Source organism: Salarias fasciatus, chromosome 22, assembly GCF_902148845.1.
Source record: "Salarias fasciatus chromosome 22, fSalaFa1.1, whole genome shotgun sequence".
Classification (NCBI taxonomy): Eukaryota; Metazoa; Chordata; class Actinopteri; order Blenniiformes; family Blenniidae; genus Salarias; species Salarias fasciatus.
The window spans coordinates 7,809,765-7,870,712 of NC_043765.1; the positions used below are offsets into that span (position 1 = coordinate 7,809,765).

General features: G+C 42.8%; 2 protein-coding genes across 2 annotated transcripts; both read right to left on the reverse strand.

Annotated features, from left to right (window-relative positions):
• Positions 1-11,853: 11,853 nt before the first annotated feature.
• On the reverse strand, positions 11,854-14,627 carry LOC115409749 (actin cytoskeleton-regulatory complex protein pan1-like). Its single transcript, XM_030121024.1, has 3 exons — positions 14,192-14,627; positions 13,258-13,340; positions 11,854-12,627 (listed from the first exon to the last, which is right to left on the reverse strand). The coding sequence occupies exons 1-3, from the start codon at positions 14,625-14,627 to the stop codon at positions 11,854-11,856; spliced, it is 1,293 nt and encodes a 430-aa protein (XP_029976884.1).
• Positions 14,628-20,720: 6,093 nt separating this feature from the next.
• Positions 20,721-59,936, reverse strand: pleca (plectin a). The gene is given in 34 exon segments (XM_030120853.1): positions 20,721-21,651; positions 21,742-28,715; positions 29,208-30,700; positions 30,703-32,554; positions 34,738-34,836; positions 35,315-35,419; positions 35,505-35,588; positions 35,742-36,098; positions 36,200-36,338; positions 36,427-36,605; positions 36,815-36,972; positions 37,776-37,959; positions 38,982-39,108; positions 39,226-39,380; positions 39,504-39,656; positions 39,767-39,892; positions 40,557-40,652; positions 40,733-40,837; positions 40,929-41,090; positions 41,335-41,412; positions 41,645-41,981; positions 42,289-42,443; positions 42,560-42,653; positions 43,265-43,392; positions 43,495-43,590; positions 43,693-43,812; positions 43,918-44,024; positions 44,287-44,402; positions 47,403-47,569; positions 51,363-51,455; positions 51,541-51,618; positions 53,833-53,922; positions 57,906-57,967; positions 59,813-59,936. Coding segments are annotated over 33 exon segments (13,605 nt in total). The 5' UTR covers positions 59,922-59,936; the 3' UTR covers positions 20,721-21,651; positions 21,742-22,514.
• Positions 59,937-60,948: the final 1,012 nt, after the last annotated feature.

The following is a 60,948-nucleotide window of genomic DNA, read 5'->3' on the forward strand; positions in this document are numbered from 1 at the left end:
TTGTTAAAAACAGTTGTTGTTTTTTTGTTGTTGATCAGGATCGTTTTATATGATCATTCAGACTGCTTACAAAGAACTAAAGGTTTGCTTTATTGTCTTGAAAAAACAAATATATTGTTCATTTCACAATATCTTAGTGTCTGACTTAATGACTCTCACTTTTAAACCCCATATAATAACATGGCAAAGAAACTCAAACTGAAACTGGGTTTTTTTCTTTAGGAACAAGTTCTGCTTTTCTTTTGACGTGAAAAAAAGCTTGTCACTGCAACTTTTTTTTTTATCAGTTTTAGATTATGGAGGTTTGTTTTATATGGATGCTCCCGCTCAATGTCTTCCCAAGATAGACAGTCTTTATCATGCGTCTCTCGTGTGGGATGGCCTTCTTGGTCCACTAGGAGACTTGGACATTGGTACACTTTTATCTACAAGACCATGCTTGGTCTGTTGCCCTCCTACATCTGCGACTTAATTACTCAGAGAAGTGTTGACTCTCATTGTCGGCACTCAAATGATTATTTGTTGCTTTCTGTTCCATTTGCCCGCACAGAACTCGGAAAAAGAGCTTTTGGGTACTCTGCTCCCGACACTTGGAACAAATTGCAAAAGAACTTTAGATTGACGGAACTCATTGCCTTGAGCTCTTTTAAAACAAGGTTGAGAGAACTCCAGACAGCATCTTTTACATGTCACTGTTTTTCTGAATTTCAATTGCAATTTATTAAACTGTGCATTGTAATTTATTATACTGTGTATTTATTGTAATTTGTAACCCTGTAACCCCCAGGACTCCCTCGAAAAAGAGGTTTTTAATCTCAATGGGACTTTCCTGGCTAAACAATGGTTAAATAAACAAAAAATATAACAACCACTGCACTATTCTAAGGCAGTGACCTGGAAACGATTCAATAAATAGCTTGTAGAGGAAAAGCTTCCTTCTTTATTTTACTGTTTAAAGCTTGATGTCTGTCATTGCCCACTTATGTGAGTATTTTTTTCCTTTTGTTTTCCACATTGTTTGCAGGATATTGCACAGCCGTTTCCTAATCTGCCTGCAACCACAACCTCAGGCCAGGAAAGTTTTTTTTTTTTAATTTCCTGTGTTCATTCCTGTCAGGACAACAGCAGCTCCTTCAGCTTCGAGAGCTCCTAACTGCCTCAGCGCCACTCATACCTGTCCGCTTCCGTTTGGACGCATCTCTAAAGTTTGTCAGTCTGACAGTTTTGAAAATGATCGCCAGGGACGATAAAAATGCTGCGGTTTGCATGTAATGCCACGCGCGCTCTGTTTTGGCAATACGACCCACCCACGCCCACGCATGAACGCAGAGAGCATTACAATGTAAACACTCAAGCACCTTTATGCTGCCTTTCTCAGCTGATTTGGTCCACCGAGAATCTGCTGCATGTAAAAATGGTGGTGTAGTAATTCTACACATTTTAACAAGCACTTTTAAATTTAAAAGAGAGAATAGTATATGTAGACAGTTTCATCCATCGTATCCACTGATCTATTCAAACGTGGAAAAAAAAGTTGTGTTTAATCTGTTTATACTGGAATGGCAGGTTGCATTCTGAAAGCAGTTTTCCAAAAAATTACATTTTCAGTGATTCCACCTGTTGTTTAGAGTCTAAAAAGTTCATTACAAAGCTGACGCCGAGAAAAACAAACACACCTACAAGGCTGATACAGTGAAAAACAAACACACCTACCGCCAAACAATTACAGCTGCCGATTAACCTGACATGCAAATCTTTTATATTGGAGCCGATGAGCCACAACATGAAAACTGTACACAGGGACGTCCTGCTCTGGATTCGAACCCTCACACACTCCAAGTGAGGCGACAGGTTGAACCTCCACAGCCTCCACACACAAAAAAAAAAAAAAAACGTCCAGCTGATCCTATTTTAATGCTGAAAGTTGAGAAAAATGACACTGAGCTTCAGACTGGACCTGACTGATGAAATGATTGCCAGGCTTCTCGGAGACCATTTGCTTTCCCTTTGGTCTTTTTCCGATTAAAGCCATCAAGACTAAATCTCTCCCTTTCATATTTCCTCACCTAAACCTGTTCCTAATTCCAATCTTCAAATCACACTTTAAAAAGTTTGAAAGGAGAGAGAGCTATCCAAAATACACACTTTCAAAAGGTAAAACGTGTTCATCCATACATGCATACATTAAATGTATTTGTGTAGAACATGCGGTGATAATGGCAGCAGGGCTTAAGAGCCTCCCTCACTGAGCCTCATTATCACACATAGTTTATCTGTACCGTTCACTAGGAATTACATTTTAAGCTGCAGCTGAGTGATTTTCCATCTGTCATTTATAGGAGTGCTCATCAGCTCGGTGAAACGTTGAAATCCTTCAGAGCTCGAGGTGTTGCCGCACAACACGTGGGATGTTCTGCATTCCACAACTGCGCAGGGCAGGTTTTATCAGTCTTTATGTTATCTCAGGCGCACCCAGCCTCTCGCGTCTTCTTCAGAAAATCAGCAGGGAACAAAAGTCCTGCCACTTGTTTCCTGTGACTGAGCACTATGTCAATGAAGTGTTTGCTCACATGTCAGAAGTGCTGAGCTGAAACACAAAGCATGTCTTAACACCTGCTATTAAGGTTTTACCTCGACTTTCAATGAAGTCTGTCATACAGTAACAAAGTAAATCTCCATGATGAAATTGAAGTGTGTTCTGCTTATTCATATTCAGAGCACTTCATGCAGTGGAGTCGATCCCAGCTGAGATGATTTACATCCACCAGTTAAGCATAACTGCATGGTTTTTGGGCCGGTGGGATGAATTCAGCATACCTGAAGAAAACCCATGAATGTACAGGTAGAACATGCGAACCCCGTGCAGGATGTCCAGACACAGAAACTTTGTGACTGTGAGGCGAGAGCACGAGCCACGACACCAGGGTGGACCCAGATCGTACTGTACCAGGACACTTCTGCAATGACACCGGGGAATATGTTAGTTTCATTTCTCCCACGGAACTGAGAAAAAGATTGACAGCTGGCTGATTACATGTTTATAGCCAGCGGCAAAAATGTCAGAGCAGCATGTTTGGCCTGTTTGTTTGTCTAGACGTGTCTGCACAGAAGAATCGTTTAATGAGGCTTCAGTCATTTCCTAATGTGTGGCAAAAGGGAAAGCAGCAAAATCTTTCAGATTTTTATTATTTGATAAAATGTGCATTCAAACAAGGAGTTGCATTTTGATGAAAACAAACAAAATAAACCTTACCTATGAGTGTGCATGACAAACTGTACATGCTTCTGACTTGAATGAGGGCCAATAACAGTTTTGCTCTGTGGAAGAAGAGCCTGAAATTCTCATTTTGTTGCCGTCTTTACTGAACACTGGTTATATCTCCTTGGTTGGGTAGAGAGGAGGCACAAAAGAACCAGAATCATTTTTATCAATGACAGAAATATCCCGTATTAAGAAAAGCATAAACCACATATCCCACATCCTATACAATAAGTTCTATAACCACACTGGAATGAGCAAGGGTTAAAATAAAAACAAACACAAAAATGCAAAAAAAAATAAATAAATAAAAAAAACAGCCTACAAGCAGAAACAACACCCCGGGCCGAGACCCATGCTGCCTCATCAGTCAGAGTCACACCCGGACCCCGAGAGAGGAACCTGCCACAACACACCCATTGAGTTCAAGTTCCAGCCAGCTGCCCCCAACCACCCAGCATGCTCTACTTTCACTTTGACTTTTATACTTGCACACAATTCAGCAGGATAAAGGTCACATCCTACCCTGACACAGAATTTGTCGACGGCTGCCTTCGATATAATTACTAGGGTTATAAAACTTATCTATGTGGCTGCAGGAGCAGTTATGAAATGCACCTCCGTATCTATAAAGCTAATAAAAGATGATCATTCAGTCGATGTGTTATCATTGTCTCATTGATGTACTGATGTTACACGCTGATGTATTGATGTTTTTTATGATCGTGTTCACGATGAGCATAACACCTTTTTTGTTTCTCTGTATCACTCATGGAGAAACGTCGCTTTGCATCGTCTTCAGTTCAGCACTTCATACAGACACTGATGCAAGAAGGGACAACGGTTTGTACAAATTCTCAGTTCTTTTCTAAATTGTCTATTGATCCATCTGATGTACCTAATTTGTCCAAACCCTGAGAAAAGCTTCACATGCACAGGAAAAACAAGCAAACTCCACACAGACAGGCCTGACCTCTGACCTACACCCTGTGAGGTGAGAGTACTAACCACTGCAGTCTGGATCTGATAGCAACAAAATATTTTTTTTTTTAATTGGGAAATATGATCACATCTTTGATTGCTGCTAATTAAAACAGATGACTGAATGCTGAACGTAAGAGGAGCATGTCTGACCCTGCTTGTCTGTTTAAACTTGTCTTCCTATTGAAGAAATGTCTGATAATTCTCTATAGTTTCATTTAGATTGACTTCTTTCAAAAAAAAGGCAGTTCATACAAAAAAAAAAGACTTTCTTTTAGAAAATAACTATATTTTTGTGAATAATATGCATTTTTTGGCTCAAGTACACCTTCATATCTCCAAAAATGACAATAAGCCAACAATTCAGTTCATGTGCTGATTATGTAGTTTGTTTTAATATTGTGTTTGTGTTTGTAGCTGTGTGGGTACAAACTCAACATACTAAGAAATGTAGCATTCTGCCATCAGTGCTTCATACCAACGATGAAAAATGATCCAATAAACTGTGAGACAAGATCTTGTGAGACAAGATATAACTTTGGCAAGTTGCCAGCAACCATCCAGAGGGCAAATAATGAAAATCAATCAAAAATCAATCTGACAAGTATGCCGTTGGATTGTGGTACAGAGTCATGGTACCTGGGAAAATCCAAAAGAAGCTCAGGGAGCCTGTCAGCTAAGAGCCAAGACTGTGCACAAAGTGTAAAGGTTACTTTTTAAACTCATAATTTTGAAAGCAACATTTGTATTTCTTTTATTTCATCATTAAACTCACTCGACTGCGGCTCAGTAAGTATCGTTGGTTGACTTCCTCGGGACAAATAAAATGACTTGTACTCACGTCAGCGATGTGATTTCATGACAGGACATGCATTTACTCAGAACTGTTCAAAAGTGGAGGGCTGCACAGAGGCTTGCACATTCTTTGCAAACAAGCCAATTACTGTTCTACCGAATGCGGTAATGTTTCATGATGGAACCTGGAAGAAGAAACGAAAGTTACAGCGCCGTACACACCTTACACCTTCACCTTTCTCTTCACAAGATTCGTGCTTCAGCTAGTCAAAGACAACAGTAAAAGCTGTTACGTGCAATGAAACCTCCTCGATCCCTCATGGCAACCAGAGGCGATCGAACCTTTGCAGTCGTGACTCACAGACTGCAGGACGTTTTTCCCCTCTCTCTGCCGTCTGCGATTTGCCTTTTTATTTTGAAATCCCGTCTAAAAGCCCACTGGTTCACCCTGGCCTTCAGCTGAGCAGAGTCATCTATTGATCTTGTACTTGTTCTTTATCAGTTTTATTGTTCTGTTTTGATTGTTTTGTATTGTTTCTTTTTTTAATTGTACTGTAAAGCACTTCGGCTGGCCAAAGGTCTTTTTATTCGCGGGAAGCATCTGAGGAGTCTGCAAACAAAGACACGTCTTTATCTTGAGTCTTGCTCACACATCATTTTTTGGACAGTCACCTTGGAGGGTTTTGGATGGCGTGCATAAAAGTTCCCATCATTCATATCTTCACACACTCTGCCAAAAAAATCAATCAAAACACACCAGACTGTAATTCTGTCATCACGCTGTACTGCATGTTAGCAGGGTGGAGACAAAATGCTTTTGCCCCCATGGTTTGACGAGTCCTAACACGTCTCTTAAAGGTGTGTGCTCCAGAAAAGTCACTTTTTTAGACTGTGGTCACATTGACGTGTGAATCTATAAAAGTATGTCATCATCAAAATTGGCAGCCAGAGTAGGAACATCATGTCAGGAGTGTATCGGTGTTAAGCTACGTGACTGTGCAAGGTGTGCCACAGCAGCTGAGTACATTGTGTTAGTTCTGCCATGTTGGGATCACATTCATGTAATTTTCATGTAAATCATGATTTGTTGCTGCTTTACTTACTTACCCAGGCAATTTTTTTTAGGCTTCCTGTTTCTGAGACTTCAGTGGATCAACTTCTGCAGACAGATGTTTGGTGGCAGCTCCCTCACTGGCCTGTCCAGTTGTCAGTCCTGGTTTTCAAACAATGGAAGCAAATCTAAGAAACTGCAGTGGAAACATCATTACTGACTGTCTGACTCCGCTTTGTGAGTTATTTGTCTTTTTTACTCCCAATTAGCACACTTTTTATATGACGTTATCTCAGCAGGCGTCAGAGAAACACATCTGTTTCATCTCCGGTCAAAAGCAAAGCAGCTGTTTCAGTACGCTGTCGCTGCTACATGTTTCTTCACAAACTTGGCTGAAATCGAGCACATCGTTTCACTTCTCATGCTTTTTTTTTTTACACTGAATTCCTTCCAGAAGATTGATTGCAAATTTCTTTTTCTGTGCTCTGAATGCTTAAGGTCGAGGATTCACTCCTTATCTTTTGTTAAATTGTGAAAGCAGGGCCTTCAGTGGAAGACGCAGTGACCTGTTTTGGCAGCTCTTGTTAAAGGGAGCAACCCAAAACACTTCATCTTCTCCAGCGATGTTATGAACTATCCGGCCCTCCCAGGTCAACAAACTTGCTTTCTGTTCCCAAATACAGAAGTAAATATGCAGACGCAGATTTTAAGCACCAAATACTTGGAACGAGCTCCCAGAAAACTGCAGAACGACTCTTTTAAAGGAGACCTTTCTGCTGATTCAGTGAAGCCAACATTCATTTTATGCTGCACTGTATTTTCAACTTTTTGTGTGTTTAAGTGTTGCATTATGTTTTGTGGGTGTGTGTATAGGGGGGATTTGCTACTTTGAATAACATCAGTCCAAGTGAAGTGCAATTGACTTCTATCAGTGTCATAGATAGTCTCTGTGTTCACCTTTTATTTGGCTTAGAGGTCATTTCCACGTAGAATCAAACAGTTGATGATTTACTAAGTTATGAATACACTGCAGCACAATCTGAGAATTATTAAATTTAACTCATTCGTCACCATAAAAACAACAATAACACACATGGTTCAGGCAACATGCTTGCTATATGAAATGTAGAACTCTGCAATTCTGTTCGCACGCTGAACTTTGACCCAAACTCACAGACCTAAGTTGAGTACAAACTTCTTTTTTTTTTTTTAATCAAACCAAACAAAAAATGGTAGCATTGCAACACTGGTGTCTGTTAAGGTTTGAATTATGCAATCAAGGGTCAAAAATCAGCCAGATACAGAAAGTAGCTCCAGAGCTGCTCTATCCTTAAAACCAATCACATCATTGATTATGCTTCGCTGTGACGCTTTTGAATCATTTCTACATTTATTTCGCAGTTAGTGAAAGCTCTGGCAAACACAGATATATAACAGGCTTCTTGATGAAACCTTTATGCATTGGTGTAGCCGTGCGTAGTTCAACCTGTGTGTCAGTTATCGGTGAAATCAGAATCCCCCCTCAAGCTGCTGAGGTGTTCAGATACCGAGCTTACATAACAGGTCGTCACTCTGAAGTTATGACTTCTTGGAGGAGACAGAAACATGTGGAGTCTCTTTCACTTCGTGTGCTTTGAATTAACTGCAGGACTCAACGTCTGCGTACCGAGTTCTGCTTAGAACTTTTCATAATATAAAGCCAAAATATTAGTCAAAGATATTCTCGGGGAATCTTGAGCATGTTAGAGCTGGAGTAAATCCTGTATAAAGCAGTTGTTTGTTGTTCTTTGTGCAGCTCTTTCAGCATCTATAGGAAACCTGCGTTACAAATGACTCCAGTCACTCCTGCTGTGTGCGTTTCCTTTCATCATAAGGTTTGAAAATATAAAAGCTTCTGTCAGTAACGACTGATGTGTGAGGGTCAGGAAGCGGACAGAGAGGGTGGTTCAGCTTCTTTACATGTTTGAAGAAGAATTGTCGCTTGTTGGTATGCTCAACCTCACAATCAGTGCTGTTGACTTTATTTCTCCTGTGCTGACAGACCGGAGAGCTTTTGTCTCCATAGTTTGAGAGGACGTCTCACTTTGTGCTGAAATATCTTGGAAAACTGAGTGACCAGAGAAGCTAATCTTTAGTTTTTAGGTGCATTATGTGTCATATCCCCTCTGAATTACTGTCCTCCTTTTATCTTTTATCTAGGGTTGAGGGTCCTGGAGACAATCTTCGGTGAGTGAAGTCAAAGTACACCATAGATAGGTTACAAGTTCATCACACGAACACACACACACACACACACACACACACACACACAGCTCAAACTATGGTACTGAAGTGAAACCATATGATTCCTATATGAATCCACTAAAGATTACAGTTACTTATTTCCACAGTGACACAAGATGTGAAGTCAGTCCTAAAGCATGTTTGGAACAATATCCCTGTTTGCCTGTGAACACAGGAGGGTTGATGTTTTAAAGATAAAGGTTATTCCTGTTTTTGATTTGATAAATAACTTTGGAATGTTTGGGTAAAAATTGAATATTAACACTGAAAAGATTCTTACTTTGACTAATTTACAGTCCTGACTAAACTCCCTTCACCCTAAAAACAAACAGTTTTAAGGACATTATTATTTTTTTTTAATTATAATTCTTATTGGTAATAAGTTTATACTCTTCTCATATTTGGACGTTAAGTTTCTCTGAACCCCTGCCTGTTTGTATCAGCAGATACATGGTCAACCAAATGTTCAAACTGAGTCTGTCTCTTATTGTTTCTCTCTCTACCTTCTTGCGGGGCTCTCATATATGTGTGCTTGCTGTCTGATGTCAGATTGATTGATTGTTCTCTCTAATATTCTTGAACTCCAGCTGGTGTAAGCAGAAAGCTGCCATCTCTGTCTCCGTTTCTTTTTCCACCATCACCTGGAATCATTGGGATTGTCTGTGTTCTTCTATTGTAAAGTGCTCTGGGGCGGCGATGTTGTAATCGGCACTATACTTATAAAACTAAACAGAATCAAAGCTGGTGTGATGTGTGTGTGAGATCTGTTTTTCCATCTTTGATCTTCCTGAAACGAACTCATCAGGGAAGCAGAAGGAGGCCGAGATAAAGGCCGTGGAGGACGGGTAGATCGAATCATCTGCTTGAGCTTTTCTCAGGAATTTATTTGATGCCTCACCTCTTGGCAGCTGCACGTAGTGCTGACGCCTGCGGGAATCGGTTCGATGAAAATCCCACCGGCATGGCGAAGTCAGACGGGAGGCGTGTCGCTCAGCTCGCCTCCTTCTGGAATTCTTCATTAAGCTCCGACACACAAGTGACACATATCAGAAAGGAGCAGTGAGTCAGAGCAGGGTCAGCGAGACACGTTCCCTCCTCTCTACAGTTAAAGCTAACCGTGGAAACAGATCTTGACAGGCTGCAGCAATATGCTTTAATATCAGCATTTATGTGATGTTGTGCTGAACATATCTGAGCATTTAGTATCTCTACATTAATGACTGGTACATCAACCCTGCGGATCTGAGTGCAGGAAGGCCCATAACGTCAGGAAAGACCACTATAATACCAGGTCACCACTTTAATACTGACCTCTGCTTCCATAAAGTAATTTAACTGAACCGTTCAGTTCAAATGAGCATATAAACTCATTCCTTCAGTTGATATATATATAAAGAGTTCCGTCTGTTCTTCTGCAGTTTGTATTTTAAACTGACCTTTAGCAATCATTTCTGCTTGTGAAACTTGCAATGATCCATCAGTGATTTCACTTAATATTCAAACCTTGATCTTTTTTTTTTCCTTTGGAAGTGAAAATTCCTTAAAAACTGATAAATTTGAATACGTTGTAATACTTAATCTCTATTTTCAAAGAGCTTTGAATATAGATATTACTTATTCAATATGTGTCCGTCAATTAAACAGCACTTTTAAAACCGTATTAATACTTTTGTACTTTTTTCACATTAAAAATAAAATTACAAAGATGGAACACCCACCAATAGCTGAAAATTATAGTGAATTTTCTTCATTTTTTTAGTCAAACCATCCATGAAGCCCCCTTTTTGAAATTCATAGGTCTGGACTGATAAACATTTAATGGACTCCACTCTCTCAGGTGGGCTGACATTTATTCTAATCTTACCTTGCACGCTGTTAGCATGGTTTTAAATTAAGTTTAGGGAAAATTTGTTGTGTTTAAGTACACGTCAGTTTCTGCCAATTCCTCATTTTATTCCTACTGCACATCGATTAAAGGCAAAAAAGAAGTCAGGCCTCTGCAAGATTAACGGTTGGAACAAGGTTTATACAGAAAGAAAACTTATGCAGCAGCTGTCAAGTTTAATGTTCTTGTTCATACAGCCTATTGATAAATGATTACGGGGAAATGGTTTGTTTATTTCAAAGGATTGCTCAATAACTTCCATAGGTTTCTAGCTGTCATTTTAATGTGTGAGATGGTTTAAGAACTAATAAATCGTCTGGAACAGCTCTAAGTCAGCATTTCAAAGTGTGCATTAATCACATTTTATCAGCTTTTCACAGGACATGTGCAGAAAAGAAAACTCTGAAAAATAACTACCTGGGTTTGACTCTGGGCTGGGCCGTTTCTCTGGAGCCTGCATTGTCTTTACTTCCTGCAACATTCCTGTCGGATGAATTTGGGATTTTAAGGTGCTCTTGTAAAACATCGTCTTTCAGGCTTGTTGTTGGCTGGGATGGTGTCCAGCTCCTGAGACCCGACAGCTGATAAACCTCTGGAGCTGTGAATAGTGTCAGTTATTACTGTGATTGTTCAGTCGCGATTTTGACTTCAGTCCTCATTTACCAGTGGTGACACCTGCTGGTAGCAGCGGGTAACTGCAAACCTCAACACAACCTTTCCATCCTCTTTCACTTCTCCTTCAGTCACTAAAAAATGTGAGATGTCAAATTGTGCTCTCCCCACTTTCCTGCATTATCTACACCCAAATCTTTTGTCAAGTGCAATTTTTGTTCTTTTATTAACACCTATCAAAGATTTTGCTCCATTAAACGTGTTTTATGATAGTTTTTTCCTATTAAAGTATATAATTCCAAATAAGTACCTTTAAACAATGACATTAAAAGTCATATTGACCCAAATTACCATATTCAAGACTCAGTATTATATTCAGCTCATCGCCACTCAATTAACTCAAAAACTTGTCAATTTCAAGCAACACTGAAGATAACACTTTTGTAAAAGGCAGAATCTAAGAATTGCTGTCTTTCTGTAACAAGAAAGCAGAGTATGATTGCATTTGTACAGTTTAGTAACTACAGTCTGCAGTCTAAAAGATGTTTTTGAGGATAAACATAAGTGAAAATCAAACACTTGTATATTTTAGTCGAATATACTTTTTTGTAATACTTATTTACCAACAAATGCTCAATCACAACAAATTTGGACAATTTGAACTGTATGTTCATATTCAAGAAACATTTTTCCAGTTTTCTTAAAGCTTAACTGTAATACTTTGACCATACTGTGCTAATTTTAAATGGCTTAAACACATTGAGAGAACAGTGATTAATAAAACAGTCCAGTAAAATGCTTCAGAAGATAAAATTTATTGAACTTCAACAACTTACAAATGGATTAAGAACTTAGTAAATGTGATTGACTTGTACATCTTAAAACATTTTCTTTAAAATTCACCATTAATAGAACCACTTGAAAGGTTTTTTTTGTTTTAACTGCAAGCACCAAGTTAAACATTGCAAACTCTCTCTTGTGAACTTGCTACTTCCCAGTGGCTTGTTGGTGATCTTGAGGCTCTCCTTTTGGTAGCGGAGCCCGCTGCTGTGTTGGTACCAGAGGCTGCTGCTGCATTGAAAACAGAGGCCCCTGCTGCATTGGTACCAGAGGCTGCTGCTGCTGTGTTGGAAACAGAGGCCGCTGCTGCATCGGTACCAGAGGCCGCTGCTGTGTTGGTAGCTGCTGCATTGAAAACAGAGGCCCCTGCTGCATCGGTACCAGAGGCTGCTGCTGTAGAGGCCCCTGCTGCATCGGTACCAGAGGCTGCTGCTGTGTTGGTAGCTGCTGCATTGAAAACAGAGGCCCCTGCTGCATCGGTACCAGAGGCTGCTGCTGTAGAGGCCCCTGCTGCGTCGGTACCAGAGGCTGCTGCTGTAGAGGCCCCTGCTGCATCGGTACCAGAGGCTGCTGCTGTGTTGGTAGCTGCTGCATTGAAAACAGAGGCCCCTGCTGCGTCGGTACCAGAGGCTGCTGCTGTAGAGGCCCCTGCTGCATCGGTACCAGAGGCTGCTGCTGTGTTGGTAGCTGCTGCATTGAAAACAGCGGCCGCTGCTGTGTCGGTACCAGAGGCTGCTGCTGTGTTGGTAGCTGCTGCATTGAAAACAGAGGCCCCTGCTGCGTCGGTACCAGAGGCCGCTGCTGCTGTGTTGGAAGCGGAGGCCGCTGCTGCGTCGGCAGCTGCTGTGTTGGAAGCAGAGGCTGTCGATAAGCACCCAGCTGTGGGAGTGGAGCAATTCCAAGGAAGTACTGCCTGTAATTCTGAAACAAATGCAAAAAACATACTTCACCTCTGATTTGCCATGTATTGTGAATTAGCCTCCCGGCGAGTCAGACGCCCGGGCGCCGTGACAGCCAAGGCCGACTCAGAGGGCCTTTCTACTGGGGAGAGGAGCTCCGCAACGTTCCCATCCATTGTGGCTAAGTTAGCGAAAGCCGTCAGCTGAGCCACCTGAAGACGGTAGACAAGCTGGCTTTATGATAACACTGGCGATGGATGAAAAAATGTAGCCGAAATGGGCGATTTTGCAGAGATTATGTCCCGCGCTGAAGCTCCCCTGCCGTGGCCCCCACTAAATCGGTTGGATCTAAATAACTTCTGAAGGACTCCGAGCTGCGCCATGTTTGTCTGAGTGAGTATATGAGCATGCACACACACACCTATAAATAAGGTCCAGGTGTCAAAAAACCGGAGTTACCCTTTAAGTTTGCTGAACTGTAGAAAAAAGCAAGAAAATAGCAAGAAAACCAGTGACTTACAGGTGTATATGCAAGTCCTGCCGGAGAAGAGTAAGGCATAGGACCTTGCTGGAACATCACTGGTTGACTGTTGTGAAACCCAGCAGATGGAGGCAGCATCCATGGCATGTTGGGAAAGTATTGCCCACTCACAGGGAAGCGTCTGGGGTAAATTTTGGAGTCCACAAATGGGAAAGGGATGAGAGGCACAGACTCCGCATCAAAGCCAGAAGAATCTGAAAAAGGAATACAACATTATAAGTAAGGTCAATCTATCCAATTAAATATAAAAAAGTTTTTTTAATAATAAATTAAAATAATTTTGAGTCATTTGAATTACGACAACAAATACGTTGAGAAAATGTTAAAATAATGATAGTCTAATTTAAAAGGCAGATTTATTGTAATTAAAATTATACTTTTGGGAAAAGGCTGTCTTTTTTGCGCCACTCATAACTTAGATGACGTCAGTAGATGACGTCAGTAACTGTTCGTGTTTATTTTTAAATTAACGGCTTCAGTTATTTCATTTTTTTTTTTTTTTTTAAATACGATGTTGTATCTGCCAACGTTGTCAAATGTTCTTTCACGGGACACATTTCCAATCTGTGAATAGAATTTACATATTTTATTTCTACAATGTTTAAAAGGAAAAAGGAAATAAATAATATAATACAATACACGGGCAATAATTGAAATGTTTAAAATCGATATTATTGCACTTTTATTTCCAGTAACTAATCTATCTCACTGTGCCCAACAATTGAACTTTTCGTACTATATCTAAAGCACAGATTGCACACATACGAGTATATTTCTGTTATTCAGCTAATGTTGCAAGATTCATGATAGCATATTCTGTTACGTGTTTATGTCTCAAATGTAACGTATTTATCACCTTATATTGACAGAACTATCCAACAATATCCCTATAGTCAGGATCAATAAAGAGCATCTTCTAAACTGGAATACTCATTATTAAAGTTAAAGAACTCAGCCTAAATGGAAACATCAGTAGAAGATAACAATGAATTCACTTTTATTAAGTCATGTCTTATTATGACAAGCTTTAGTAAGTCAAACTCACCCTGAGCTTTGGACGGCTGGTCTCTGCCTTCCACGCCGGCGGAGGGCTCCCCTCCTCCGTCAGCGGAGGGCTCCCCTCCTCCGTCAGCGCCTCTCGGGGGGCTCCCGGGGGAGTCGGAGTCGGAGGAGGAGAAGGAGGCGGCGGAGGCCGCGGCGGTGGTCAGGGAGCCCGACGGGCCGTTAACGGTGAGATCGACCGCACCAGCCCCGCCGAGTCCGTTCGACGTCTGCACGTTGTTCGGGACTGTCTTGAGGCGCCTGTGGTAGGCCTTGGCCTCGCTCCGCAGGTCGATGACGGCGCACCTCCTGCACTGGCAGCCGCGGAAGGGGCACAGCTTGTGGCCCTTCTTCGCCACGATGTATCCGTGTTGGCGGCATCGGCAGCACTTCAGCAGTCTCTGCTCCTCCACCTGCAGCGTCTCTTTGGAGTGAGACATATAACCTTCTCCTAGAATGTTGGATTAACGTCTCCTCGAATCCGGCTCAGTTTATAGCAGGTGTCCGTGAAGTTAAAAAAAAAAAAAAAAAATTAAAATGGGGATCTCGCGCATGTGACCTCAGATGACAGGGTGTCAGAGAAATGTATCTTTTCCACCGTGGGAACAGACTCCTCTTCATCAGAGCTGACGAGCAGCTGGCTGTCATTAGCTGATTGGTCTGCACAGACACATTCCCACTCTATAAACCTCAGTTTTTCAAATTTAATTAAACTCTATGACTGACTCCCTGATAATTTTATTATTTTATTTACTGACGTGCTGAAATATTGCATTTGAGTAAAATTACCTTTGCTGAAATTCTACCTAAGTATAGGTATCGGAAAATCTACAGGAGTAAAATGTACAGATGACAGGTAACTCCTAAAAGCACAAAAAGTCATAAACCCAATTCAAGCCGTTTCTAATCAACTTTTAGTTAAAATATTTAGGACCTCTCAGGAAATAGAAGGTGCAAATTTTGTTTGAATATTATGAAACATTTTCAAGCACAACTAATGGCACAAATTCTGAATTTATTTACTGACAAATGTTAGAGTTATACTGTGGATGAAAGTCGCTAAACCAGACTTTCTAAATTACACATGACTTAAATCAACCAAACCAAGGTTTTAAAAACAGAGCAATTCCTACTGTTCACTTTCTTAATTTTATAGAAAATATAACTTACAAATCTGAGTTTTTGAGTATTGTTAATTTGTATTAGTTCAAATAATTTGTATGTAAAGGGGCAGATATAGTAAGATTTTTCTTCTTTCTGCTCCTTTTCTTTCGTTTGTTTTGTGTCTAGACTGATGACATTGATGTATTTTCATCTTTTTTGTTTTCTGTTTTTGTGTTGTTTTAAACGAAAGAAACAAACTAAACTAAACTAAACGAATGAATGGCATAATGCTTGCACAACAGTTCGGGGAGTATAAAGTGAAAAAAATGCCACAAACTCAGAATTTTTTGCTCCATCTGTTTTTCTTCACCTCAACCACACTGCAAGTTAAGGTCACTGGAAAGAAAATAACATATATGGAAGGAAATAAAGACAATAAAACAAAAACCAGTATCCGCTGCACTCAAAATGTTGAGCAATTCTTGTGATGACAAACAAACCACATCGAAGCAGTGGTGTGACGTTCAAAGAACAGTCGTTCGTTTGAGAGCCGCTGTCAGGCGCCTGTGTGCCATATCCGAGCTGTCACTGCTGCTGTCAGGTAAAACACCGACGACATCTCCGAGTATCACTTTTCCACAGCACGCTCCAGTCACCTGAACGCAGCAGCAGAGGACAGGTGTTTGGAGACGGGAGCGGAGCCGCGGTTCGACTCACTACTTTACTTTCCCTTGGTGACCCACTTTCTTTCACGTCCCTTGTTGCTGGTAGATGTGAAAAACCGGACAAAAAGCCGAGTCGGACCTTTTAGTCATCTACCGTTATTATCAGCAGCAGCCACACATGCAAAAAAATTGACTCAGCAAACACCTTACACCACCAAATGAAAACTCAGTAATAGTGTCAGATGTCAGCGTCCGTCTAATGGAGATCACGTGACGTCCTGAATAAGCTCACTTCAAAGAGCTAGAAACTCAGCTCTAAAATAGTCTTAATTGAAGAATGAGCACATTGCTCTTTATCCTTTGCACATTTGCATAATGTAAATATATTGAGGGCAACATTAGATTGTACATTAGGTCCCATATGTGTACTTATGTTTGGAATTCCATAAGTGTTAGTGTGTGTGCGAACCCATTCATATAAGTGTGTGATGTGTGATGTGGGTACACTGTATTAAAAAAAAAATTGGTTGAATTGATTATTCATAGGGTGAAGCGTTTCACGAAATGTTTTGAGTTGACACAATTACTATTTAAAAACATTGACTGAACGAAAAACTCTTCGTTGGCTATTAATTCAGCCAATTGCTTAATAATCGTTGACAGAACGAATGACTGTTGGCTTATTAATTGAGCCAATTGAAACAAATTAGTTGACACCATGTCATATTCCACATCATGTGCTCACTCAACTAGGACTTATTAGTCATTACAACTATAAAGTAATAATTGAGTGAATAACATAATAATGACTGCATGAATTAATATTTAAATGATATATACTCAACATAAAATATAGCCTAATTAAATAAAGACTAATAAAGACAAATTTACTTTAAATGTTTATTTTTCTGTGTACAAAACAAAACATTTAAATTCAAATTCAAAAAATTACACAACATTTGAAAAGAGTGCAAAACAGAGCAAATCCAATAGCTGACAGTATAAGCTGTAAAGGAAAGTCTGGGGTTCAAGGCTCGTAAGGATGTAGCAATGGCGCAGCTTCCAGGCCTCCTGGAGGCCCCACAATCTCCAGGATACCCATTGGCACGGGGCTTGAGGCTTCGTAAACACCGTCTGGCTATAGATGGAGCACATTAATAAAAAGGAAATTAAAAACAATATCCAAATGATATTGATGGACAGATGGATGTTCTCCTTGAAATGCTGATTTACCTGGCAGGTCTTGAAAAGCTCGGTTTTCTCCCCCAGGTAATACTGCAGCCCTTTGACAGCCACCACCCTCCGATGTTTAACGATCTCTGTGGTCTGGATACACAGGACAAGTCAAGTCACATGCATATTGTTCATACATGTACATTATACAGCATATTTCATACAAGACGTGTAAACTCAAAGTGCTTAAACATGAAAACAAAGTAAACAGTTCTAAATTAAAACAAAAACCAACAATGTAATGCTGTCACTGTACATTTTTTTACAATGTCGACTCTTTCAGTCATAGTGTGGGAATGGAGTGGGCAGGCAGCTCATTTCACATCTAGAATCTAAAGGCTGATTGATTGTAACTGCATACATACATCTACTGTATGTACAGTGTACTGAAAACAGCTTCTACTGAAAATAGCAGACTGACAAGCTCACTATGTGACATTGTGAGCTTGTCGATCAGCTATTCTCAGCAGAAACTTTACCCACAATAACAGAAAACACTATTTTCAATCGTGAGGGACTCCGGACACCCAGTAGGGTTTAAGTGATGAAGACACATTTGTCTGTTCCATCTTACCTGCTCGTCTCGGTACTCCAACAGACTCCTTAGTGTCACTTGAGTGGGGTGGTGAGCTGCGGTGCGGAGCTCTGGTGTGCTCATCCAAGGAGGGGAAGAACGTTTCCATCAATTCTTTTCCTGTTACTCTTTTGAATTCTGCATGTACCTGCAAAACAATTAGATAATGAAGAGACAACTTGTGAATGTACAACCTGTAGACAGATCATAGCAAAAACCACAGATGTAGCATCACGTCACTTGCTCAGGACAGATCAGAGTGACCATCTTCAATACCAGGCTTAAAGGGCCATTCCACCTTTGAGGCATCAGACCCTTTATTTATTGTTAGGGTATAAGAAACATGGCCCTGGTGTTGTTTTTGTGTTTATTCTGTGTTTCTAGAAATATTAGTCTAACTTCCTCTTGACAAAATCATTACATCTGATTTCTCTTCCCACCTACAGTTAGTTCCACCCCTCTCCAGTGCATATGGTTGTCTCAGTTGTGTGACATTTTATGTGGAAGGAACAAAGTAAAACATACACAAACTTACCTGATCCAACAAGAATAGGGCTGGCCATCTCTGGCTGATTGTGGAGACATGCACATCTTCAGCAACGACCTCCTTTCGTCTGAGGGAGAAGATACATAACTATAGATATGCGACAGATATTTACAGGGTAGTGCAAGTCAATGAGAAGAAACTGTGTCAAGCAGAAGAAACTGCCCTGAGTAGAGAGATGCCAAAATAAAAAGTTAAGATGGAAGCCAAAGAACGGCACAGCCAATTTATTTCATGATGTGTTGTGGGCTTGTAGATCTGTTGTTTTCACTAGTTTGGGTCCTGGCAAATGTCATAATTCCCCTTTGGGTCACAGGCAAAAAGGTTTGGGAGCCACTGCTTTAGGAGACTGTGAAATGACCCTTACAAGTTAGGAAAAAGTGTTTTCCTTAAAGGTATAATGGAGGATTTTCTCGATAAAGTCGAAGCCAAACGTCTGTTACTCGCTTTTTGAAAAACGCGCATGCGCCAGACCGTCCTACCTGCTCTGCTGCTCCGACGAGCGCGCTTGACGGCGTGACGCAAGCATTTCTTCAGCGTGATTGACATGTCAGAGGACCAATAGTTGACGCTCGCATCACGCCATTCATTGGCTAAAACATTGTCCATTATACCGTTATATATTCAAACAACTTTAATGGGACTGGGGTCCATTTAGTTCAATTTGTACTTTGTCAGAGTTAAGGGAACCCAGTGGTTTGAGAATGACAGGATTACAGCTACTTCCAGAGCAAGTATTGATATAAATACAAATGCTAGAAAAGCTGACCTTATTAAAGCCTTCAAAGCTAGCTTTCCCGCCGAGACGTTTGCTTCCCGACTGATGGTTAGCTTGCTAGGCTGTTTACCAGGCAAAACCATATTATAAATCTATGCTAGAGCGAGCTGGCCAATGAGCTGACGGCGTTCGTCCGCCAACAGCTGTCGCACAGAGGCGCTGCTATGCCCACGCCGGGGCGAGTGTCAGCTAGCCGGCTAACGGGCGAACGTGCCGCTCGCGGGACAAGAGCTAGGCGTCAGCTAGCAGGCGGACGTGCCGCTCGCAGGACCGGAGCAAGCGTCAGCTAGCAGGCTTACGGGCGGACGTGCCGCTCGCGGGACCGGAGCTAGCTTTAGCTAAACCCTGCCCCGCGGGTTTGGCTAACGTGCGGACGTGCTGCTCGTGGGGCCTCGGGCGCTGTTAGACGGCTAATGCTGTTAGCTGGCTAAACATTGACCTTATGAATTAGAGGGGTAATATGTAAGTTAGCTGCCCGGCTACCCAAGCTAACTGGCTAGCTAGCAAGCAAAAAATGTTACAGTCCCCCAAGAACAGATTCCACAGAAAAACAAATTTCTTTTGACTCTGGTTTCAGAGATTGACAATGTTAATAAGCAAACGCACAGTGTTGCTCACCTGTCACTCCTCGTCCCTCCGTGAGGCCGTGTCGACAAACTTTGTGGCTTTGCCGTACTTCCTTTGCTCGAAGTTCATTACCGCAAATGACGCCGCCCACATTTGTTCAGTCAACAAATGCAAAACTTGTCCAATCCATTCACTCAATTACTGTATGTTAGTTGAGTCAATATCAGCCATTGTGGGCGTTCACCCAACAACAATTTATCACCTGACTCAATATTTTTTATGAATAATTGTACAAACATTTATTAACTGGCTTTCCCAATAACAACACTTGAGCCAATGGTCTATTTCAACTTGCCTTAGCAATCTTCTAATTGAGTCAATGTTTTGGTAATTGGGTTTTTTACGGTGTAGGATGGCCCGTTTAATGAAAATATAAAGATATTTCATGGATTTCTATTCTTTTAATTACAACATTTTCACTTTTTTTGAGTTTCAGTTGATTTTTTTGATCACCTTGGGCAAAATATTTCTCTTTCTAAGCTTTTCTATTCATGGATAACCCAAAAGGTGACCTGCCACAGTGCATCACACGCTGCTGGGGATCTCGGGACTGGCTCAGAAATCTATATTTGGAATCCGTTAGCAATGGCGTTCAAATCTGTGAACCAAACACAAGCTTGCCTGGCCTCCTTTGACCATATATTCGAAACTGTAGAATTCACTGGTAAAACTATTTACATTTCAATTATTTCCATTTTTCAAACAGAAGTGGGTGCCTGTTGCACCCAACTATTTTCCAGATCTGCAGTGAAATAATCAAAGAAAAGGTTCCACAAATATCAAAACAACAATGCATATACGGTAAGTTCATAACCATTAGGGAAAAAACATTTAATTGATCAACTATGGTTATGTTTGTATGTACAGTCAGTATTTCAGCATTTTTACATCATTTTTGTTTGTTGTACCCCCCCACCCCCTTTTTGTTTTTTCTCCTCACCCTCATGAGCAGGTGCTCTCTCCCAGTTTTGATCTGACTTTGAGAAACTACATCAAATAAAAACAAACTATTTCATTTCCATGTTTATTTACACAGTATAAGGTGTTACAATAAAATTCCTTGTCACCATTTTATTATAAATACACCATTTTAAACAAGGCTTGATAACCCTCACTAAAATACATCCTTCAAACCTTTCAAAACATAAAAAGAGAAAAAAAAATGCTTTAATGGATACAACTATATAATTTTTGCAACTTTTAAATGTTAGTAAATCATGCAAAGCAGAGATATAGAATAAGAAAATAAAATGATATTGATCAAATGTGTTGCTTTACAAAGGATAAATGAAATCAGAACAAATATATGTAGTGTAAAATACAAATACTGTGTCTGGTGCAAAGCTTTAAGATCTTTCTCAGTTAATTCATGGCTTTCAGCAATAGCTTTATATAATTAATATACAGTACATACATTACTTGTGTGTGAACCAAAAAAACATTTGTATAATGTAAATTTCAGCTAAGGAATATTAAAATAAATTGTTTTTTTTTAGCCCTGTGTGACTACAATATTTCAGAATTCCTATGTTAAAGACAGATGGTGACAAACTGTAGTCGGACTGTAAAAAGGCTCACGTGATAACACAGTAATTGTTACATTACGGGTAGCGTTGCTTCTTCAGTCATGCATCATTCACTTTACAGTAAGACACTGTACCCTCTCATAATGCGCAACATCCCAGGTAAAGTGTTACACAGTATTTTGCAGGCACTTAAAAAGCATGGTTCTGGCCTTCAAATGACTTTTGGGCTGGATACAAGTCTCAGAATGTTGGATTTATAGAAGGAATTCGATAAAACATTGAATGCAGGAGTGTGTCGCCGTGAGGTTGCATAAAGTCATTCATTACAGTGAAGATCGCAGTCTAAATTACTGCAGAGTCTCTGGAAGACATCTGAACAAAGAGGAGGGGATGTGGAACTGTAAAGGTGATTTCTGAAACACAAAATATACAAATAAATATTAACATCACACTCCAACACTTCACAAAAATAACTTTGTAAAGTCATGTTTTTCTGTATTTACCTTTAAAAAGTATCCAAAAACGCCGGGACTTGCATGTGTTGGCGTTGGAGGTGGATGTGTGAAGTCCAGAACTGTCAGACGGTGTTGTTGGTCAGTCGCATTTAGCTGTATCTGTTTGTTCTTTGAGGAAGCATTCGTGTCCATTTCAGAAGGTTAGCATACTGCTGGAGCTCCAGGTTTTTTGCTGGACCACAGAAGATGGAGCAGAGTTCGGGTATAGGCAGAGTATATGAGGCAGTGTAGCCCAGGCAAGGAAAGATCTTGAAGCTTGGCATCCTTTAAGTATTTAAGTGGTCATCTTAGGGATACTCCATATTCTGCTCTGCAGAGAGGCTTTAATCTTTCTTTAGCTGATGGTTTTCAAAAATATACACATGTATTTAAACTAAACTTTGTACATCTAATTTGGTTCTCTTTAACAGTGGGGCTGAGAAGATTTTTTTCAGTTATTGTGTAGTACAGAGTATTTAGACTCTGTCTCACAGTATGTTTATATTAAACTCAGATTATTCACCCCAAAATATCAAGTACACTTGAAACATTTGTGAGAGATATGTCGGATGAGACAGCATACACATAACTATAAGTAAATGTGGAAATGTACAATAAACAAAATAATTCAACCTTTTAGAAAATTAAATATTAATATTCCTGTAACAACCCCATGCAGAGCAGAATAAAGGTAGTCTGTATTCCACTGAGAATTAGGCATCTGGTGAGTATTGTGGTTTTATAGCCTTTGTGTGTCAGAAATTCATTCCATAACTTTCACTTCAGTATCTGCGGCTGTAGCTTGGTGAACCGTAGGAGGAAGACGAGAATGTTGTTGTGAAACTCGATCCAGTGGCATCAAAGCTTCCTCTTCTGGAGCCTGACCTGGAACCGGTTCTTGAGCCAGACCGTGATCCACTAGCAGAGCCAGACCCGCTGATGCTGTAGGGACTGTAAAGGCCTTTGCTTGACTGAGATGAGGCTTCAAGTAGTCGCAGACCAGTTCCCTCCTCAATCATGCTTCTTTCCATAGCGTCCTTGTAGGAGATCTTCAGCTTGGTTTTGGGGCATGTGAGGTATTTTGAATATGCACTAACATCTCGTAACTTTTGCGCAGTGCGTGCATCTAAGGTGCCCTTCTTCACTGCCTCATCAATAGAGACTCTCCCCGTCACATCTGGTTCCAGTAACCCACCAGTGAGATACTGGACTTCAAGGAATCGCTGTCCCGCTTCATAATACAACCAGCCCTTCTTAAGAGCTTGTGCTGCTGACATTTTGGTTTTAGTTCTGGGATCTTCAAATCCATTGTATGCCTTCTGGGCTAAAGTGATGCGATCAACCATGATTTTATCCACAAGCCCCTTGTTCATTGCATCTGTAACAGTAAATTTCTCACCAGTGTTGGGGTCAATGATGCCTCCTGTGCAGGCTTGAGCTTCCAGCAGCCTCTGACCAGTTATGTTGTCCACAAGATTTCTATGAATAGCCTCTGTGACAGAGACTTTCTCCAATGTATCTGTGTCCAAGATTCCAGCCACCGGACCAGTCTCTTCAGTTGGGTCATTCCATGTGGTTGCTGGTGTTTTTATAGAGGGTATTGGGCTCATGTTGTATGAGGAAGAGGAGCCAAATGAAGAAGATCGTGATCTAACACCACTCATGTTTCCAGACAGCATGTCTGCAAATTCTGTGATGGACAGGGTTCCTGCTCGGTATTGATCCAGTGCTGACTTGTCAATCAGGCCCCTTGAAATGGCATCATCGATGTCATACTGCCTTCCAGACCTCCTGTCAATGATCATGGATTTCACAACTCCATCAGAAGAGGTAATAGTTATTTCCTCCCACTCACACTCCTGTTCTGCAAGCTCAAGGTAGGTTTGGTGGTCAATTAGTCCTTTCTGATATGCTTCATAAACAGACATCTCTTTTCCTGACTCTGGGTCCACGATGACCACCCTTCGTTTGCGAACTGAGGACTTGGATGATGTCTTCCTCTCTCGCTTCTTTTCCTTCAGCAACAGAAGTGCAAATCCCGTCTCTGGGTCTGTCATACATCTTTCCATGAGCTGCAGGTAGGTGAGATTTTCCTCAGTGTTTGGGTCAAAGAAACCTTTTGTGTCATCCGAGGGGTCAGTGAGAATTTCATTCATTTCTTCATCAAAGAGACCACGCTCATAGGCTGTGTCAACTGGCAGACGATGGCTTTCCTCTGGGTCAATAATTCCACCTGTAGCAATTTGAGCCTCGAGCAGACGGATGCCATGATCTTTCAGGATGAGACCCTTTTTCATTGCCTGGAAGAGTGAGATGACTTTGCCTGAGTAAGGGTCCTTGTAGCCTGTGACGGCTCGTTCAGCTGAGAGGAGTTTATCTTTGAACTCTGGACCAACTACGCCCATTTTAACAGCTTCAGTGACATTTAGCTTGAGGTTTTTGATGGGATCAATCACATAACCTGTGGCAGCCTGAGCCTCAAGGAGCTCAAAAGCAGTCCCTGGTCGAATCATGTTCTTCTTCATTGCTTGGTAGATTGACAGACGGTCTTTGCTGGATTCGACATACACCCCAGCAATACAGCTGGTCCCCTCAAGGTATTTCTTCAAGTCTCTGCTGACTTCCTCCACGGAAATGGCCCCTCCAGTGAGTTGGTTGTATGTTTGCTGATCTATAATCTGTGACCGAAGCAGTTCGTCCACAGTTATCTGCTTTCGGAGACCCTTGAAGAGAAGCCTTTTGTCTGCCAGTGAAAGTAGTCTCAGCCCACTCTGTTTATCTACTCTGCATCTTTTCAGCAGCTGGGCATAGGATTGTTTTTCATCTGTTGTGGGATCAGTGTATCCTTTCACATCTGCAGTAGGTTCAGATATCCTGTCGAGTGTCTCTTTATTGATGTACCCACGTTGCATGGCAACATCTGTGGGGAGATGGAAATAGTACTCAGGATCCATCAGTCCTCCTGTGGCATTCTGGGCCTCCAAAAGCCTCAGTGCATAGTCCTCTGGTATGAGCTCTTTTTTCATAGCCTGGAAGAGAGAAATGACCTTTCCACTGTATGGATCCTTGTAACCTGTTACAGCTCTCTCAGCGGACAAAAGCTTGTCATGAAGCTCAGGGCCTACAAGCCCCTTGCGGACAGCTTCATCCACTGTTAAAAGTTCATCTTTAACTGGATCAATCATGAATCCTGTTGCTGCCTGAGCTTCAAGGAGATTCAAAGCAACTTCTGGGGATATCTTTCCAGTCTTCATAGCCTGGTAAATGCTGATCTTTGGTGGACTATCTGACATAATACCAGCTATGCAGCCTGTCCCAAAGAGGTGCTGCTTAACTGATGGCATTTCCATTACTTCACGAATGGTCATTTTTTCTTGTTTCAGAAGGTTGTATGTCTGCAAGTCAATAATTCGAGCACTGTACAGCTCCTCAATGGTGACTCTTCTTCTGATAACATCACAAGACATGCTTTGTTCTGGTTGTAGTGTCTCCCTTTGCTCAATGATTTCAATAATGATAATGAGCATTCTTTCTTTTGTAATTTGTCCCAGGCGATACTGCTCCATGAGGCGGCGTCTCTCCTCCTCTGGAAGCATATTTGAGTTCATGACTTCCCAAATAGTCATGCTCTTTCCAGCAAAGCTCTTATGTGGGATGTCTATTTGAGTATTTGCTAGATCTGTTTGTGCTTGCTCCTCCGAGTACTGATAAGATTTCTCCACAGGAGCAGGAGCTTCAACCTTAGACAGAGGCAGGTAGCACAGGCCAGTGTTGGGATCTCTTGTGCAGCTCTCCAGTAACTGTTGGTAAGTAACACTTTCATTAGTGCTTGGATTAGTGAATCCTTTCACATCCCCTGAGGGTTCACTGAAAGATTTACACATCTGTTTGCTGCAATAGCCACGCTGAATAGCGACTTCATTAGGAACACGATGGCTACCAGTTGGATCAATTATTCCTCCAGTTGCAAACTGAGCTTCCAGAAGAGGAATTGCTTGCTCTCTTAAAACAAGTTCTTTCTTCATGGCTTGGAATAGAGAAATCGTGTTGCCTGTATATGGGTCTTTGTATCCTGTGACTGCTTTTTCAGCTGAGAGGAGTTTCTCATGGAGCTCTGGGCCAACAACTCCAACCTTGACAGCATCATCGACAGAATATTTCAGGTTTTTGACAGGATCCGTTATGAAACCAGTTCCAGCTTGAGCCTCAAGCAGTGCAAGCCCCGTGCTTGGTTGTAAAATATTCCTTTTCACTGCTTGATATATACTTAACTTTTCATTTGTATCTTTCATAGTGATACCATCGATGCGGTCTGTGCCCTGCAGATACTTCCTGACTTTATCAGTTTCACTGACTTCTTTCGGGGTCTTTTTACCCTGCTGAAGTTGTTCAAATGTAGCCTTTTCAATAATGTTGGAATCAAGCAATGAGCTAGCAGTGACTGGTGCCCTGAGACCTTCAAAGTAGGCTTCTTCCTTTGTTTTGTCCTCTTTTTCTTCAACCATTGTGATCACAATCTTTATCAACCTTTCAATTGTTACTTGTCCCATTCTGTATTGGCGAATCAGTTGTATTCTTTGTTCCTCCGTGATGTATACTGAGTTTATGATCTCCCAAATGGTGACTTTTCTCCCCTTAAAAGGTCCATATTCCAGTTCCATTGTTGCTTGGCTAAAGGCCTCTTGTGTTTTTGCCTCTGTAATCTGTTTGTCTTCTTTTGGTTTTGGGGCCTTCTTTGAAAGAGGAAGCAACGGGAGTCCAGTCTCTTTGTCAGTGATGCACTTCTTCATGAGCTGCGCATACGTTACATCCTCCTGTGAGTTGGGATCGTAAAATACCTTGGTTTCCTCTGTGTTTTTGTTCAAGGCTTTGCTGGTTTCCTCATCAAAATATCCACGCTTGAAGGCAACTTCATGTGGGATTCGATAGCTTTTAATTGGGTCAATAATTCCACCGGTTGAAAGTTGTGCTTCGAGCAGACGAGTGCCGTGGTCTTTCTTGATTAGCCCTTTGTTCATGGCTTCAAATACAGAAACCTTTTTCCCTGAATAAGGATCTCTGTAGCCACTGACTGCCCTCTCTGCTGATAGAAGTCGTTCATGCAACTCTGGACCAACAAGACCCGACTTAACAGCTTCATCGACGGGGACCCTCTCATTTTTCACGGGATCAATTACAAACCCTGTTGCTGCTTGAGCTTCAAGAAGATTCACAGCTGTCTCTGGAGAGATCAGTTCCTTTTTCATTGCTTGATAAAAGGGCATCTTCTCTTTGGTTGGTTCATTCAATAGTCCAGCAATACTGGGAGTTCCATGCAAAGCTTTTTTAACGGTCTCCATCTCAGAGATCTCTTTCACTGTTATCTTTCCATTACTTAATTTGTTGAACAAGTCTTTGTTAATAACTTTTGACTCAAGCAGTTCATTAGAAGAGACTGGGGCTCTCAAACCATTGAACACATTGTCTTTGTTCTTCTCCTGATCTTCCACAACAGTGATGACAATTTTGATGATCTTTTCCACTGTAATCTTGCCTGTCTTGTACTGACGAATCAGTTCTCGTCTCTGCTCCTCAGTGAAATACTCTGAGTTTATGACCTCCCAAATGGTTACAGTTTTTCCTTTGAACTTTCCAAAAGGCACATTAATGTTTGATTCGCTCAATGCTTGTTTAGTCTCCTGATCTGTGTATGTTCTCTCACCCTGAGCAGCATTCTCTGTCACTGGTAATATCAGCAGGCCAGTCTCAGCATCCTTGGTGCATTTGTCCAATAGCTGTTTGTAAGTGATTTGCTCCTGAGTGCTTGGTTCTACAAATAATTTGCATTCATCACTAGGCTCAGTGAGTTTTTTGTTAATGTCTGCATCAAACTGACCTTGCTTGTAGGCTGTCTGAAGTGGGAGTCTGTGGCTATTGATGGGGTCGATGATACCACCAGTTGCAAGCTGCACATCCAGGAATTTGGTACCCTGTTCTTTCTCAATGAGCCCCTTCTTCATGGCCTCGTAAAGAGAGATTCTGTCTCCAGTGTAGGGGTCTTTAAAGCCAGTAGCTGCTCGCTCTGCAGACAGGATCTTGTCATGTAGTTCAGGGCCGATCAACCCCTCCTTCACGGCCTCATCCACTGAAAGAAGTTTATTTTTCACTGGATCAACCAGGTAGCCAGAAGCTGCCTGAGCTTCCAGGAGCATTGTAGCAGTGCTGGGAGTAATCTTGTTCTCTGTCATGGCCTGATAGATGCTCATTTTCTCTTTGGCTGGAGTTAGTACCCCTCCAACACAGTTCTGCCCCTTAAGAAAAGCTTTAATCTTATCAGTCTTTCCAAGGTCTTCCACAGAGACTTTGCCCTTTTTCAGTTTGTCAAAGTCCTTCTTGGTCAGGACACCAGCATCAAAAAGTCTTTCGGCTGGAACTTTCTCTCTTATGCCATCAAATGCAAAAGGCGATTCTCCAACTTTTTTCACTCCATCTACATCCACGGAGCCATTGAAGACTCTCTTTGTTGTTGTCACCGTCGTCATGGAAACCAGCTGCTCCTCAGGGACCGTATCAGTCTGAACTTCAATTTCCTTTGTTTTGGATGGAGCCTGCTTTGAAGCGCCCTGTAGATTCTGAAGTTTTTCTCTTAGCTTTTTGTTCTCCTCTTCCAACAGTTTTTCTTGTTCAAGCCTTTTCTTTTCAAGCACTTCCATTTCGTTCTGCTTGTTTTTCATTTCCGCTTCGGCCGCCTTTTGTTTCTTCACGGCTTCATCCATGATTGTCTGAAGCTTCTTCTTCTCCTCATCCATGAGCTTTCTCTGACGTTCTTGTTCTTCTTTAAGAGACTTGGCCTTGTTCACTTCATCCTCAAACTGTTTCTCAAGTTTCTTTTTCTCATCTTCCACAGCTTTTTCTCTTTTCAACAACAGCTCCTTCTCAGTGAGGAACGACTGCTGAAGTTTAGCCTTCTGCTGCTCGATCTGTTCTTGTTGAGCGTTTGCCATCTGTTTGGAAAAAAGGGAACACAAAATTAGTAAGATGTACATGAAATATCACATGACCGACAACAAACCTACATAACATAGGAATAGTATCTCATCTATGGAAATACTTGTGTGTTTTCTCACTTAAAGCTACCAAAGAATATAGTTTGAGCTTGTATAACTGAACTACAGTTTCACACAAATAACAGGACTACCTATCAGCGTCTCGAAGCTAAGCAATGTGCCATGTTGCTTTGGCTTCATCTTTAGAGTCTCACTCCTGATCTTGATCTTTTTGTGTAACTGACATAGCATAATAAACACATTTCTGTGATATTGATCTTCATTTTTGTGTTTTGAATTACTTTCATATAAATTGCTGTATGTTAATTCAAAGCTGCAATTTACATGAATAGTAAAAACATTTTTTAATGATGTTAGTATGTTTGATTGTACTATGTTAATCACAAGGTTTTACAACTTGACTGACAATGTTAATCTCGGTCACAATACCTCTTTGGACTTTCTCTGAAGCTCCTCCGCCTCTTTTTTCAGTTTCTCTCGCTCTTTCTCAAGGTCAGATATGGCTTTCTTTAAGTCGTCTGCCTCTCTTGTGCTCTGCAGTCTCTGTGTCTCCAACTTCTGCACCACAACTTCTGTTGTTTGCTTTTCTGCTGTTTGCAGGCGAGTTTTTGCTTCATCGGCTTGTTTCTTGAATTTCTTTGCCTCCTCTTCAGCCTTTGCTTGAGCATCACTGAGCTCTTTCACTCTCAATTTCAGTTTTTCTGCTTCAGCTGAAACTTCCAGTTGCCTCTTTCTCTCCGCCTCCAGTGACTTCTGGAAGTCCTGTGTCTCCTTGTCAAGGCGTTGTTGGATCTGTTGTTTGTCCTCCTGAAGCTTTTTGGCCTTTTCTTGTGCCTGGTTCTTCTGTTTCTGGAGCTCTTCTGCTTCTGCTTTTAGTTTCGTAGCCTCTTGGATGGCCTGCATCTTCTCCTTCAGCATTTTCTCTGCAAGCGTCCTCTGTTCTGCCAGATTGGCCTCAGCCATCTGCCGCTGTCTGGCCGTTTCTTCGGCCTCCACACTGAGTCTCGCAGCTTCCTCCGCCAGGCTCTTCATTTTCTCTGCTTCTTCTGCAAGTAGTTTTTGTGTGCTGTCTTTGTCTTTTTTCATGAGGCGCTTGTTCTCTTCCTCAATCTTGAGCTTCAGCTTCAGGAGCTCATCCATCTGTTTCTTAACTTTGGCAAGTTCGTCCTCAACCTTCGCCTTCTGCTTGACAGCATCATTTACTTCACCTTTAACTCTCTGGAGCTCTTCATCCAGCACAGCCTTCTGCTTGTCAGTTTCATCCAGCTGCAGCTTAACCACTGTAAGTTCCTTTTCTACCTGAGACTTCTGACTGAGAGCTTGTTCAGCCTGCTTCTTGTGTTTGGCCATCTCTGCGTCCGCCTGCTGCTTCTGCTTCAGAGCGGCTGCCTCAGCGGCAGCTCGCTTGGAGGCCTCGGCCTCTGCTTCCTTCTTCAGTTTCTCGGCATCCTTTTGAGCTTTGGCTTGTTTAGCAGCTTCGTCTTCTGCAGCTTTCTTCTGTTTTTCAGCTTCCTCGGCTTTCTGACGAAGCACTGCAGCTTCTTTTTCTGCTTTCTCTTTGGCTTTCTCTGCAGCTTGGGCAAGTTTCTTAGCATTTTCAAACTCCTCCTTTAGCTTTTCCTGAGCAAGATTACCTTCTTTGTTCTTACTGAGAACATCCTGAGCTTTCTTCTCGGCAGCGCTGCATTTTTGCGCTGCCTCTTTGGCCAAAATGACCTGCTTCTCTGCATCTTTTTCAGCCTGTTCTTTCTGTTTATTTGCTTCCGAAGCTTTGTTTTTGAGTCGCTCAACTTCCTCTTGTGCAGCTTTGCATTGCCGAGCCGCCTCCTCCTCCGCTGCAGTACTCCTCTTCACTTTCTCCTCAGCTTCTTTCCTCTTCTTCTCTTCATCTGCTGCAAGTTTCTTGAGTTTCTCAGCCTCTTTTCAGCTTTGACCTTGCTTTTCTGTGTCTCGTCTGCAATGCTTTTAAGCTTCTTCAATTCTGCCTCCAGAGCTGATTTCTCTTTCCCTGCTTTCTCGAAGTTGATCCTGATGATATGAATCTCTTCTTCAACCACCTTCTTCTGTTTCAAAGTCTCTTCCACAAGGGTTTTTTGTCTTGTCAGCTCAGAGTCTGATGAGCTCTTCAGATGTGTGATTTTCTCTTGAATCTCTTGTTTGTGCTGTGCGGCTTGGTCCTCCAGCAGTTTCCTCTGATAAGCTTCATCCTCAGCTTTTCTCTTGAGTCTCTCATTCTCTGCTTCCTTAGCTTTCAGGGCAATCTCTGCATCAGTCTTCAGGCGTGTCGCCTCATTGATGGCAGCCAGTTTTTCCTTGAGGATGTTTTCGGCCTCTGCCCTTTGCTTGGCTGCCTCATCCTCTGCCATCTGTCTCTGTTTCTTTGCCTCTTCGGCGACTGATCTCAGCCGAGCGGCTTCTTCGGCGAGCTGCTTCATCTTCAGAGCCTCAGACTCCAGAAGCTGTTTGCTCTTTTCTGTATTTGACAGCGTTAGCTTCTCGGCCTGAACTTTCATCTGCAGCAGAGCTTCCATTTCACTTCGAACTTTGGCGAGCTCATCTTCAAGTTGCTTTCTTTGTTTTTCTGCTGCGTTCACGTCATTTTTCAGGCGCTGGAGTTCCTCGTCCAACAGGCCTCTCTGCTGCTCAGCGTGGTCGAAGTCGGCCTTTAAACGGATGCACTCTTGCTCCGCCGACAGTTTCTGCTGTGCTATCTGTTCTGCAAATTTCCTCTGTTTTTCCAGCTCTTTCTCTGCGTTCTCTTTCTGCTTAAGGGCGGCCTCCTCAGCTTTGGCCCTTTTCTTGGCATCCCGCTCTGCTTCGACCTTCTGCCTCTCTGCTTCATCCTGAGCCTGACTCTTCTTCTGAGCCTCTTCCTCCGCCTGTAACCTCAGGCGAAGCGCCTCGTTGGCCTTTTGTCTCCATGTTTCCAGCTCTCTTTCTGCTTCCTCTCTGGCTTTGTCAGCCTCCTCTTGTTGTTTCCTGAGTTTTTCAGCCTCCTCCTGCAGCTGGAGCACAGTGCCCTGCTCTCTCTTGAGGGATTCCTCCAGCTTTGTTGCTTTCTCATTGAAGGACATGGCTTTGGATTGGAGCTCAGTGGCAGCGCTTTTCTGAGCCACCTCCTCCACCACCTTGATCTGCCGCAGTTTTTCCTCCTCAGCTTGTTTCATGCGCCGTTCCGCCTCCTCGGCTTGCATTTTAAACTTCTGCAGATCATCGAGAGCCTTCTGCTTTTGCTTGGCTGCCTCTTTTTCCGCTTCAGCTTTACGTTTCAGCTCATCTTCAGCGTTTTTCTTTTTCTGAGTCTCCTCAGCCACCTGCTTGCGGAGCCTCTCCGCCTCCTCCTGAGCGGCTTTCCGGAGCTTCTCAGCCTCACTGGCCTTGTCTCGCAGCATCTGCAACTCGCCCTCGGCTGTGCCCTTCTGCTTCGTCGTCGTCTCCAACTGAAGCCTGATTATGTGAAGCTCCTCTTCGATCCGTCTGCGACTGATCACGGCCTCCTCCAGCTGCTGAGTTTTGGACTTGATCTCCTGCTCTGAGAGACTCTTCACCTGCTGCAGCTCCTGCTGTATGTTCTGCTTCTGCTTCTCTGCGTCCACCGCCACATCTTGCCTCTTGTTGGCGTCGTCCATCATTTTCAGCTTTAGCTGCTGGGCCTCTTGCTCTGCTTTGGCCACAGACTGAGCTTGGGCCTCGGCCAGCTGTTTCTGCTTATCTAACTCGGCCTGAATCTCAGCCAGTCTTTTCCTTTCCTCTTCTTTAAGTTTTTCAGAAGCTTTCTGTATTAGTAGAAGCAAACGGGGAGCAAAAGGACAATAAAAGAATGTTAGAGGAGTTAGATTTATAAAACGTCAATATATGGTAGTTGTAGTACATGTAGGTACATAAAAATGTAAATACATGAGAATAAGTTACAGTTAAATGTTTATTATCTACCATCAAAGAATGGAAATAACTAGAGAGAGATAGTGTATTGGGAAATGTTTGTCATGTTCACTGAATGTATGGCACACAAGATGACTTTTTACTTCACAACACAGGACAACAGTACACTTTGCTTTCATGCATCTAAGGTATTTTCAAATGACTGGCATTATTTTTCAGTCTAATGTTTTACAGCACTGGTTGCTGTTGCTAAACAAGCGGAAAATTCAGTATATGATCAATAATGCTTAAACCCTTTCCCATAATGTTTTTAGGATGTGAAAGGCATTTCAAAAGATGTGTGTAATTGAATTTGAAAATTGAAGAATAATACTGTCACTGGTGAATATTAAGGAGAGCACGACTGCCCAGTGAAACAGTTTTTAAGAAATGGTGGAAAGCAGAAATTAGCAGGGGATAATAATTTCAAAACATGCAAAATAGCAGAAAGCAGAGGTTGAAAAAAACCAAAGACCTGAAGACACCTAATAATTCACTGCAAATAAGTGTGTTATTTGGGTTTTTCAGTGTTGACCATTAGAAGTCAAAGATAAAGAGTATTGTCACTTTGTGGAACAGCGTAGCGATGGAGCAAACACAGCATGATCTCATGAAAAACACAACATGAGTGAGCTTGGATTGACATCAATGTGAATTCAAGATCAGGTCAGGAAACACCAGACAACAGATACAGCCTATATGAGGAGTTTCCAGAAAAATGAGCGTTTCATATCAATGAGATGGGACAGCCAGAGGGAAGGTGCAACACTTTAGAAACCTGCCACGCTGATAATTACCTGAGTTCTGGTTCAGGACTGTTAATCTCAGAGGGAGCAGACCAGCAAAAACAGGCTATTAAACTAGATACAGAAAACCCCAAAACAAAAATACAAATAAATATTTTACGACCAACTGAAAATCTATTTAAAAGGAAAACCTCACAAGACAGAATTTCTGCAGCTTGAAGGTTCAATAAAATAAACTTTACTCAATGCTATTTCAATAATTTAAGTAATGCAATAAACAATATTTCAATCATATTTTCATTAGATACAATAGCCTAAAAACAGGGAACATTTTTTCTGAACTATTTTCTTTTTTTAATCTTTAGTTCATTGGAAAAGTTTCTTAGATTCAGTCCTAAATCGTACTGTTAAAGAAATAGCCAATCAAAAAAAGCTCATTTGCATCGATGTCTTTACATTTTGATGCCTTTCAAGTTTTAGAAATTAACATAATTGCTTGGAAATTGAATTGAAAAATGAGATATCTGCTCAGTACAGAAATATGATAAAGTCAGACACACTGGATTTATTGCTGAACTGAAATGATGGCGATCCATGAAAGATTTCTAAACCGTATTGAACCTTCCCTTGTTCACAAACGACACCGATGAGATGGAGAGATGAATGAAATGGACCAACAGGGTCGTTTTCAAATACCTGAAGCTTTGGGGGTTTAATTCATCTCTTAAGAGCGTGACTACTATTCATCATGACAAAGCACTGGTGAGCAGGTCGACAGGATCAAACACAACAGAAAGTTAGAAAAGAAGAAAAGTGGGGAGGGGAAGCAGAGGCAGATTTAACTAGGTTGAAGAATAACGTGTCTGAAGGCAGAGGGAAAACCTTCAAACCACTGAGGGTGGGAATAAAGAAGCAAAGGCCAAATCAAAATCGCTGCAGAAGCAAGTTGAGCAGTTTGAAAATGTGACGGGTGTCTGGGCAGATGCCCGAGAATCTGAACTAATCCCAAACTATGTGACATGATCAGTCTAAATACACAGTGTGGGGAAATGAGAGACACACTATAGTTGGGATGTGATGTGCTGCGACACCAGGATGAAACCGTTTGCTTCACCACTCTACACTTCGCCTGACAGCGTCGCTTTAACGGCCTCGTCAATCTGAAGTGCCCACATTTTGGTAACATTGGATGACAAATGATTTCCCAAACATTGAGCTAGTTCCCGGGTGAGGACGGCATCGTTACAGTTAGAGGAGGATTTACGGTCTGCGGTTGGTTTGCATGCAGTTACCTCTTCGTCCTCCAGGCGGCGCTGTGTGTCGGTGATGAATTTTATGTACTGGCTGGTGAGAGTCAGCAGCTCACTGTAGCGCGTTCGCAGGGTCACATACTGGAAGAAAAACAGCGTCATGAAGATACGAATGATGAAGCAACAAACGTGAATGGAAACGGTCAACGAAATGTAATAAGATTTTCTTTCAAGAGCACAGAAACTTCATAGTATCCAGACAAATCAAAGCTGTTGAAGATACAACAAGTTCACAACAAATGGCAAAATATAATGCGACAACACATGGTTAAAGGTTGTCGGGATCCATAAGCAATTTATTAGCATATATATTCAATTTGCTTTTGACCTTTTTGACTTTCATGTAATCTCATCAAGACACAGGTGGTCATCTTCAAGAGAGGCCTCTTACATTTATTGGAAATGATCTCAATCACAAACACGTGATTTTTTTTTTTCAATAAGTATATTGAGATGTTGGTATAATGTCAGTTTATCGAGCAGGCTTGTGTCAAACATTCCTTCAAAGTCCTGAAAACGTGTGGCTGAGGATAAAAGTATGGCGCTGTGACCGTCCTACCTCTTGGATGATATCGTCTGATGCACACTCCATCTTTGGTTTTTTTATTGGAGATGCGATGGGATCCTGGAGAGCTTTGTATGTCAAAAGCTGCAGCTCATAATCCTGAATAAGAAGGAAAAAAAAAACTTGAGATAAGCTGCAAAATATGCAAATCTTTGGTTATAAAAATAAAAAGCCACGTGTGTACCTTGACTGAATCGATGTAAGCCTTTGCGTTTTTCTGGCAGTCCTCGATCTTGTCCTTGTTTTCCTCAATCTCATCAAGCAGTTTCTGGAATAAGAACAAAAGCAAGTGACATTTAGCTTTTTTGCTTTAGCTTGAGCTGTTTTGAGGCAGATTTATTTCATCCTTGACCACCAGGGGGCACAATAACACCTTGCTTGATTTGCCCCACTCTACCCATTCTTTCCCTTTGTGTGATACCTTCTCCTCTGCCAGCTGGTCCTTGAGAGCCTTGCTGCCGCCGATGGGCACAGCCTGGATCTTGTCCTGCCTCCTCCGGGCCTCGGTGAGCCAGTGGATCAGCCACTCGTAGCTCTGGCGGTAGGAGTTCATGTTGCGGCCCAGCAGGTCGAGCTCCCGCTGCCTCAGGTCCATCTGAGCGAACACGGCCTGCCAGCGGTCCAGGAGGCTGTTGACCAGCTGCCGGTAGTGCTCCAGCTCGGCGTCGCGCTCGCTGTGGATCCTCGACATTTTGTCGGTGACGGTCGAGGCCTTCCTCAGCTCGTCCTGGAGGCGGTCGAACACCGCCTGGTCGGCTTCGGCCTCGGCCCGCATCGCCTGTCGGACAAAAGGTGGAAATCAGACTCCTGAATTTAGACGACTTTCCAGTTCAACGTCAAAGAAAAGAACAGATCTGTGGTTCAGCCGTTACAAAGTACCTTCAGCTGACTCCGCTGCTCATCCAGCTCCTTCTTTTCCGCTGGAACTTTACTGACGTCCCGCAGACGAGTCTCGTAGTTCTTCACTGTGTCTTCAGCGTCTTTCGTGTTTCTGATCACCACGTCGATGGTCTTCAGCCTGAAATCAATTAGTTTAGAAATTATTGGGGAAAAAAAAACCATCTGAAACTCTAGTAGAAAGCGCTGCTGGACGCTCTTCGCCTCACTTGTCCAGGTAGACGGAGGACAGGCCGTAAACGTGGTCCATCTTCTTCTGGGTGATGTCCAGCTCGGAGCGCAGCACCGGGGCAGAGGTGGACTGCTGAGGAGAAGCCAGAACCTCCTCCGTCTTCTCACTGATCGAGTTCAAGTCTTTCTTCAAGCCCTCCAACTCCGACTGGACTTTCTGAATTAAAAAAAAAAGAAAGAAAGAAAGAAATGCAAAATGATGTTTGGCTGTTATTTTAAGAGGATCTATTCTGGTGTATTACAGTTTTTTTCCACACTTTGGATCCTCAACCAACTAACTATTTTCTTTTTATCGTTTAGAAAGATCCTCCTTTAACCTCTACAGGTCCTTTATCTAATCATGCATGTCAGTTCCTGTGACGCTACCATCTGCTCAGCGGTCTTCATGGCGCAGGCCTTCAGCGGCTCCCTGTCCACGGGCTGGCGGAGACGCGTCACGGTTCGATTCTCGCAGCCCTCCAGCTTCAGACGCAGGTCCTTGATCTTGGTCAGGTACGTCTTGCACACGGTCTCGTCTTGCTCTCCTGGTCGAAGCGAAACGCACAGATGTAAATTTCACATTTATTGAAAAGAAATGGGCGCTTGTTCACTTTGTGTTTAGATTATAGCTTAGATCATCAAAGAACTGCATTAAATTGTTTGTAGAGGTAAAGTTTTAGTCCCATTATATCAAATGTATTGATTGTTTAAATCTTTTTCACTATATTACCATTGAATTGAAGGTCTTCAAACCAAAATGTGAACCGATTTAAAGAATCAATATTCTTGAATCACACAGACCTTTAGTACAGTCATGATTTGAGATTGTAGTTGTATTATGATGCACAATTTAAAAGAACTCATTCAAGCTGAAACTTTCAGTGTCGACAATCAGGTGTTAATCAGCTGATCAGTTCGTGTGTTCATTCACCGATTCGCTGCAGTGAAACTCATGCACAGAAACAGGGATGCGATGAGAAGTGAAGTTAGGAGGAACGCTAAACTCTGGGAGGATGATTGAGTTAATTAATGCACGATGTGGAAGTGACAGCGCGGCAGGCTTCGGTGCACACACATTCACGCACAAACACAGTGACACACACACACACAAACACACACAGTCCTGTCCAGCCAGTGAGAAGCACCTACAGCACATCGACCGCTTTAACTGAAACACCTTACCTGCCCTGGGCGGCTCGTAGCCTGCAATATGAATCCGACAGTCAACTCACGCACTAATGACCAAGGCTGCATTTCAAGAGCTCTGAAATGATCTCATGATGAAATGATTTCTCCAAGATATCGAAGAAAACGCAAGGCGGTTCACTAGTGTTCAGGCAGCCCTCACCTTGCTCTGCAGAGCTGACCATAGTGTTGTAGTGCTGGTTGGCCTTGTTGTAGTTGGACTCCACCTGCATGCGGTCCTCAGCCGCGAACATCTGCGAGTCCTGGCTGTCTCTCAGGAAGTCCTGGTAGTGCGTCTCCAGGTTCCTGAGCGCCAGGCGGTACTCCTCCACCCTCAGAGTCTTAAACTACACAAAGTGCAGAGACAAGAGGGAAACGATAAATGAACACCGTTTCAGAAGGTGATGCTAGAAGGTGCTTTTCTTCTAATTTGATATTAATTCATTACAGTAGTTTTATAAAACGTTCATGCGAGTCTTCAATCCCATCCTTGAAATAAGCATGTTGTAAGAAAAGAGTGCTTCAGCATGCAGCTCCATGTAAAGTCACGTTTTTTTTTTTAACCAATACACGCTTGAATTAATAAAGAAATGAGCAAATAATAAGTACCAAAAAAAAGCAAATTATGTTTTAGTGTTATATTTGTACATCTTCCCACTAACTTATTTTCTTTTTATAACAAAACAAAACCAAACAAACAGACATGCAGGCTTTCCTTGAGGCTACATCAAACAAAATTCAAATCTTATTCCAAAAGAAATTCAGATTTCAATTCAGATACAGATTTACAGATTTGGGCCGCACGGTGGCGCAGTGGTTAGCGCTCTTGCCTCACAGCAAGGAGGTCCTGGGTTCAAATACCGGCCGGGGCTCGGGGCCTTTCTGTGTGGAGTTTGCATGTTCTCCCCGTGTGTGCGTGGGTTCTCTCCGGGTTCTCCGGCTTCCTCCCACGGTCCAAAAACATGCACGTTAGGTTAATTGATCACCCTAAATTGCCCCTAGGTGTGAATGTGTGCGTGAATGATTGTATGTCTCTATATGTCAGCCCTGCGACAGACTGGCGACCTGTCCAGGGTGTACCCTGCCTTCGCCCACAGCAGCTGGGATCGGCTCCAGCCACCCGCGACCCCGAAAGGGAGAAGCGGCAGAAAATGAATGAATGAATGAATGAATTCAGATACGATCATTAATGTTGTCTTAAGGAAAGATATTCAATGCTGATAGATTGAAGAAAGCATCGCTTACATCTCTGAATGAAGGAATCAATTCAACTTTAATTTAAATCAGCCTTTATTCTAAAGTTGGTATTCTAAAGATGGTTAGATGGATGGGTGGGCGGATGGATTGGTGTTTGGTTTGAAGCTTTTACCATTGTGACGTTCCAGGTTTTGATGATGTGGATGTCTCTCATCAGGTACTGCCAGGACAGCAGGCTCTTCATGTCCACAAACATGGTCTGCCACATGGTCTGCAGCCTCTGGAGGTTTCCATCCAGTCTGAGGAAAGACAAGGTGGAAGTCACGCAACAGTGTGTGTGTATGTGCGTGTGTGTGTGTGTGTGTGTGTCCGTTGTCTCCGGTGTTATCTGATGTATTAAAGGTCTCGGTTCTCACCCGGCCACACTGTTGACAGCGTCCTTGTTGGTGGGAGGAACCAGGAAGCAGATGGACGGCACCAGCGACTCGTTGCCTTTGTCGTTCAGCACCTTCCACTTGTAGGGCTGCGAGTTGTTGAGCAGAGCGCACTCATCTCCTCTGTGGACGGTGATCTGCAGGAGGGGGAGGCGGTACTCAATGACTGGGTGGATCATTACTACAGCAGAAACACCTATTTTATGTGCCAGAATATGTATTTTCATGCTCTAAACATTCATTTCAGTCTGTTTATTCACCTCCATCTGTTTGAAGTCACAAACAGCCTGAATGGGCTGTTTTCCTTTAATCGGGCTTGCAGGGTTGCGTGGCTTCAGCTGGATGATGGTCTTGGCTCTCCGCTTCAGGCCTTCCAGGTGAGTCTTGAACTCATTCAGCTGCTCTTTCTCATCCTGTGCACACACGTCATACTTTCACCATCCAAGTGTAGATTAAATGACCAAAGCGCTAAACAAAATGAACACTTCAGCCATGCACTGTGTCGCCAGGCCAGTAAACCCACAGCAGCGTCTTGCAGGAGATCTTCCAGCCGTGTGACGGTGATGGAGCGGTCGCATGTGTACTTCCTCTTCATTGTGTCTTGGAGTTTATTAATCTTATCCTCGGCCTCCTTCACGTCAGAGAAGAACTACGCGAAGAAGAAAGTGGAGAAATAAAGTTCAGATGTGACTGTGACGAAAAAAGAAATTGATGATTTGACTTTAATGTCAAGCAAAATGGCTGCAGGTTCGGGTCAAATAAGGTTAACTCTCAGCTACTAAACTGATTATATGAATTGGGAATAACTTTCCTTTACGAGGGCGGTGGTGTGTTTGGCACACAGAATACATAAATACACAGCGGCGCTACCCGATCAGAAGTGTTGCTTTGATAAGACTTCTGGAATTTGCAAAAATGATGACAGGGCACATTTTTCTTCACACTTCTCATAGTATCATAAACACTTTCATATTTTCCTTCCTTTACTTTTGACAAAGTATTTAAGCAAGTCAGTGCGCCAGACTCAAACATTTTCTTTTGACAAGTATTAAAAAATAGTTAAGAAAATTAAACTAAAACATAAGAACTATGCACAAAAAAACAAGTGCAAATAAGAAAATATTGCTTTTTAATAAAAGCGAAACAACAAACTTGTGTTTTTATCTAATTTTTGCTGCACTTTGTTTTATATATAAGTTGTGCTGACAGCAATATAACTAAGCTGATAATCCAAATTATGAATAAAATCTTTTAATGTGTATTCAACAGAGAAAACTTCTGTGACGGCCAGGTGTATCAACTGCTGAACATACCTGGAAGTAGGCTGTGTTTTCTTTCAGGTGGGTTTCAATGCAGCAGCACAGCTGCAGGATCCAGCTCCACTGAGTCTGCAGGGCGGCGGTGAAGGCCTGGAGGGGAGAAGAAGAGGAAGATGCTGCTTCATGTCTTTCCGGCGGAGAGCGAGCCGCGGCAGCGCGGCGCGTCTCACCTCGATCGTCTTCTTGGCCGGGTGTCCGTCTCGCAGCAGCTTGTCTCCCGTGGCCTGAACAGTGTTGACTTTCTTCTCTCTGAGCTCCAGCTCTCTCATCAGACCCTGCTCGGCACAAATAAAACAACCAGATTTATTATCGCTGTCGCCTGACAACGCAGAGGCCACAAACACCGTGAAGACGCGACATCTGTACCGAGTAGTTTTCTTTCTTGGCGGCCATGAGGGTGTTTCTTTCGCTCCAGTCGTAGTTGACCTCCTCCTCCTCCTTCTCGTTCAGCCACATCAGCTCTTTGGTCGCTGCGACGACGAAGGCGTGAAGCTGGTCCAGGTACCGCAGACGGGCCTTAGAGGCGTTCTGCAGAGACACGCGGAAGCAAAAGGACATCTGAACAGAACTGCAAGGAGAGTTTCAACGTGAGCTGGAAACCAGGAAAGCTTAAAGGTGATTGTAAAAATCTAAACTTTTCTTTAATTCACAATCATCCTGCTCAAATGTTCATGTTCAGAATTATCACGCCTTGCAAATGTTAAACGTTGAAAATGAAGTAATTTTTCTTTTCTTATCTTGTCATAGTTCCTTCTCTATTTTCTTATCTTACCAGTAGTTTGCTGTACTGCAGCTCCAGTTTTCCCAGATATTCGCGATATGCAGCTTTACTAGAAGGTGAAATCTGACTCTGAGGAGAGAAAAACACAAATGAGCTCGGCATGAACACAAGTGTTTATCATCACTGAGTTTTAAACATTGCTTGAACGTGTTGAAGCTACTAGTTTGGTAATCTGTTTCAGATACGATTTGTAGACACAAACGTTTGGCAGGGATTCAGACGTCTGCAAACAGACGTAATCCAGTTTGGTCAAGATTTAAATCTGTCTGTGCTCCGTCTGAGAAGCTTCCCGACGCCGTACCTCGTCCGCCTTGGCCCTCTCCACCTTGGAGCGGAACTCCTCCACGGACTGGTGCAGGCCGCGGTGGCTGCCCAGCTGGGACTCCACCGTGGGCAGGTCGGAGCCCCACTCGCCGTCGTCCACCCGCCGCTGGTTCTCCTCCACCCAGCCCAGCAGCTCTCGGATGTAGCGCAGGGTGACCTCGTCCAGCTCGGGCTTCACCCTCAGGGGTGCCTGCTGCAGGACCTGGGCGGTGTGGACCTGGGTCATGGGGATCTGGGCGGTGGTCACGCCGGACTTGAGGCGCAGGTTGTACTCGCTGCGGAGGTTCACCAGCCTCTCGTGGAGACGGTACACTCTGGAGGAGGAGGATCAGGGGGTTATTTTCTACCTGGTTAAACATCGCAGAGACCGTCAGTGTTCTCGAATTTTCTATTGCTTGAAATGAAATAACTGCCCTGACAGTTCAGAGAGTTGAAAACATTTAACGTTTGTGTTCATTCCTTCAGCGCAGGACGCCACAATTTCATTGTTTTGACAACTTCTGCAAATCATTCTCCCTTTGTACATCTGCCTGTTCGGCAGATTAAAGCATCCGTGCAGCATCTGTCTGAAAAATGGGAAGTATGTGGCTTTTGTTTTTTATGTTTTTTAATCCCCCCCACCTGCGATACATCTGCTCGGCTTGGAGGTGGCGTCCATCTTTGAGCAGCTGAACGTCGTTGAAGAGAAAGCGGATCATTCCTTCTGCTTTCTCCAGGTCTGCCTCCACCTCCGCCGCGTGCTGAGCGGGTTTACCGGAGCTCATCAGCCTCATGTCCTGCAGCACAGAGGGGGAAAAAAAACTACTATTTTCTTCCTTTAACGCTCACTTGCTGCGATGCTCCATTTGAAAAGAGGAATTTATCTTTTTTTAATCCGAGTTGTGTGTCTCACCGTCTGCAGCAGAGTCTCCACCTGGTTGAGCTGCTCCTCACACACCCCCGACTCCATCTGGACCTTACCCACGACCCTCTGAAGCCGCTCCATCCTGCAGAGGCCGAGGAAGGTCAAAGGTCAAAAAGCAGCTCCATTTTTTTTTTTTTTTTTTTTTTTTTAGCTTCATCACATAACAAAACAAATGATCATATGAAACATTCAGAAGCAAAATGAAGGCACTTACTCCGTCTTCTCTCGGAATAAATACTTTAAATTGTATCCCTGGTGCATGAACGCCATAATGTCACTCCTTCTAATCTGCGCATGCAAGTGGTTGAAGTTGCAAATTCGCCACTGCTGAAGCGACTAAAATCAGAAGCTACGCCCTTCCCATCTTATGATTATAAAACATGTTTGTGAGCCACTATCAAATGACCACAGTATTGGGGAACTGTTGCCATGGCGATGGCTCGGTTGTCATGTGTTTCCCCTAACATGATTTTTAGTTATCCGACAAAGCCACCTCAGTTTCTTTTTCAAAACCAACATGGAAGTTATCATTAGGAAATGAGTCACCCTCGTGGTGGAACAGCGGCGGATTCTCACTCCCTTGTGGTTTTTTTTTCTTTCTCTTTTTTTTTTTACGCGTAAAAAAAAAAGGAGAGAAGAAAAGCGAAGTTTACGTTGGCAACAGAGCATGAGTCATGACGTTTGGATGGTTACCTCTCGAACTCAGTCCGGAGGAGGCGCTCTCGCTCCAGGATGGCGACGTGCAGGCGGCCCCACTCCTTCTCCACGTCAAAGGGATGGTAGCCGGGCGGCACTTTCACTTGACCAGCCTGGACGGCGCCCTGAAAGGCGAGAACACAACAACTTCTACCTCTGCTGGATTTTGCAGATTTTGCCGACCTCTGTGAAAACACGGCGAAAAGAAAAAAAAAAAAAAAAATCACCTCAAATGACTTGAAGATGTGTTTGGAGCGGTTCTTGTCCGCCTCTTTCGCTGGGAGCTCGGTTTCCTTGAACTTCAGGAACTGACGCCACAGAACCTGAAGGTGCAAGAAAGGGAGGACTAAGTAACTCAAGCCTGTAACCTCATGTTAATCCCTCGTGGAGAAGCAGACGAACCCCGAGGGCTCTGACCGTCTCACCTCGATCTCCTCGTAGCTGCTGGGGAACTTTCTCTCCTCGAAGACGAGGATGTGGTGTCGGATCCACTGCAGTAGCATGGTGACCAGCTCGTAGTACTCCTGCCAGCGCAGCTCCAGCTCCTGCAGCAGGGGAGATGGACGGCCAGACATTTTATTGCACTGAAATGACACTATCGCCACTATTCTGACCCTCACAGATTGAAAATGATGCGTGAAAACACTCACGTTGGCCGTGACGCCGTCCTGGGCGTCGGGGACGCGGGGCATGGCGTCGTACAGAGAGGAGACGTATGTGATGATGGATTTCTCATCTGGATGGGGAACATCCACATCTGCAGGGAAAAACAACACAAGAAACAAAAATGATGGTTATATTGTGGGAATATCTGAAAGGAAAGAGAAAAGATCATTGAAACTATGAGGTCAAATGTCAAGGAAAAAGCTGGATCGTAGTTTTATCTTACAAAATTTGCTCACATCATCATTTCTTATTTTTAGAATTGGATGTTAGGTTCTTGTCACAATTCAGGTTTGAAAAAAATAAAATCAAGTGAAACACAGATTCAGGAATGTTCCTTTAAAAGCATGTTTCACCTTCGGGGTCCAGCAGCCTGGTGACCCCCAGCTCTCGCTCTGCCACGCTGAAGGCCTGCTCCAGATTCTCCTGGTTGCTCTGCCGGTACACCTGACTCATGTCGACCAGAGACGGCCTGCAGGCACAAATCACAACCACAGCTGTCAGTGGCGGGGAATCAAGACGCTCAAGTTCACTGTTTTAAACATTTATTGATAAAAAGTGAGACGAACAAAAGTATTGATATCATAAGATTTGTGTTGTCCAAACTAATTTTAAATACACACTGATGTTGATTTTATTGAATATCCACATCATTCAATTCTATTGTTATGTATTTCATTTAAAATATTCCAATCTATTTTAATTCTGTCTTGCGTGTCCAATTACTCAATATTAGGACCATCTATTCCATTTTATTATTTCTTTTCTTGAATTCAATTGATCTCAGATATTCAATGCTATTTTCTATATTATTTCATTCTATTCCTTTCAACTACATATTATTTATTCTCACACATTCTATTGTTTATTTTATTTTATTTCGTATTCTACTAAATACTTTGACTGATTCTAAACTTTTAGTAATTTTATTAATTTCATTTTATTTAACTCAAAATTCACCAAAAATAATTTTGTTTTCTATTCTGTTCTATTAAATTATATTCAACTATAGTCTACTAATTCTAAAAGTCTAAGTATGTAGGTTAGTTTGACATCTCTTGCTGACAGATGAATCCATCACTCTTCTAAAGGCTGCAGTCGACAGGCATGTTGAAAACGTGGGCAACATGTGCGAAGTTGCTGCAGGCCGGTTGATCAGAATTGACATTTCTGCACCGACACCGTGAGGGGCAAGCAAAAACACGACCGGCTGCCTCCAGAGCAGATCAAGCTCCCTGATGGGTTTTTTTTACAGTGATGTGACAGACACGCTGCCTCCGAGTTCACCTGCCGGGAGAATCACTGCGGTCTCATGACGTGCAGGAACAGGCGTCTCACAACTCTCAGGGGGATAAAAATACTTTCACAGAAATACCAGAGTGCAAGAATAGATCAGGAGATGCTGAACAACTAATGAGAGCTTTAAAACAAAACGGAAGGTTTCCGGGGTTCGTACACTTGCACCACTCTGTGTGTGTAGTACAGCTGGGCCGGCTCCTTGTCCGCTGAGCAGGCCTGCCTGTAGGCCAGCCTGCCGGGGCTCATGCGGATGACCTGGCGGTCGGAGCTGGAGTCCTGCTCCTCGCTGTGGCTGGAGCGGGCCGCCAGGCTGCGGGAGCTCAGGCCCGAGTCCACCGAGTAGCGCTCGTTGGGGATGTCCTCGCAGAGCATGATCACCCGGTCGTCCAGGTCGCTGACGGAGCCGGCGGTGCTGCTGGAAGCGCTGTTCAGCCGCCGCTTCGAGTTGAACTTCCTCTTGAGCTTGAACATCGCGGCAGTGAGTCAGTCCCTCTTAACGGTTTCCAAGATATTCGAGGTTATTTCGCAAAAAAAGCAAAGGCGTGGGGGGAAAAAAAGAAGCACAGGAAACGCGTAATTCTTTCCAGAGTCTGCTCGTAACTCCTGCTGGCGTGGAAAACGTCTCCCCTCTGTCCGTCCGCTCGCCGCAGTCCTCCGCACATCCTTCTCCTCCCGCTCCTCGAAAGAATGAGCAGTGTTTTGCTGCGACCTGCCGAGCTTCCAGCGAGCGCTCCCTCAGGCCAGCCTCCTTTCTCATTTCAGTGCGATACTCCCACATCGTGGAAGAAAACGCCCCCCGCCACCTTTTTTTTTTTTTTTCTTTTTTTTCCCACTACATATGGTGCCAGCTCGGCTTCCACACGCTGATATTGTGTTGCTTTGTGAGCAAATCCCGCAAGACTCGTTTGTGCAAACACAGACTCAAAGTGGCACTCCACCCAAAATAAATGTTTGGAGTTTAAAAGTCACATCCTGAGGGCTTCATCGGTGGCTGCTTCCCAAAACACTGAGGAGGACAGCAGCCGTGCAGCCGGAGCTCATTTCAGTCCTTATGAAGAATCAAAGTGTCTGCAAGGACTGAAGGGGGGGGAAAAAAAAGCTTTTGCTTCAGTTTGAGATCGTCTCGAGAAAACCAGACTAACAAAATGGAGACTTTTCCATCTGATTATGCAACAGGAAAATCTCAAGAAGCTTCTGCAGCCCAGTGCTACAGTTAAAATTAGATTAGATTTCAAAATTACAGAGTGCATGAGTGAGCAAAAATCATGTCGCACTCAGAAGTTATACACTTCCCTGCCTGCTGACACAAGAGACTTTATGGCATTGTATATTGTACATATTGTATATATTTACAGATAAGTGAAATACGAAGATGACCGTTTTCTACTGATCTGCATTTTGATCTAAACATTGTTCGGTGAGCACAAGGCGAGTGCAGAAGAAGATCTTTCTGTGTCTGTGAAGGCCAAAAACATTCCTCAGTCGACCTCGTTTTATCTCCTGAATTCTTTCTGCTGCTTTCAGGCAGACGGCATAATGTGCCTCAACAAGGAACATACCGTTACTCCAGAATCCCTCTGAAATCAGAGAGCTCAACGCAGGCAAATCCCACTGGTTTTCATGACTACTGACTATTTTCTGCCTCATTATCTTTACATGCATTTAATTCGGGAGAGCATTCAATAATTTAAGATGAAAAATGCAAGAAATTACAAACAGAAAAATCAAGATGTTTAAACGGAACTAAGAAATTGATTTTCTGATGTTTTAGTAAGAAAAAAATTGAAAGTAATAAATGAAGGACTGGCTAGTCTCTGTTGGCATTTACCGTGAAATTTGATTTAAAGGAGCCTTCCACCTTTTTGTCCTGACACGTTAAGTGAGCTCAAGTAAAACTCTAAAATATGGCATTCCTGCTCTGAACTTGCTGCAATAAATAACAAAAATACAACAACATGAGATGTGAAAAGGGCCGAAGAGAAGACCTCTAAAAATGTGTGTTAAAATTCATATCCTGCGGCGCTAAAAGTCTCCGAGTCCGGACACGTTCCTCCATCCAGAAAACCTGGCTGTGAGGTCTGGAAACCACAAGTGTTCATTATATCCTTTTAGGATTAATCAACAGGTACTTTAAAATCCCGTTTCCCAGCCGGGAGCCGCGGACGTGGCTCACCTGTGCTTGTGGATGATGGCGTTGAAGAGCTTGCCGTCCCTCCAGCCGGTGGTGAAGTTGTCGCAGCGCAGGCCCTGGTATCCCTCCACCATCCTCTGAGACCACAGCAGCAGCTTCTCTTTGGCCGTCATGTCGTCCGACTGACCGTTCACCTGGATGTCCGAGATCTGGAGGAGGGAGACCGGCAACTCGTTACAAGTGAAAGACACAATTCTTAAAAAAAAAAAAATCACAAAACATCTGTTCCAGCTGATTTATGGATCTTCTCCTTGCTGAGTTTCTTTTCTTTTTTCAAGACAGGACAGCTCTATTTGAATGGTACATTAGGGCAAATAGGTGATTTTATTTTACATATTTCTGACAAATTAGGTTACAATGATAGTTTATTCCCAATATTTCCTGTTTTCATTCATAAATAAAGTTTTGTGATCAATACAGGATTACAACTGTTCACCACCATCAACATCAAAATACTTGAGCTGCCTGTTTGTGTATTAATATTACAATATTACTCTTCTACTTGAGTACATTTAAGAACCTCTCTTCATGTTAACAGAATTGTTGAAGAGCAGTGAACAATATAATTGTCATTCTTGTGACTGAGCTGCTTTGGAGGTTTTATTTGGGTTCTGAAGCTACTTTCACTACTTAACAAAGATAAATGACTTTGTCTCTGGGAACTTACATTTTTATGTGAAACATTAAATATAACTCTTCCCATTAATTGAGGATCTGATGGAGGGAAAAAAAAAAAATGTCTCTTTCCACTTCGTCCTGCTGATTTCTTCCAGATTTGCTGGATGAGTCACATCTCAAACCGCAAATACCGAACAGCGCTTTGACCACATGACATCCACGGAGCTCACTGCTCTGGACAGGAACACCAAAACTTTGCAAACAGAAGTTGAATCTCCTGCCCGTGAGTCACTGATATCACAGAGACGGACTGCAAATGCGCCAAGAAACAGTTTCCAGTAAATAATCAGGTAGCTATTAAAGAAGTGTTGGGCCGTGTAACAAAACCACAACTGGCAAATGTTTTCAGAGCCGCGAGGCGAAGTACTGACTCACATGAACACACTGATGAAAATCCACTTTAAGAGGCTTTGTTTGGGGTTTTTTTTTAATCATGAAACCAATTGAAACTGCGCTTATGTAACATGTCTCTCCGTCCCGTCTATTCTCACCTTACTGCTCATAGCAATAACTATGAGATCACTTTCAATCGCTAAAAAAATCCAAAAACTACGAGAAACAGCTTTGTGTCGGTAAACAAATCATTACCATGGCAGCCAGGGGCTTCAGGAGTCTGTCTGTCTAATCAGAGACAAGATTCACGCAATGTGAGAAACACACACTCAAAATGAGTCACGTCCAACAACTGCATCTTATCTACTGAGGATAAAACAGAGGCAAATTTACAGTCTTGAATTAAAATTAAGTCAGACTGAACATAATTTAAAACATTAAAGGGGTGAAAAACTGTCTGCTGTTCAATAAAGAAGAAAAAAACTGTTAATTTGCATGTAAAAGAACAGGTAACCACTCCGGGTTGGAAGTCAGGATCTGCAGCAGTTCGGACCTTTTGTCATTTTACACCAAATTAAATTTGTCAAAAACATATTTGAAGTTATAAAATGAAAAAAACACAGATCAGTAAGTTTTATATATATATTTTATAGTTTTTAGCCATCCTAACAACTTTTGCTGTTTTACATTTGAAAGTGATTTTAATTGACACTTAAATTCTTCAAGCTGTTATTTTAGTGATTTTTAATGTTTATTTCCATTGTTTTTACAGCTTTCGCGGCTTTCTCTGCGTTGTCTCTTTCAGCGTAAAGTTTTTCTTGTCAAACAAAGATAAATCAGCATCAGGTGACACATTTTAAAAGAAAAAAAAATAATTTCATGTGGACTGCACATAAAAGACAAACAGGAGAAAATATTTTTTTACATCAGATTTTGTTAAACCTGGTTCTGGATAAAGGTTGGGGATGCCTGGGTTTGGGGGCAGACCTGAATCAAAGTGTTCTTTAGTAAGTTTGTGTAAATGAGTGTGTAAATGACCGTGTGTCTGCAGAGTATGACTGTTAGTGTAAAGGACATTGAGAGCGCGAGATGAGTCATTTAAGGACATTCACCATTTGCTGCAGAGAGGCTGAAGTGGTTTCAAACATATAACAACAACAGACTCCCGAGCGATTTCTGGAGACCAGCTGTGACGCACCGAACTGAAACCTAGTGCTTAAATGTGGTTCGACATGTTGCACGACTTGGCTCAAAATGCTGATCCAAGATCAAAAGATTTCATAAAATAGTGTGTGTGTGTGTGTTAAATTTGACTGGTTGTATTTTGGAGTTGGTTGGGTTCGCCCAGACTAGCTCTCTGTGAGATTTACTTTTAGATTTGATCCTTGCCTCTGACGTTTGAGTGTTTTAATGTCTGTGACACAGCAGAAAGGTGGAGGTCTTTGGTAAATCAAGCTGTAAAACCCTAACAATCGAAGGAAGTCTCCTTTTCTTGTTGTTTTAACCCTGCTAAATCATTTCAATGTGGGGAAAAAAAAAACTGCCCACTTACCCTGTAAATTCCTAAAACAATATCAGTTTTAATATTTGGTGTCTGTATGTTTGTAATCTGCTGTATTTCTACCCACAAAGACCCTAAAAAAAAAAAACTTTTTTGCGTGTGTTTGGTAAATTTCTTCTTCCTGGAAGAAGCAGAGTTTTGCTACTAGTAGATAATATATGCAGTGGATTTGCGTTTTGGTTCATGCTGATTAGTCACAGCAGAAGTAAAGATTTCACTTGCAGACATCTTTTAAGGACGGGGGAGCAGGAAAGGGTGGAGACGGGGAAAAAAAAGAAGGCATTTCTTCTTTCTGCTATTTCTCTTTTGGAAGGGAAACCCCGGCGCTGCCGTGTGGACGAGGGCACGAAGTGACTCAGACGCTGGGTGGAAACGGGGCCGCCGCCCTCGCAGCCTCTGACACGGAGCAGGTCCATTATTTTAACAAATAAACAGGCACCTGCTCAGGAGGGGGCTGCGAGCGGCGAGCTCAGAGGAAGCTCACTATTGTCTCTGATGACCTGCATGTGTAAAAATGCAGAGATGATGGGTTTGTTTTGTTTAAATATCAGGAATAGCAGGATGAATCAGCGCATCAACATGTGGATTTCTACTTTTTAACAGCAGAGTTTACAGTATGTAATGAACGTAAGGGATCGTTTTGGAGTTTTCTCCTCGCGGCCACGCCCACGCCCCGCTGCTGGCTTCAACATGGGAATCACTGAGTCACAGCGAGCGGCGAGGAAAAAAGGATCCCACATGCACATCCCGACATAACCTTCGCCGTCATTATAGCATCAAAGAATCTCCACTCCCCACTCTCTTTCCTCTAAAATCTACGAAAACCATCTGCTCCAAGACCATCCACACAGGCGGCCGCGGCATGAGGAACACATCAGACCGCAGACCGACACTTTCCTGCAGCGCGGCCTGAACTGCCGTGGGTGGTGAGAGCAATTCTATACTGTTTACGTTACTAAATAAGGCCCACCCGCTTGAGCTAAACCCAAATATTTCAGGTTCGCTCCAACTAACAGAGCCAAAAGACAAAGAAAAAAGAAGAAGCATGAATTCACTTTAGAAATGTAAGAGCACGGAAAGATTGGGTTTTTCATGCAAATGACTGCCGTTCAGGAAATATGACTCAGCTGCTCCCTGCAGATATCAGTCACTTCATTTTGAATACATGCAAAATGAGAGAAAACGCATTTAGAAATGGAAACCCTGCACTGCAGTGCGTCAGGACGCCGAGCTATAACGTCAGCGAAGCCAGAAAGCAATGATGAAAAATTTACTTGAAGCTTTGAGTTGAGAATCTGAGTCTTAACTTGCGGCATGAACAGTGTTCAGACGCAGAGGTTTCCAGAGGAGTTCATGGCTCATGGTGTTACCTGGAAGTGAAGGATGATGGTCCATATCAGGCCCAGGGTCAGCTTGGGGTTCCCATCTGCAATGTCATCATTTCTGATGTTGACCAGCTTGACCTGAAAATGCATGGAAAAACAATCGTTTCTCAGATGAAACATGAGGAAGAATATGCAAATTAACCGCTGCATTTCCTGTACTGACCTGTCTGTGTTTAAGAAAGTCCAGGGCGATCTGCACGTTCTGCAGCTTGTGGAAGCGCATTCGGCCCTTCTCCCGCGGCTGTGAGAGACCAGGAGACAGCGACGGTTAAAACAGAGAAACCTGACAAGCGTCAAATCCTCAAGAAACTGCAGAGGCCCATGACCGAGGAGCAGGTGTCTCTGAGTCCAGCAACACCGTACATCTACACTACACACATCTGTACAGTCATGGTCTTCAAAACTGAAAGAAAGGAGCAAATTTGAAGTGCGATTCAAATTGTGCGTGGTTGTGATTGAAGCGTTCGGCCCTTCGACAGATCTGACCCGACGCGGCTCCGGAATGCACCGAGACCCAGCCAAGATGTCTGCAGGTGAAAGCATGATAATGGATGATACACATTCTCAGTGATTGGCCTCGTCATCCGTCACAACGCCGCTTTCCTTCCAGATCCTGACAACAGCTTTCCCCTGCTTCTGATCGGAGGCTTTGAAGTTAGTCCTTCCCCTGTCAACCGACGCCTGATAAATGAGGGCTTCAGCCGAGACGCATCCAACGGAGCAGATTTCTACAGATCGGTTTTCCCGGCAGTGACGGCCTTCACATGCACTGGTGCGCCGAGTCGTAAGCTTTCAGCCAGTCACAAGCTTGGTTGCAGAACAAGTCATCAGAACAGCTTGGCAGGTGATGAAACCTGGGCCTCTTGCACGTCTTGTTTGACCCTAGACTATATCAGAAGGACTATACCAGCAGATTGAAAGGGATCAGTGTGTGGGATATAGTGGCATCTAGTGGTGCGGCCGCTCACTGCAAACAGCTGCAACCAACTCTCTGGTAGAGTGGCTGGTCTCTCGGGGGCTGTTCACATTAAAATGGCACTTTTTGTTCCAAAGTTGTTACAGTTGCATTACAAGTTGTCCATGTTACATTTGCATACCATATTCCCACTACACCATCCAACTCGTTGCACAACTATAAGTCATCAAAGAGAGGCTCCCTTCAGCACCGTTATCACTTTTAATGCTGATATAGAGCAAATGTATCGTCGTCATGATATCAATCTTCAACAGATTTGACCGATCAGATGCAGCTGCACTGCACGAGATAGTACTTAGAGGGAACTATATTTCACTTTCTTATTTCAACATTTAATTGTATTTGGTAACAGCAGGACAGAAGCACAAAAAAATTCAAAGCGTCAAAAGCAGCTCTGCTTCAGAAACGCTGCTGGTGGGAACTGAAGGTGTGCATGTGATCCAAAAAAGGGAAAAATAAACACAGTGAAGTGGCTTTGGCTTTTAATGAAAATTGGGTCCTAGTGAGCACTGTCATTTGGATGCACAGAGACAGCAAACATCATATAAATTTATACATAGAAATTAGAAAATCACTCTCAAATAACACACATTTATTTATTTTGGTGGACAAAGTCTCATCTGAGCTCTCTGGCTTTATAAAATGTATGGTATGGTCCCTTAATTGGGAACATTTTATTGGAATTTGATTGGTCATATATTGAAAAAAAAAGGGGCTTCATCTTTTATCATAAAATCCTCCTGAAATATTTCTCACACAATCTTCAGAACAAACTAAATCAACTGCAATCTCAACTTCAACTTTGCATCGTCTGAGCGCGACCTGTGACCCTCCCAGCTCGCTGACAACATGAACGAGGACGATGTTGACGGAACAAGAGACAACGGGCGGGGTGTGACTGTCATCATGCACGACGCAGCAGCCACCTGGGGTGGTGACACATGCGGCCAGCCACGGTCCGGGCGGCACTCACCAACCGCACGTTCCTCACAACGTCACGCTCCCTCGGCTACCACAGCAAGAGCATCGCAAGAGAGGAAGGCAGAGGCACAGGGGAGGGAGAGGTCAGGGCAAAGGTCAGCAGACAGGAATTAGATCAAAGGTAAAAAAAAAAAAAAAAAAAAAAAAAACAGGCGTCAAACAAGTCAGTGCAGAAAGGTTACAAGATGGAAGCGAAGAATGAAATTAGTGTTTTAAGGCGACATCACCAGAAGGTGTGTTTCCCAAAGACCAGTGCTGAGGTCGGTAAAGTAAAAGAGTGCGAACAGCCTCAGCATGTACGGAAATGTCCAAAACGTCTCGGACGTCGACACATGCAGAGGTGAGGACGACAAACCCACGAAAATAACATTTGGCTGAGGTAACAGCGAGTCGACTGGACAACAGAAGACACACGACAGCAAATAAAGTCTGCAGAGAGGTCTGGACAGGACAGGGGGGGGGGTTCACAGCAGAGGTCAAAGGTCAGCCCACACTCACCAGTGTCTCTCCAGAGAGCACCTCCAGCAGGGAGATGAGGTTGTGTCCATCTCGGAGGTCCTCGTACAGGTCGGTGATGTGTCGCTGGGCCTGCACACACACACACACAAGACAAGGCAAGACGGCGTCATGTGACAGTCTGACATCTGCATCCACACTCGGTCTCAGCAAGAACAGCAAAAGCAGTTTCACAGAATTCACAGACTGTCTTCAATACTTCATCTCAGCTAAAAAAAAAGGTCAAACTTAAAGGAAAATGTGGACAAACGGCAGCAGAGGCCTGCAGGAAACGTTTCCCTTCTGCACTCACTGAGGCGTTAAATGATCTTTTGCCTGTTTATAGTCTAGAATTTGTCAATTATGTGTGATAAACACCCAGGTTAACCTATATCTTTTTTGTTTTTCATGAAAAACCAACAACTAAAATTTGCATCATGCAATTAAAAATAATTTCAAGCATTTACATTTTTGAGCAACACACGAAATTATGTTTATAACTGCTGCAATAATCCTATGTACTGAAGAAGCTCCAAATACTTTGAATTTAATTTCTTTGACAGCAGGAAGCACACTTTTTTCTTCAAACACACAACACGAATGTATGAAAAAAGTTTCATAACACGAATGCAAGCAAATGAAAAAGTTAAATGAAAAAAAAAATAAAGGCTGCAAATTTAACACATGTCTTTAATTTAGGGCATTAACAACACTCATGTGAGAGTTATTAAAGTGCTAAAAGTTAGCTTAATAATGCTTGGTTTAGAGTTTCCCAGAAGACACGTGTTGATCCCTCCCTGGGTAGTTCAAAGGAATGATTCGAATAATTTATAGTATAAACTCAGGAGAAAAACCCACACATTATTTTGTTTTTCAGTGTCAGTGAAGTTGATGAGGTAAGATAAGAGATCTGAATCAAAATCACATAAATTCTGTAAACTAGAGTGCTACATGGCGAGCAAGGCATTCAGAGCAGGATGGTACAGGAGAGGAAAAAGGTAAGTGACTGGAGATTTCACAGCTTACTTAATAGCTGTAAAACAGCTGTGCACAGCTGTAAAAAAAAAAAAAGAAAAAAAAAGAAAGAAAGAAAAAAACAGCTGTGCAGAAGATGACTAAGACATAAAGAAGTGTCAGTACATGTAAAGTTACAGCTGCAGCTACAGGTGAATCAATGCTGGAGTCCACAAATCATGATCTGAGTCCTGTTTTTAAGCAGCTGGAAGCCCAAATGAAGAAAAATGTTTACAGCTAGCACAGGATCTGGACCGGACAAAATACATACACCCTGTTTAAGGGAGAGGTTTGTATCAGGAGAGCAGTGAATTCAGGGTCATGGGTCTTCAGTAGGATGTGTTTGTCCAGAAATATCACTAAATACCACATTTTTTTTTCTTGTCAAACAATAGATTGTGGTCAGACACATCAGAGATTTAACTTTTGGCTTCACACGTCTACAAAATCTGCAAACACTTAGAGATCACTCCCAATGCTGTCTTCATGAATGGAAACCACAGCAAAAAATAAATGGAAAAAAAATAATCACTTTTTATCTACCATAAGGGAATAACTACATTTAGAAAGAAACAAGTTAAGGTCTCATAAGCTCAGAATGTGTTGTAATTCTACAGTGGGAAGAAACTGTATTACATTTCAAAAAATACAAAATATTCTAATTTATGCCAAAGTATTCTGGCAGAAGATGTTGTGGGTCTTGAGACATTAAAGGTGAAACACTATGAAGCCTGTTATGTAAGCTGGACTTTTGTTTTAGATGCAGAACTTTCAGAAACAAGTTGAACTGCAGAAACGGGTCTTATAAAGACTCAGAGAGCGGACAAAGGTGAGAGGAGAGCAGCTAAAAGCGCCGAGGTAAAAGGTGAGCGAGCGTCAAAATGCCACCACAGACATGCAGGTGAAATGAGAAAGGAGTCCACTCAGCACCTACCTCTGCCTTCCAGTGCTGAGAGGGGCGGACGCGAGCGAAGGCAGGGTGAGGGATGGAGAGGAGGAGGAGATGAAGGAGAAGGTGTGAGAAGATGAACAACCTCGAGACTCGTGAGGGAGGAAAAGACAAGGACAGACGTGCTGGTTGGATCCGACAGAGACAGTGGGATGTTCTCTATGTTCCAGCCGTTTCATTTATTGGTTTAATCTTTAAAACTACAGTATTTTTTGTTCTTTTTTTCTTTGTGGATGATAATTTGATCCACCTCAAATTGAGTTGGATTAACTTCACACTATATACTTTCACAGTTGTTGAGTCTTCTTGGCCTTAAAGTTTAATCTTTTGACCACAGGTCTGAGAGGCCTCGAGGGCAGCGAGAGAGAGGACCGGCTCCAGTCCTTTGGACTCAAATCTGAGGGATTTCCAAGAAAAGCTGACGACAAAGCGAGTGAGTCATCTCAAAGTGAGAGGGCCGTGTCGCAGGGTGACCACGGCCCAAACGCCTCACAGCGTAACAGGCTGGAGGTCCTGTGTGGAAAACAAGGATTCATGAGCTGCGGAGACCGAGTGCGACTCAACCAGTGCTTCCTGGGTAGAATCAGGTTTTACTGGGAAACAGAAGCCTAGAGAATGGGAAATGTCGCCACGCAACAATTACAGGAATTATTCCCATGACTTTTTTTCCCCTTTGTAGGCCAGTCCTATCTTTGTTTACAAGAATAGCTCATAGCTTTATTATATTAGTTGTTTTTATGTTCCATTTCAAAGTTTGCATGTGATTTGGCAGTTTTTACATTGGACGTCCTCCATGACAGCAGTGAGGATTCAAACCAGGGAACTTCGCATCACACACTTGCTTCCCTAACCTCTAGGCCACGATTGGTCCCCGATGGGTAAATTACTTTGAATTTCTTAAATATCTTCAGGCTTTGTGGGATAAACATGCAAACTGAAAGCATGGCAGTGGGTTGGAAAGAAAATGAGCAGAACATTAAAAGCAGATTCTCATCTGCTACATAAAAATCGCTAAATATTCTTTTATTAAACTTATAAAACACTAACATGCGACTGTATTTTACGGTTTCTGTCACGTAGTATAAAGCAGGCTTCTTTATTATGTGATCCATTCCCTTTCCGAAGAAATGGCCAAAGGCAAAACCAGAGGTTCATTTAAGTGAAGCACATTTCCACTGCTTTGCATGTAAACCATCCTGTTCACAGTGAACCTCGTACAGTCGGAGCGGCTGGGGGCAGGAGAGGCTCAAGCCGTGGCATCTTCCAGCTTCTCATTTTGTTTAATACACCAAACCTCAAATCCTTACTTTTGGAGGATTTAAAGACAAATACAAACTAAAACAAGTACTTAAATCACGTGATTTCGGAGTGATTTCAGTGTTATTACTGCATTTTAAAACACTTCTGTCGCTGCAGACGTTTGTTCCTGAGTTCCTACTATCCAGACTGTGTCAGAACATGATAGGATTACTTAGGTGTATCGTGGCTGCACCAGTTTAACGTGTTCAGTTGTGGAAGTGGAAGGTTCCCGTTCCCCTGCAGAGCCCTGAGAAACCGCCCCCCCCCTCCCCTCCGCCCCCCTCCGCATTGTGTCTGGGTCCCAGATGTGAAACCTGAGCGGGCGCCGGCCACCGAGCGCCAGCCTAAGCGAGGCCAGGTGTTCATGACTCACTCCCTCTCATGCATGTGGTTCACTCGAGCACCCAGGGTGGGTTTCAGGGTTTCATAATGCAAACATTTCGAACTGTTTCCTATTTTCTTCTCTCTTTTGAAGGAGGGGGATTCGGTCGGTTTTTAGCTTTGCATTTCCTCAGTGTGGAGTTCAGGTGAACATTTCATGCAGGTAGCTTCAATCATGTCGGAAACAAATGTGTGATTTCTTCTACTGCAAGAAAGTGAAAAAGAACAGACATGGTAGGACTTTGACTGCAGCAGAACGGCCTTGAGGGTGAGTTAAGGACAGCAAGCTCGCTTATGAAAATCCCCCTTTCAGTTTAATGCGCCACGCGGGAGGAAGTACACATTTTTATTAACGAGGTGGACTTATTGACTCCATCTGATGTAAGGAAGCTTTTGTTTAATGAATAAAGAGTTGCCAAAAATGGGATCTTACCTTTATCAAATGTTTATTGACCCATTTTGTGAAGGTCTTCTTCTGAACTCGATCCCGTTCATCTGAGGAGAGACAGAGGTTCTGCTTAATCCACCATGTCAGGACAACAGTGTTTCCATATTTGGTTCTCTGCAAATTGGTTTATTCAACAAACAACAAACCATCCGGCAACAATTAAAGAAAAGAGAAAAGCACGTATCGAAGCAGCGAGGCGGTAGTTTGCCTCACAGTGAGAGTCACCAGGTTTGAAAACCAAACCTGGAAAATCAATGTTAATTTGAGGTAAAGCGTTTTGGCTTTTTCAACTGGGATCTTCTCCATATCCAACAGCCCTGAGTTGGATAACGCACTGATGAGGCTGGATGGATGGATAAGAGGTTAGGAAACTTTCCCAAACTCATTCTGAATGAAAAAAGTAAACCAGTTTTCCATGATCCACACTGAGCCACTCAGCCAAACTGCAAAGTAGTGACCTTTTGTCTGAGTCCAAAGTAAACGCAATTGCTTAAACCTTCTGAGATCAAACTGCAGCTATCACTTCCCATCGGATGAGATCTTTCAGGGGAAAATAAATGGAATTCAAATGGTCAATGGATGGAATGGTTTTCCAGGAGAGAAAATGACGCTGCACAGGAGCCGGAGAGCATCTCCCTCTAATGGCCGTATCCAAACAAAACAGGAAGGTCCTCCTGTTTGCGTTTGGTTCTACAACCCAAATACCTCAGACAGCCGTCAGCTCAGCATCTCTGCTCAAACATGTCCCACCTTGTATACTGTTGCTGTTTTGGCTTAGATTTCACACTCTGATTATTCAAGAATGCCACATGCCAACAGACACTCTGCTCTGCGAGGTCTGGGTGAGATTTATGAAGCGTGCAGCAACTTCGCAGAGGAAAACCACCAAACAAGCGTCAGATCCACGTGTGATGAGACAGAGAACGTCGTTATGTGTGTCGATTGAATTATCAGCATCCGCTCAGAGATCAAAGCTTGTGAAACAGATAAAATCAGACGAAGGCGGAACAGAGAAACCAATGAAAATGGCATCGCGTGGCAGCGGGGCTTTTTTTTTTTCAGGGTGGCAGTACGCCGATGACTCATCCACACGCTCACGACCGTTTCCAGCGTAAAAAAACAGAGAAGTGAAATAAAAATGAAAGCAGAAATGACAATTCTGCTACTGTTTTGTTTTTTTATGGCATTACTGAGAAGTGTGACGCAAACAGGAATTTATGTCTTCGCGTCAACTGGTCTGCCCTCTGCTCAATGAAGACACTAAAGCCCAACGTGAGGAATCAAACCAGGCGCCAAAAGCTGCAAAGCAATGCAAATCTCAAGCCAGCATGACAAAGCAAACCTCGCTGATCCCTCTGACAAACATCTCGCTGGCCGGCTTCACTTTCTGAGCCCGAAGCAGCAGAAACACAAGAAGCTGTGGATTTGATGAGGTGTGAGATTTCAAAGAACAGTATTGTGCTTTTCAGAGAAGCGCGACCGACTGATCTGTCGCCAGAAAAACGCCCATGTGGTGTGGAATTTTGATATTGTCACATGAAAATAAATTTTTTTTTTTATTGTTGGGATTTTTTTTCCAAAGCTCATTGAAAGAAAAAAAATCAAAATTTTTGGAGAACAAACTAGTTCTTCTTTTTTTTACTTTGGGGAGTTGGAGCAGCTGACCAATAAAAAGAGGAAAAGAAGTGACACATGAAGGGGTGTGGCTCATTCGATTAAAAGGGAGGCAGAAGACCACTGCAGTCAGACCTGGACTCTGAGCAAATACAAAAACTAAACTATTTGAATCTATATTAAAAAAAAAACTCAAGCTGACACACCCGCTGAATTTCCACGTCACAACACACAACTGTCGCTCAAACTCTGAACACCAAAAGCAGAACAAACTCTACCTTTTTTGTAATCCATAGCCTTGAGGATGCCCTGGTAGTAGGAGTCCTCCAGGAAGACCCCGTCGCTGCCCGTACTGTCAGAGGAGTAGGTCCTGAATCTGTGCTCCATCGCCACGCCGCTATCAGCTCATCAAAACAAAAACAAGTCTCCGCGGGGTTCGGCTCTTTTCTACCTTAAAGACTTGTCGCTATTTTCTGAACCGCTGCAGCACGCTCAGAGCAAGACTGAAGTCAAGTAGGAGTGTCCAAGCCACCGATTCAGTTCCTGGTCTTCCTCCCTGTTCTGTCTTCTGACATTCAGTTCTTTTTCACCACCTCTTGCAAAATGCCTGCCTGCGGGCTACAATGTCAGAAGCTGTCATTCATCACCGAGCGCTCTGTAACACGGTGGAGGGGGGGGCTCTCCTCCTCCTCCTCCTCCTCCTCCTCCTGCACCCACACCCCACCCTCCCCATCACACCTCAGCAAAATCCCCCTACCCACACACACCCGACCGAAACAGACCACCAGAGGGATTACATTACCAGACCTGAGGAAGCATCCATGTGTCGGAGTTTATTTAGTCGCTCTGACAGTGATGTGCTGCACTGTACAGACAGTAAGCACAAACTTTAAGAGTATTGATTTATGACAATTATTCAAAAAAGGATTTGGTCTTCATGGATGACAAGAGGAACACTCAGGTTCTTAACTCCCACATTCACTTTAGGGGAAACTCTCCTTCGAGTCAAAGGTGTTTTCCACCTTAATTCTTCACCTTTTTGCTGTTGCACTTCATGGTAGATGTCAATAGCAAAGGGCACCTAGTTGTTTCGATATCCTTGCACTGTTAGGCTACGGTCCACAGCTGGATTTAAAGTAACTTTTGGAGGATTTTGTTTTGTTTTGAATTCACATCACACAGAAACATTTACATTTAGGAATCAACCATTTATTCCAGATTGCCACAGCTCGATGTAACCTACTGTTACCTGTTGTTGAAGTGGTAATTACAGAGGCATGAACATGCTTTGACATTTTTATTTAGGTGTCATTTGGTTTGACTTTCAAACTGCAACATCTTTGATGCAAACAGCCTGAGAAACGAATGTGATTTTAAATGCGTAGGAATATTCTTGAATAAAAAGAGAATATGT

Coding starts and splice junctions, on each gene's coding strand:
- LOC115409749 (XM_030121024.1), bottom strand. CDS start 14,627: ATGTCTCACTCCAAAGAGACGCTGCAGGTGGAGGAGCAGAGACTGCTG. Junction 13,341..14,191: donor CCAGCCGTCCAAAGCTCAGG/GTGAGTTTGACT, acceptor TTCCTTTTTCAG/ATTCTTCTGGCTTTGATGCG. Junction 12,628..13,257: donor TTTACCCCAGACGCTTCCCT/GTGAGTGGGCAA, acceptor CATTTGTTTCAG/AATTACAGGCAGTACTTCCT.